This window comes from Convolutriloba macropyga, chromosome 10, assembly GCF_964194025.1.
Source record: "Convolutriloba macropyga chromosome 10, txConMacr16.3, whole genome shotgun sequence".
In the NCBI taxonomy this organism is placed as follows: Eukaryota; Metazoa; Xenacoelomorpha; order Acoela; family Convolutidae; genus Convolutriloba; species Convolutriloba macropyga.
Genome location: NC_134477.1, coordinates 13612851 through 13664412, shown reverse-complemented (window position 1 = coordinate 13664412; position 51562 = coordinate 13612851). Strand labels below are relative to the sequence as shown.

Sequence of the window (51562 nt, the reverse complement as noted above, 5' to 3'; positions counted from 1 at the left end):
TATCACAGAAGACTTAGACAAGGGCTACGTAGTAAAAGTCAAAGATGCTCAGAATGTGAAAAGTCGATCGAAACGAGGGTGGCACCTACCACATCATCCAGTTGTTAAACCAAACAAGCTAACGGAGCAGCTAAATTATTCAATCTCTTAATAAGTCATCACTCATCGAACCTGACTGACTACAAAACCTAATCTATGTACTCCTACGGCTCAGACAACATCCATTTTGTTCCTCCAAATTGGAGTGTTACTATGTGATCAGCCATCACTGCGCTTTTTGTGGCGGAAGACCCCACATCAAATGTTGTGGTACACCAGTATACACGCCAAATCTTTGGGGCAAAAAATTCGCCCAACTGCGCCAACTACGCACTTCAGAGCACAGCAATTGATAATGCTAAGGAGTACCAAGAAGCTGCGAAAGCCGCTCTTGAGAACTTCTACATGGGCGATTTCTTAATCCAAGTCGATTCCCTTGAGAGAGCCCTCATTAGGTTGAAGGAATTGGTACATCTTCTCCATCTAGTGGTGTTCAAGCTTACTAAGTTTCTAAGCTATATATTATATCTGGCTGACCGAAGTGATGGGTCTGCTCAATTCACCGAACCGAAAGTCATCGTTTCATTCAAGGAAGAATCAATGCACGTGCTTGGGTTTAGGCGGGATCACAACAACGATACTCTTGTTGTGAGCAGGGGAACTAACAGCACCATCACAAAAAATTTAACACATCGATTAATCTTAGGTCTTGTTTGAAATTCTATGACCCAATTGGTCTTGAAGCACCATTTACTGTTGGTGCTCGATAAATCTTGAAAGACATTTGGCGGGTCAATGGACTAACTTGGGATGACGAGTTACCTAAAGACACAGTTGAAAGATTTCACGCCTAATGCGTTGAACTGCCGGACTCAGCGGAGATCACTATATCACGAAGTTACTTTTCAGGATCAATCAAACATCTTCAACTCCACATTTATGGTGATGGTTCGAAAAACGTATTCAGTGCAGTAAGTGTTCTTGGGGCTCAAGTAACTTGCACTTCCGGGGAGATTACAACAGAGCTGGCGTTTGTCAAGGGCAAGGCCCGTGATTCAACTATGAAGGCAGTGACAGTCCCTAGGTTGGAAATACAAGACGCCCTCCTCGCTGCCCGTTTAAAAAGGGGAATCTGTCGAGCATTAACAGTTACTGTAGACAAAGTATTTATATGAACAGATAGTACCATCGTCTTGCAGTGGATAAACTCAACCAATAAACACCCTAAATTCATTGCAAATCGTGTTAGTGAAATTCTGGAGAAAACGAGCATTGACCAATGAAACCACGTCGCAACTTGTCATAATCCGGCAGATGCTGGCAAGCGTGGTATGTCCACTGAAATTTTGCAATTCACTATCTGGGTGAGGAGTCCTGACTTCTTGAGAATTGATCCATTCCCTTTTGTACCAAATACTGTCGTTGATAACATCAAGCTCGGCGTTGTAACCAAGAACTGAGATGATGACTCCATCTCATCATTAGCTGCATTTGTAACCAAGCCCTTTAGAGAACAACGCATTAATCTAATCCCGTTTGATAAGTTCAGTTTTTATCATAGAAAAATTGGTGTCACCGCATAAATGTTCCGTCTTTTACCATCTCAGAAAGTTATCGTACCGTAGACAGCAGCATAGCGGACCCTGTTGAGCGTGACGAAGCTGAGCGTCACATCCAGTACTTGGTTCAATTAGAGTCCTTTAATACCGAAAGAAGGGATTTTTTTGACAACAAATCGATTAAGAGGAGCAGCCGCATTGCTCAGTTTACTCCGTTTATTGGGCTTCATGGTCTCATTCTTTTTTTTGGTCGACTCCGACTGCTAGTGGAAATTGACTTTGACACTAAGCATCCTGTCGTGTTGGATGAGCGTCATACTTTTTTACACTGTTCCTGCGGCATGCTCATCTGAAGAACCATCATCAGGACATCAATTACTCACGGTCAACTGTACAGGAACGTTATGCCATCCTCTAACTACGTTTCAGACTGCGTTCCGTCAAATCAAACTGCGTCTCTTGTAGAAAGTTCAGTGCAGAAACCATTCAACAGATCATGGCAGACCTCTTAAAGGAGAAACTCGCATACCAGTCTCCTCCCTTTACCAACACCGGGATCGATTACTTTTGCTCATTCTACGTCACCGATAGTCGGACTACCGAGAAGGGGTGAGGATTTCTCTTCACTTGTCTGACTACTCGTGCTGTCCTTGTTCAAGTCGTTCCGTCCATGAACACTAGTTCCTGTGTAATGGGATTTGAGCGGTTCATCTCCCATTGGGGTAGGCCGCTATGATTTCGTCAGATAATGGTACGAGATTATCGGAGCGGAGAAATAGCTCCATTAGTGTATAGAAAAATGGAATATCATTAACATCGCCGCCGAACTTGCACATAAAGGCTATAAATGGAGTTTCAATCCACTCAGTGCGCCGCACCAAGTTGGCATCTGAGAGAAGTTGGTCCGTAGCTTTAAGAGAGTTTTTATACCATCCCAGGTATGCGTCACCATCCCACGTATGCGTCGTGTTGAACACTATTTATTGTCTCGTTGAACACCTAACCATTTTCTACGTGGTAACCAAGAAATCGGAACTGCGTCCATCGTTGGCATCGACGAGTTCAATCATCGTAAGCGGTATGCCCGTGCACAGTCCTACGCCAAAGCAATTTGGGTACGTTGGCTTAGGGCGTTTGTACTTGCGCTGAAACGTAGATCTAAGTGGCAGACGAGTGCCGATCAGCACCTCAAGGTTGGCGATTTAGTTTGGATTGTTGATGAAAGCAACCCTATGGGTTGCTATCTGACTGCTCGGATTAAAGAACAGCGTTCCCCGCTCCGCCGTCGTACGCACGTCGTCCGGATCGCTCGTCCGCGCACTCGTTAAGCTTGTACCGATTCTACCAACATTTTCTTCCGGGCCGGTAGATATTACCGCGTAAATGAGCAACGCTATTTAACTAAAGCAGTGAGAATGTTTTATTACGTAATTTCTTAACCATGTAAGCCTTATAGCTGTTCTTTTATACGTAAAAAGATCCTTTAACCTAATTTTCGTCGAGCCTACTAATAAATTAAATCGATTGCGCTCTTTTTAGACTTAATATTTTTATGTTTCGAAAAAATGTCGGTGACCGATCTGAACCAAAAATCGGCTCACACAAAATACCTGCTAACAAATACAGATAGATTTGCCGAGCCCTTATGATGTGCTTTTTGCCTTGCTGCTACTTGGATCAACTGCTTGTGGTCTCGACTTTATATATAGCACTATATATGAATTGAATAAAAACTTAGCGAAAAAGCGGTTAACGCCTTTAATTTACATTGAATCCGAACAACCTGACGTTTAGACAATTTATTTAATTGAAAAAATTTATTACACGCACATGGTTCGGCGTTACACAAAGAGATTACAGTGAACTATTTTTTGAAACATGTAAAATTTTGAAACTCTGACTATAACCCTAAGGTTAGATATCTACATGCTCTAAAATGTTAAATAAATTAATATTTGTCACCTATCAAATGTTTGTCGACACTTCCTTAACATATGGGTTAATCACGTCATACGGAAAAACTTAGCAGCTCAAGCCACATTGATCAAACTAACATTCATCTACTAATTTTAGCTGCCCCCATATACTCCTGCACTATTTTGTATAATTGTTGCATAAAGGTTAGTTTATATTTACTTAACATTTGTGATGTGCTGACTAATATTTTTCTACCTTAAATTTTTCTTTCTATGGCACTTCATCTCAAGTAAGTTATGTATACGATATTCGCGTTACCAAATACTTTTGGTTTTTGTTTCTTCTGCTCTTCGGGTAACCTATGTAAATGCTATGTTAACCTTTTGTAGGTTTAAATGACCTTGTGCTCTGCAACTTCTGCGTAGGTATTCATTTCTTGCTGGCCTTTTGTGTGCTTATACAGTTAAAAGATTGCATCTAAAAATCAATCCCTTGATAGTTCTTGATGGAACCGATTACAATTCATTATTGTAGCTTTTACTGTTTTCTCAGTGCACCCTACCAGTAGACTTTCGAAAATACTAAAGACGCTATACGAAAATATTACAAGTTCAAAACGTGTGTACCAAAAATTTACGATAATTATTAATATTTGATTCGTATTGAGTCATGGTTGCTTTGCAGTGTCTCTTTCTGTAAAAATTGCAGTTTTGACCACGCTGTCCGGTTCAATTTTTGCTTTTCCAATGTTTTCTCACGTTCCAATGTTTTCAGCTGTAACCGTGAACATTCTTCAACCGCAAATATCAGTGATGATTGGGGCAAAAAATCAGTTGGCGCACACAACAATGACAAGATTTTGCCATTGCTGTTTGCCTTTTGCACAAAAACGGGCATCGCGGACAAATTCGACTGATTTTGTTGCAAATTTTTGGCTGGTTTCAGTCTTTGTCACTTGCTGTCCGCATAGGTTTATAATTCTAATCTTAAAAAATGGTCGTGGAAAAATTTGTTATTTACAAGGTATTGAAGTTGAAGTTTCCCAATTCACAATACGACGGCGCCTTTTCTTGAGATGTCATTTTCGGTAGCCGGATCTTTTCCGTTTTTGCACCCCAGTTACATAACACGTGCCATTATGTTGTTCATCGTTACGTAACAATGTGAAATGTGCGTCGGGGTGCAAATAATATGCACCAACTAAGCTGGGGGTGAGGGCACAAACGGTAAAGATAATCAACGCAGTGAAAAAACTGTCGAATCCCAGGTTGAGGTCCAGACCCAAATTTTCGTCTGATCAGACGTTCCAGGCCGAAATTATCTCTGATCAGACTTCCCAGACAGAAACTAAATTTGATCAGACTTTCCAGACCCAAGATACCTCTGATTAGACTTTCCAGAAACGAAAGGTCTCTGATCAGACTTTTCAGACCGAAGGCGTTCTGATCAGATCATCTTCAGACCATGGTCCAGACTCAAATTCAGACCATTGCCCAGACCTCAATCAGACTATGATCAGACTCAAGTGCGCTCAAAGAGGTTATGATCAGACTCAAGTGCGCTCGAAATAGTCTGATCAGAGAAGTATTTTACCTATGATCAAATCTTTTAACTTTGCTATAATATATTCTATATTCATATCATAAAAACTGATGTTTGCAGTCTTTAATCATCTAAGGAAATACCAATTATAAAAGTATTGCTAAAGAAAACGAAACCCAACTGTCGAGAACAAATGTTATTTTGTGTACCGCTTAGTGTATATTTCTGACTCAGTGGATGAGTTTTGACAGCTTTCCATAAGAAACATCGTGGTATCCAATTGATCAAAATTTCCTCTGAAGTGGACCGGCCTTTGCTATCAGCTGGACTCCTTTTTTTCTGATCAGAGCTATTGGACTTCAGACGAGTCTCTGATCAGAACGCTGCTTTATTGTTGCCTCTTGGCAGAGCCAACATCTCTTAGTAAAAAAGAACAAAAATAAATATGAAAAAATAAGGCGCTCGAAATTGACCCTGATTAGACACAATTGCGTTCGAAAACATTTTTAATCAGACCCAAGTGCGCTCGAAGAGGTTATGATGAGACCCAATTGCGCTCGAAGTCGCCTCTGATCAGACCCAAGAGCGCTCGAATCCGCCTATGATCAGACTTTTCAGACCAAAATTACCTCTGATCAGACCATCTCCAGACCGTCGTCCTGACTGTAGTTCGCTCAAATTTCCGTCCAGACCCTGTAATTTCGGTCTGGGAACAAACGGGTGTGCGCTTGACTGGGTCTGATCATAAACCAATTTGGCTTTGGACTTCAACCTGGGATTGGCTCAAACCTGGCTTTCCTCACATAACTCCTTAAAATATGGTGTTAACGTTTTCGAAGCACCGTTTTCTTCAAACTGGGCCGGTTATATGTTAAGCCTCTACAAGACTTTTGCTTGCAAAAATCTGGTGAACGCACGAAAGTCTGGACATGAACGCACGAAAGGTCTGATGAACGCACGAAAGTCTGATCATGAACGCACGAAAGTCTGAACGCACGAAAGTCTGGTCATAGGCAGTTTCTGTCTGGGACGGTCTGGACATAGGCACTTTCCGTCTGGGACCTCAACCTGGGTATGCATCATCTTGAAAGAGTCTTAGCAGATAACCGTTTGCCACTCAACGAACCTCAACGCTTTTTTTCCTGTCCAGATCTGAGTAATTCATGAGAATAAAAATTTATTGACAAAACTATTTTAATTTTATTCATTCTTTTGTCCACGCTCTCGGCAGTAAGTGTTTACCAAGCGAATTCAAACCTGTTGTTTGCCGTCAATATCTCGTCTTCGCAAGTTTCCTGTTAAGATGTTGAGAATTATTCCCAGCCTATTTTATTTTCGTATGTTGTACATCAAATAAGGGTAACACCAAGACCTGCAGGGCTTATCGAAGTTCATTTTTAAATTGGCGTGGCAATGAAATAACAGTACTGAAATAAAATAAACATTCCACATTTCATACTAAGATTCAACAGGTTCTGCTTCACTTGATAATATGAAAAAGTGGAACTGTTTGCTACCTTCTCATGTCCCTCCCACCCCCCCACCCCCCAAAAAAAAGATTTAATTTAATTGCTCAAAAGTTATATTTCTAATATCAGTATATGTTAGCTGCAATGACTACAGCTCTTACGCTTTTACAGTAGCAACCAAGCTGTCATCTGTGCAAAAAAATGCATCAATTTGTTCACACCGGCTTATGGAAACAAAATATCTGGTGAACAGAAACCAGCTAAACAGTTCCAAAATTATCGCACAAGATGATCAAACAATGAAGAGAATGTTGTTTATGGGCACTGTGTCGTGATGTCTCTCTGTGGTATTATTGCAGTGGCCACAACCTCGCCAGGTTTATTTTTGCCCTTTCCCGTTGGGATGTACTCCGAGTGCCATTCGGGTGAGATCACGAACTGTTTGGGCTTGCGAAGAATTCTCTCTCGTTCTATTGTCGATCTGGATGGCGTTTTGGGAATCTCGGTCATGAGAGATTTGCTTCTCTTCAAAGTGAGATCGGCTGGTCTGAAAATTATAAAAGAATTAACATTTTTTTTGGATATAAAGATAATTGATGGCTGATAGCTGGATATTTGATTAAAAAATTCTAAGAAAAACTGAATTTGATTTTTGGCAAGAGCTTTGGTCAAGATATCTGCGGTTAAAATTCGCAACTTGCTCAAACTTGAGTCCGCTGAAGTTTTGTGGACTTTCACCAATTATCAAACCCTTTTTCAGACAATGCTATCCAATCGAACCATTTTGAAAGGTCTCTGACCTGACCAGTTATGCGACTCGACTCTGCTTTTTTGAATATATATATCATTTGTCTCATTAATTACCCCCGTGCAACGGAACAGAGCTTGATAAGAGAGACCGTCACTGCGTGAAGGTATGTTTTTCTATGGAATGCGTTTAATGCGCTTTGCGCTTAATACTGAAAAAAATAATGGGAACTATGGGTGAAAAATAAAAGTTTATTGAAGAATTCACCATTTTCAACGAATTCAACGGGGAAAATGCGGTCAAAAGTTAAAAGATATTAAAAGCAAAAAGGACAAGGAGGCTCGGTAATGTGAGTACGCACATAATGTTCCGAACTCGCTCATCCAAATTGTTGACTCAATTGGCTATCAAATGATGAAGAGATAGAAAACTTTCAAAAATTCAAATATTGTTCAATAAACAACCAATGGAATACAATAATGCTAGAGGGCCGATCGAAAGACTACTAGAAAGGACAATAATAACAACCAAACAACAAACATTTTGTTGACCAAAACTCGATGTCTATAATAAAAAAAAATACAAAAATCAAACTCGCATCAGATAAAACCTCAACAAAACAAATTAACCTATACTTCATTAGAAAAGATATGGGACTGGTTAACAAGTCGACAAAAAAGAATAAAGAAGTGCGAAGTTCAGAACTTCTTTTCCATTTTTGAAAGGAACTATTTTCCCAGTTATTAATGTTTTTAGATATCAACTGAAATCAATTAAATCTTCAATTATATTTATAAAGGAAGCAATTGAGACATGTCATTATCTAATATTCGATTAGACAAAATTTCAAAGCCAATGGGATCATCGGTTGTTGTTATAATATGAAAAAAAAGAAACCAAAAATACTTTGAAAATCTTTTATCTCGTAGTAACATTAGTAACAAAGCTGAGAAACAAATGTTTGAAGCTAAAACGATTGCAAAGGTTAAAATATAGCTCACCGGAAATGGGTTGTGACCTGTGTTTACAGAGACTGAGCTACAAATCGAGCGAGCAACTATTTAAATAAGAGGAAGCTCAAAAACCCAAATTTTTTTTGAAAACAAGCATTTTCAAAAGTCATAACAGAATTAGAATAAAAACATAAAGCGATGGTTTAAATTTCAACTTCTCAGGAAGTCAATTGGGCCTCTTAATATTGAGACTAAACCACGAGCCCACAAATAAACAAATACATAAAGAAGCGAAAAATTCAAACAATTTTACGACATGACACTTTCCAAGGCACAATAATTAAAAAATGTTACCTTTAAGAAATATAAATGGTCATTTTGTATCCATCTCAACATCAACAAGTCTTCCTTATAAGGACGACTTAGACATGACAACAAAAAGAAACCCAAAAAATGAACAGTATAGAATTCCCAAAAGCTATTTTTGAAACTAAGTAGTCGAAGCAGTCAGTCACCACGCATAACCAAGCGCAAGGAAACAACAAATGCAATTGAGACTTTTAATGAGCACGATTGAGCTACATGGTGACGAAAATAAAAGCAAGAAAGAGACGAACAAAATCTTTATTTTTAAAAATTATTTTGAAAGACAATAGAACAAAGAGCTATAAACTGAAATCTTTAACTAGATCAAGTTATAGGTCTTAGGGAAGCAATTATGATCCAATTGTTTTAGGTATACGGCTTACAACAACGAAAAGAAAGTCAAACATAGGAAAAATCAACAAACCCACTAAGTTTTTCAAGATAACTGTTTCTCAGCCCAAAAAGCACAAACTATTCAACAACAGCAATTAACATATCAAAGTACGCCCTTTTACAACGATGTGCATTTTCCCTCAATGCCCTCATTTTATTGGACTTTTCAATAATGTGATAATTCTACGAGGAAACAAATTGAACTCATAAAAATTGCAATTATGATAAAAAAAAAGAAAAATTGAAAACGCGTAGAACGAAAATAAACAAACCAAAAATGAAAGTAAAACCGTTACCAACATTAATTTATAATTCACAAAAAGTTGATTTCCGCTTGTTTTTACTGAGACTGCTCCCTAAGTTGAATGAAATAAGAAAATAGTAGCAAGGTTCAAAAAATCACCGGTATTTTCTCAAAACAAATATATTCAAAGTCATAACAGACAATAGATATCAACTGAAAAAAGTCTCAGTTCTTTTAAAGCTTCTAAAAACTAATTGGAGCCCTGATTGGGTACAGTAACTCATTGGGATCCAAATTGTATAAGAAAAGACAGAAAAACGCATGAAGCCCATAAATTTTTTAAGAAAACAATTGGTCAGAGCCATAAAAACCATGAGTTTAACTCTGAAACTATAATATAGTTTTCTTGGGTCTCGTTTATTGTAAATAGCATCTGTCAAAAGTTGAGCCATGATTTGAAATTATTGTCCGTAATTTATATAAAAAACATTTGCATAGCGGAAATATTTTGCAAAGAGGTTGCTACTCATTAAAATCTAAAAAAAAACTATTATCATAATGATCCATGTTGAGATCAAGATCAATCCAGATATTGCTGCGCGTCTGGGCAAAACACTCAATTGTTGAAATGGTTGCGAAATACTTCAATTCTATACAAAAGTTTTTAGTTTGTCAAAATTAAATAATGCATTTTGTATAATTATCGATTTTAAATTTGCAAAAACCTTGGCAAAATTATCATTCCAGAAGACTCTTTAAGCCAACGGGAGTACCACTAATTTTTTCGAGCTTTAGAAGAATAAGGCAGCAGTTTTAGGGTGTCTACATCCACCATATTTAAAGCAAGCGTTCTAAAAAAGCCATTTTTTCGACGAAAAAATTCTTAATTTTGAAAAATTTAGCATAAATTCTAGCCACAAAACTCGGATCAAACAGTTGAGCAACCCTCCTCTGTCTTTAGAGATAAAATCAATAGCACTACAGTTAAAAATTTCAACGTATTGTAGCAAAATTGACAAATATTTGATCAAAATTGACGAAATATTTGTCAAAACTGTACAAAAACAGCTGAATTACGTCTAATATTCACAAAAATTTAAACTTCGATAACTCCCTAGAAAAAGCGAAAATTCAAAAAAAATCTTTTGAATTCCACTTTCTCCGCTGGACGCGCTTTCGAATGATACCACTCACAACTCTCTACGATTATTATATCGATCGGCCAAAATTGTTTGAACAAAAAAAACCCATTTGAGTATTTATTACCTTCCCCTCAAAAGGGGTCGGAACATTCAGAATATTCAGATTCGTTCTACTATTTTTGCTTCATTTTTTGGTTGATTGCCCGCAAGGTTTTTTCATCGGTTTTCAAGGAAAACGACAACTAGAGGCACTCCAATTGTCCTACGGCTTAAATGGGTACTCTATTCTTTCATAAGAACAATCATATTGTTAAACTTTCAGTCTTTTTTGAATCATTTTCTGATGCCAACAAGATTATTCTACTTTTTTTTCAAATCTGAAGAACAATATCTTATTTGAGATTCTACTTCGCAAATGGGGGTTTAATTCCAATCTTACTAAAATTATGAGCACAAGTCGAAATGACTTAACATTTTACAAAAACAGCAGTGCGTATTTTATGTCACAAAAAAATTGAATGGTCTAAAAAAACGTATTTCCCGAGAACAAAACCCCACCTGACCAAATGACTGATGATTTTCGACCTTATTTTCGGTAAAAAGAATCAACGTCATATATCTCTACAAATAGTACCAACCAAAACGTACTCATCTTCAACAATAGAAAAATTTCCGAAAAATGGCGCGGTTGGCGTTGTGTAGTTGAGGGCAAAACAATTAACCAGGAAATATCTAAATTTATGGAGCAGCTGGAAATGGTTTGTTTGAGACTGCATGGATCACATCTGTGGCCAAAATGAAACTTGTCGATAGCACACTATTATTTCCAGAAATTTCAGGTGATGAAGTTAATCAAATTTTAAAGTTGGTTTTAAATCTCATCTATTATTATTTTAAATTTGCAGATCGCTGAACACATTCATTTTAATTTTTGTTGAACAAAAGGATATTTTGTCAATCAGATGCTTAAGCTTTCTTTTATACGCAAATTTGTGTTTTTGATAACATTCTATTAATATACTGATGAAAATTTGTTGCTTAATTTTCGTGCTAAAAATTAAATATCATATTGTAAATGAAAGTTTTCCAATGTAGAATTTTTCGGTGGCAATTTAGTATCAGCAGTTTTTAATGTATAATTTTTTTAAAACAAATTGAGAATGCGCTATTGGCTGAAAATTTACAAATCAAGTCTGAAACTTACTATTCACTATTTTCAATCGTGGGCAGCAGAAAATTGAGCAGCAAAAACTAAAGAAAGCTCTCCTAATAAAAATAAAGAATCGTTAGAGCTTAATAGAGCTCGGAAACTTAAGAAACGAAAAAAGCTGAAAATTACGAAACGTTCAATTTCATAATCAAGGAACTCTTTCGTTATGTGCCCCCCAAAAAAGCCAAACGTTTTGTGGTTTGAACGTGAAAAACTTCCGCTCTAATTAAAATGTGTTATTCACTCTTATTGCACCAAAATGGTGAGCGTAAAAAGAGATCAAAGCTGGAAACAGATTTTAAAAAAGTAGTAAAGTAGTTAAGATTCCTGTTTATCCTCTACCATTTAACAAAAATTTTCTCGAAATCAAAGAACTTTTGGTGCAGTGGAAGAAAGCAACGAACAAATTCAAAGCTTGAAGCTCAAGACTGATTGGCTAAGTGGAAAATCTTTCACCCCAACTTGTCATAACAGCCTTTCTTCATTAACTTGCTTTCTTAAACTCAACCATTATTAGCGTCTACCTGTACCAAATTTTGCGAGAGATTTACTCAGTTTTGAAACCACTTTTAACTTTTCCTATCAACCTACATTGTATGAGTGAAACGTGCTTACAAACTTCGAGGATGAAAGCCGGCAACATAAATAGAAATTTCAGTCAGTGTTTTTCTTTACTTTTTGAACTCAAAGTTGAAAAGTGGAATCTACATTCCGCCGAATAAAACGCATTCCACTAAGGATTGAGCGGCCGATTTTTTGCAGTATAATCCCCTATTTTAGTAATTTTAAAACATTAAAATGATTAAATTTTTGTTAATTGTCCTCTTACCGCCGAACATTTCTTTGAAAGTATTTTCCATTTTAGTCTATTTAATTGCCGTTTGAAAACGACTTACACCTAATTTAAGCGCTTTCTACATTGGGCGTCCAACGACGGTGGGAAATGTGAGCCACATTCTTCGTAAGTAGTTTTTGTTTGAGTTCCGGTAGACGCTAGTAATGAACCTCTCCGTCTTTAGTAAGTGGAGTAAAAAAGTTTTCACATAATGCGTCGGAAATATTAAAGGTGCCATATTTTCCGATTTTTACCAGTTATTTGAGCCAAAAATACTCGTGACTAGATCTTAATTGCTTCTGCTAACAAATCTAGAAAACTTAATTCAATAAACTGTAGATCTGTTGTATCGATGACCATAGTTATGATAACAAAGTTAATTGAAAACATTTATATTTAATTGAAATCAGACGTAGAAAATCAGAAGTCAGCTGTAAGCCAGCTGAATAGAAGTTTGACAAATACATACAACTTTGAATCTTTTCTTTCTTAAGGAAAGTTATTAGTTTTTTTGTACTATTTAAAAGACATTCAAAAATCACAACTTATATCTTAGCTGGAACCAACTATTCGGCACTTTTATCTGGGGCTTCTTTTGGTATTCTTCATCTGGTGAGACCAATCCAATTTTTTCCATATTAACAATTGTTTTCACTTTCGGTCTTTTTTTATGCCAAAGTTTTGAGCTAATTTTTTTCTCACCGTTTTTCCCCCGAATGAGTCACTAGTGTTTTATAGCCAAGCCCAGTGTATCCAGCAAAATGGAAGCGGCTGTCCTAGCGAAATGGAACAAAGATAAACTCTTTCAACAAATTTTAAAACTAAAAAAGAACAAATAATCATTTTTCGATATTAGAAAATTGAAACAGGATGAAACAACAGAACTGAAAAAAAAACAAGCAAGCAAAAAGAGAACCCCAAACAGCTCTAGACGACATCAAGTCCCAATATGACCAAGCAATGTCAGAAATTGTTTTTTGAGAGGACAAAATGAGAAAATAAGGAAACAAATTTTTGATGGCAACAAAGACAAAGAAACTAAACAAGTTTATTTAAAGAGACCGTTTTTTTTCGAAGTTTGTACCACGATTTACTAAACCTCTTGTCATATCAGACAGCACGTTTTAATCTGTTAAACAGTTTGATACAACTAGTGAAACTGCAATACATTCATACCCTTTGGCAAACATAAGCGATGTTAATAGCATTACGGATTTTTTTTGACTGGAACAAAACCTGAACGCCTTGTTTTTCAATTGGGACACAATTCTAGTGAACAATGTACTGATGGAAAAAGGCAGCTCAGCAAATAATTGACTTATTGAGTAGGTGATTATCTAAATTCAAGCCCCAGAAGGTCGCTATATGCCAAATTCCTCAAGTCAAAAAAGAATTTTGCGAACGGGACTCAAACAGCAAGGAAAAGAATAATCAAGAAATCAACAGCATTGCTGATCAAATTAGAGGCGAATTCCAATGGTCCAATGTATACATCCTCAATTATGGTCTTGAGGCAAACAATATCAGAAAAGATGGTGTGCACCAAAACACGTATGGAATTCAATGAATAGTAACAACTGTCCGGAAATATATGAAAATTATTGGGTCTCACTGTTCATCAAACGATGTTTTTTTGAGACAAATGCGTCTTAAACAGCAAAATGAAAATTTCTGGCATCCAAAAGGGGATGTAATAACTTCAATAGTACCAATGAACTTTGTTACATATGGGTGGCTTAATTCCTTGTTCTTTACGCAAAAAGTTGAATATTTATTTAGAGGAAACATCAGTTTTGTTTGTGATTCTTATAATAGGTTTTGTTTGTAAGGGGCGGGGGGAATTTGCATTTTTCAAAATAGAAAAATTGAAAACAGGAGTCAAGAACTACAAAGAAAAGAACAGAAAAGACGATGATCTCAAGTTCCGGTACATTAAATGTAGAAGCCTGAATAAAAAAAACGAAAAAATTATCTAATCTTTTGACAACTCTCGACCAGTTGTCCTTCCTAGCTGTTACCAAAACGTGGATAAAAGATTAAAATACTATTCCGGATGCTTTTCTATAGAGTAGTCATCAATTTTTTTTGCCAGCCGAGATCATCATAAACTGAATTGGAAAGACGGGGAGTTGTAGGCATATAAATATCCAAGCAGTTTTCAGTCAAAGTGAGAAATGACTTGAACACCATCAACCGAAGTTTTTTTGAATTATTATGGATAGAAAAAACTAAGCCTCTGAAAAAAAACTGCTCGTAAACGTTGCTTTTTGATCAAATTCAAACCTTTCAAAATTCTTCCTTGATGAAATGACATCGTTTATGACTCAAACGTTTACTCTAGCACTTACAATCTAATCCTGCAACATAAAAATACCTATCGCAACTGGGAAAAATTACTAAACAACTTCATTGCGGATAACAGGCTTCAGAACGTGAACACAAAAAGAAATAACATGGACAAATGGAGAAAAATTTTCTTTAATCGACTCCTATTTTATTTCTAAAAATCAAATATTTCAAACAGATATAATAGAGTCAATACTTGAAAATGATCATATCACTATTGTACATCCTTCATCATTGAAATTAGAATGAAAGCAGCAAAAGACGGAAGATTTAATGCGAGATAAAAAAAACACAAGAAGTAAGTTTGATCGTGATTTTGCTCTGCAGAACTGGTCGCCAATGTACAAAAACGTTGGAACAAGAGGAAATTTTCATAAATTAATTGAAATTCTCAAAATGTCTTAAATAATCATAAAACTTTGAAGTGAAAACAAAAAAGGAGCACAGAAAATGGCTATCAGAAGAACTGCGTAGTCTCATTACTGAAAAGCATCGAGTGTTCAATGAATGAACTAAAGATCTTAATCAAGAGCTCTTCAACAATTACAAAGTACTGAGAACCAATGTTGATTGAAAATCACCTAAAAAATCTGACGATTATACGAAAAAAATAGAAAACAACCAAATTCAAAAGAGCAATGGAAATTTTTTAAAACAAAACTAAATCAAATAAACAGACAAAAAAAATTGCAAAGGTTAAAAAGCGCCTTAACGTAATATCAGTTGAAAAAAAGCATTGCTAACTGTTTGAAAAATTGATTGGACTGTCTTGGACTTTAAGGGAAAAACAATTGCTCATATGTTTTCTTCTTATAATTTTAAGGGAAATGAATTCAATTTCAGGCGCGCAACCAGAAGAGAACTACATAAAGTTCATGACAAATTACCAACGCAAAATTAGCTCGACCAGGGTATGTACCATCCTGGGCATTGAAATATTGTAAATAGTCTGTTTGAACCCATTTATAATTTTCTATTAACAAGTGTATAAACGCAAACACATTCCCTGATAAATTGAAAGAAGCCTAATTCACTCCCATCTATCGAAAAGGCGACAGGCATAACCCTGAAAATTATCGAACAATTTCGGTGACTCCAATATTAGCTAAAATGGCTGAGAGACTTCTCTTGGAGCAAATGTCGGAACCTTTAGATATGAATAAAATAAATAACAAAAATAGATTTGGTTTCCAAACACAAAAAGTTGTGTCTTAATCCAATTATTGCCTTGATATAAAAAATAAATCAATACGTTGAAGCAAAAAAATATAGTCTGAACAATCTTTTTGTATTTAGCGAAAGTTTTTAACTCAACATGTTGGACTTTTTCAATCAAAAAACTTAAAAGTATGGTTTTGGAGAAAACGCAAGTTTCTTATTCAATGCGTTCGTTTCTATTTAAAAGAAAACAGTTTGTTACGAACGAAATAGTTGATTCCGACTGAAGAATTATAAATCACGGTGTTCCCCAAGGTACTGCACTAGGACCACTTGTATTCATAATTTGTGTAAATGACTGAGGGGAGGAAATAGGGAAAAGTTCGAATGTTCAACAATTTGCGGATAACACAGCAGTTTTATGTCATTAAAAAATCAACGGTATTTAGAAGCAGAGGCTAAAAATATTGATGAACACTGAACAAAATATGAAGAAAAACACGTTAACTCTAAATGGAGGGAAAACGGAAATAACAGTTTGCAAAAATGAGAAGTCACCAACTGTCAAAAGTCGTTCATTGAACCCAACAGATGAATGCGGATACTTAGCTGTTGTTCTTGACAAAGAGTTGACATACCAAAAACAATTTATTGCTGTGATCAGCAAAATGGCTTTAGCTATCAGATCAATTTATTTGGTACGCAACCAAATACCATTAAAGGCTCGAATAAATCTCCTTAGATGGCTTGTTTTTTCGCATTTAGAATTAAGTGTAACTTTTTTTCAAAGTTTGCGCTCCTCCTCAATTGACAAAATAATTAAACAAATTACATGGGGTATGAAATTTTGTTTTTGTCGAGCCAAATATGACAGGGCTCATAAAATACTTCTTGAAAATAAAATACTTCCCGGAGAACTCAAAGAGCAAAAACTTAATAAAATAGACCTTTCAATATTGTGCAACAAACAGACGTACAAGACTAAAAGAAAATCAGAAAAATTGGAGACGTTGAAAATAAAGTAAATAATCATACATATGATTTTTCTCTCGCAACAAAGTGTAAATCAAAATCGAGTCAAAATTCAGTTATAATCAACTTCGTTCGGAAAAGGAGTAAATTTCCAAGAGCTCTAAGAAAAGATAAATAAAAAAAATTAAAAAGAGTTAAAGGAAGAGATGCAAAAATGCACGAACGAGTTCCAATGGACAAAAAATTGAAGGATTTAAAAGTTTATTTTTATAAAATTCACGAAAACTAGAAACTGAACCTTAGTTTTTTTAATATTAATTTTAGTTATTCAAAGAAAAGATGTAGTATGTTTGATTTATAATTTTAGAACTTGTAACTTTAACCCTGGGGTTATTTGAATTTACATGTTTTCGATTTTAAAAAAATCAATTAGCTAGTGTGAATTGTGCTCAAAATCAGTCCAATCTTGACTACCTGTCGTTGATTTGTTGATGTTTACTGTTGTTATTGTTGTTGTCGGTGGGGTGTGCCCACCCATGTCTGAGACTGTCCTGCATAGTCTTCATCCTCCACCTGGCGGGAGTGAGGGTACAGTCCAACTTACGCAGACTGTCCCCTATCACCAATTTCTCTACACAAAATCAAACATCATCAGAATTTCCAAGTTGAACTCGGGGGTCGCAATCAAGCGAGATCTCAACCTGCAAATGTCCGAAATTTTGGGCGCCTATCTAAGAATGCGCCTCATTTATTTCGACAATACACCCCGAGATGATTGTTCACCTCCTTAAGTTGGTTTTGGGCACTGTTCTATGGAATATGGGCACATTTATCGGAAAAGAGAATTTTGTCAGAAAAATAAAGGAGTTCAAAGGGAGTTTGAGAACATGGACTGCGGCAGGAAATCGGCATTATAATCAAAACCTCTTAAAACCTGCTTTAAAAAATCTGTTAAAAATGTGGGCGTCAAAGGATAAGTTTCCTGTGCGTAGAATTTTTATTGCAATTTGCAAGCGTAATATTGAATGCAAAAACGGAAATCAGCCCGTATATTGCCCTTTTAAGTAGAACTGAGACCAGTCCAACTTTTAAAAAACTGAAAAATTTGTAGGAAAAAAGTAAAGAAGTTTGAATAGAAAAAATATTGAAAGCAACTCCAACAAAAAAAACTCTATCTAGAACTTGCTAGAAAAAACCACTCTAATTTTATTTTAACTGATAGAAAACAAAAGGCTCTGCATAAATATGGTGCTACAACATTTCTTTTCAATCTAAAAATGACAGATTTTTTATGAAACAAAAAGCCATGGACGTGTAGCAAAAAATCAGTTAGTAGCTCTATACATAAATGTTACAAGAAATGGGAAAATTCAATTTAGTCGAGCAAAAGCAAACAAAACCCAATTTCAACACTTAGAGCAAATCATTTCTAATTAATTTTTTCAAGATGGTTGACACTTTGAGATGGATACATCATATACATCGCGCCGATGATCATTTCCTACAACAATAACTTTTTTATGTTTCACAAATCATTGAAAATTTTTCGTACCAAAAATCAAATAATACCGTACAAGCGTAACATTACCTTTCACCACTAATGTTGGCGATAAAACCACGTTAACAAAAAAATGTTAACTCACCAGTTTTCTCACCAGTTTTCACCAGTCTATCCGTTTAAAAAGACGAGTTTTTTATTAAATTAATTCATCAAAGAATGGAGCAATCAAAAGTTTTAGAATTTTTGTTTTAAATTTATAACTGTGCATGCCCTGAAGTTCATCGTAAGACATTTTTTCATGTACTTATATTTTCGGCAGCTTTTTAATGGAGTTAAAATATTTCATTTTTCCCTGGCAAAAGATATGATGGAAAGGGTTGTGATATTTGTAAATATAAAACAATAGATTTTGAGTCAGAGACACTAAACTAAAAATAAACAAGCTTTCGGCATACAAATTGTAATTTCAATTCATTTTTTAAATAAAAAACGATAGAAGCTATGGCCTCAATTACAAGGCATTATGATTAAAAACGATCACTTGAACTCTAATTAAAAACGAAGAAAAATACGTATAGGATAAGCTTGACAGAATAAGAAACCAAAAAATATCTTATATGAAAAAACGAATGTAGACAACAAAAAAAAACAGAAAAAGGTAGAGCAGCTATTTCTTACATCAAGGAATCTTAAAAATAATAAGAGAATGATATGCTGTGTTAGAATATCGATCAAACTATAGTCTTAAACTTAGTGAGAATTAAAAAGAAAGTTTAAATTACAAGATTAGAAAGACAAAAGCAAATTGATTTTGATCAGAGAATTTATATAAATGAATCGTCAAGAAATTGTGCTTAGCATCAAAATTCGGTTCAAATTGGTGAATCTAGATAACTATTAATGTAGTGAGATTATTTGATGTAAAATCTTCCCAGCAAGTATTGAATGATTATGATACCACCGGAAATGTGAATGAATTCTTAGAAAAGTGTAAATGCATACATCTATTGTACCTCCTGCGACTGATTTCTGGGAAATTTGCAGAAGCAAACCATTTTGAGTAACATTTGCGACCCCCACTGTAAATCGTGGAGCTAAGATTAGTTTTGTATCTTGACTTTCTCGCACTTATAGTGGGTACATATACAGCTGATTTTTGAGCCTTTTTTCATCCCCAAAATCAAATCACCATCTTGATCTAATAATCAGATCTCTCCTGTAAATCTCTAATTTCTACTGTAAAATATTATTCTTGTTATTCTCTCATTTTGAGAAATTAATTTTTCTATTTAGTTAAAAATGCTCCATCTCTTTGTCAGGGCATGCAGGAGACAAAGAGATGGAGGCAAATATGAGTCAGTGGCGATGGGTCCAACATCGGCTTCACCAGACGAGGAATCCTGGGCAGTTTTTACCCAGTGGAAGACAGCAGTGAGCCTGCACCACTAGCCAATGCGGCGAGTAATGACGAGAAGAAGAACCACAAGGTGCTGAAGGATGCATATGAGAAGGAAGTTGCAGACATCAAGGAGAAACGGAACAATGTGTGATGCCATCTGGCACTGACTCTAGATGCAACAACCCTCATGCTGATGAGACATGACTGTGTGGGAGATGATGGCATTAAAGATGGAGCAAAGGCTTGGAAGCTTTTGCAAGAGAGATTTCAGAGTGTGGAGACGCCAACAGTGGTGACTTTAGTGGCACAGCTTGCTCGACTGCAGCTCGAGGATTCTGAGGATTTAGACAGCTTCTTCATCAGAGGACAGGAGTTGCTCACAAGGCTACAAGAAGCAGGGGAAGCAGTCTCAGAGACCCTCTTCAACGCCTCGGTCCTCAATGGTCTGCCAATGAGGTATGAATGTTTTGTTATACAGGAGAGCTACAACCCCGCAACGAACTTCACAGATTGAGGAAAAGGTTGCAGAACTTTCATGAGAGCACTGTGCAGACACACAAGGGACAAAGTGGTTCAGTGGCACTGGCAGTGAAGCGTGACTTCAAGAAGAGACCTAAGAAAGGAAACTGCTCTGTGTGTGTGGGAACTCTGGACACTTTGCCAAAGACTGCAGGAAGAAGGAGACAGCACAATGCAGCAAGTGTGGTGAGAAGGGTCACTTAGACAGGGCATGCAAGAGACAAAGAGATGGAGGCAAACATGAGTCAGTGGCAATGGGTCCAACATTGGCTACACCAGACAATGAATGCTGGGCAGCTCTTACCCAGTGGAAGACAGCAGGCATGCTAGTGGACAGTGGTTGTACAGATCACATAGTGACGAACATCGATGCGTTCCTGGACTTTGTGCCCATTCAATCAGTGGTCAGAAACCCCAACGGAGAGGCTTCCAGAGTGGTGGGCAGAGGCTGTGTGAGGATCAGCATACCCTCAACTAAAGGGGAGTTCCAATGCGAACTCAAAAATGTTCTGTGTGTCAGACTATTCTTCAAACTTCTCATCAGTCTGAAGATGCACGGAGTGGGAAAACAGCTTCACATTCGAGAGAGTAAATAGCTGCATGAAACTCCAGAAGGGAACTCGGGTAAAACTAACACAAAAAAATAATTTGTTTTACTTACACTACAGCGTTCTAGAATTCAAGATGAGTTCCAACAGCGTAAAACTTGACAGTGCGAGGAATTGGCACAGACGATCGGGTCATTTGAATCAAGCGGATGTGGTCAGGAATGAACCAGAGACAGTGGGGAACTCAGTGATGTATGCAATGTGTGCGCATTAGCCAAGATCACAAAGACTCTGATACCAACAGTGGCAGAGACCCAAGCAGAAGAGAAAATGGAGAGGGTGTTCACAGACGTGATGGGACCTTTCAGAGTAGAGTCACTGTCAGGGTTCCGGTTCTGAATTGTGTTTGCAGACCAGCACACGAAATTTGTGTATTTGGACATGCTTAAAGCAAAGAGTTAAGCACTGGCCAGCCTGAAGAAGTTTGTTCTCAGTGTGGGGACGCCCAAGAAGCTGAGACAAGACAATGCGAAGAAGTTCCTCTCAGAGCAGTTTAGGATGTACTGTTTAGATGCAGGCATTCTACAGGAGAAGACCTACCAGAGACGCCGCAACAGAATGGTTTAGCTGATAGGTGCAACAGGACACTGCTGGAGATGGCAAAATGCTTGCTCATTGCTTCGGGTCTTCATAAGATGATGTGGGGAGCAGCAATTCTCCATGCAACAAGGATCAGAAACTTGGATTTAAGACGAGTAGAAGACAAATGCCCAGCAGAGCTGATGCGAGGTATAAAACCTAAGCATTCAATTATTAAACTATCTATTTTTGGTTGCACAGTCTTCATGAGGAAGCCGGACAGAGATGTCAGTAAACCTGAACCCAAGGCACTGGAAGGAAAATTTGTGGGTTACACGGAAGAAGACAACGGATACCTGGTGTACGTACCCAACACACGCAAGGTTGTGGCAGTTCGAGATGTGATCATCAAGGAGTCCGAAGTGGGCTCAATCCCTGACAGCACAGAGACGCCAGACGTACTAGATGAGGGGTCACACCAACTGGGGATCTGGTCATCAAGGCGATTGCAACAAAGAGGAGCAGGGAACATCCTCGGCAATAAAGGAGGAGTGGCATGACGCAGAGAGCGTGAACACTCAAGAAGCGACACTGAAACAAGATGGTTCAAATGCTGAGGAAGCAGCACTGAATGAAGAATCTACTGCAACAAGAGGGAGTCTCAGAGACTCGGAGTCACTGGAAGACAGTGAAACGGAGGACTTCCCACAGACAGTTGGCTTCCTTTAAGAGGCACTGGAGCAAGTGGACAGGGAAGAGCCCAGACGAGGGACACGAGCAAGGAATGTTCCGCAATTTTTTGGAGAAGCCAGGACCCATCTTGCTGTGACTGAGGGTGACTATGTGGAACCCAAAACAGTGTACGAAGCCAAGCAAGGTGACGATTGGGACCAGTGGCACCGGGCAATGAAGGACGAAGTCAAGGCACTCCAAGATAACGAGACTTGGAGCCTAGTGAGACCACCAACAGACAGGGACGTCATACCGGGCAAATGGGTCTAAGAACTGAAATTGGGACCCAGTGGTCAAGTGGTTAATTAAAAAGCACGCTGTGTTGCGAAAGGCTTCAAACAAGTGGAAGGACTGGACTACTTTGAGACTTTTGCGCCTACCTGAAAGCTAGAGAAATTCAGGATTCTACTTCAACTATCAGCGAAGCAGGGCTATGTGGTGCACCAGTTTGATGTCAAGACGGCTTTCCTGCACTCACCAATAGAGTATGAAGTTTATCTGGATCAGCCAAAGGAGTCTTTAAAACAAGGATCAGATGGGGAAAATTAGTATGCCGACTGAATAAATCAATTTATGTTATGAAACAGGCAGCTAACAACTGGTATAAGGAACTGCAAACTTTTTCTGAGACAGGGGTTCACCAGAAGCAAGAATGACCATTGCTTGTTTGCATGAGCAGAGACAGAGGGTCACACCTTCATCTTGGTCCTGTTTGACGACATCATAGTGGCATCAAGAAGCATGAGAGTGACCTCCGATGTCAAAAAAGCACTCGAAGCAACATTTCACATGGAAGACAGAGGGAGATTACACTGGTTTCTGGGTATAAGAATCAAACAAGAAGAGGGCAAGTTCACATTTGACCAAGAACGCTACATGGAAACAATGCTTGAGTGGTTTCAAATGGATCATTGGAAACCCTCAAGAACTCCAGCTGATTGGAATTTGAAAATTCAGACAGCACAGAACAGAGACGAAGAAGTGGACCAGAGGATCTACAGAAGCTTGGTTGAATCACTTCTGTATCTGTCCAAACAGACGGGGCCAGACATCATGTTCACAGTCAACCTTCTGTCCAGACACATGAGTGCACCTACCAATCAATACTGGATGTGCGGAAGAAGACTTCGGCGATATCTTCAAGGTTCAAAAGGGTTAAAACTTACTTTCACAAAAGAATCCAGTTTGGATTTAGTGGGGGAAAGTGATGCAGACTGGTCTGGAGATTCGAACGACGGAAAATCAACAACGGGCTATTCCTTCAAGCTCAACGGACGTGGCGCAGCACTCAGCTGGGGTGTCAAGAAGCAGGCCACAGTTACTCCTTCTTCATCAGAAGCAGAATATCAGGGCTTGTCAGCAGCAGTTCAAGAAGCATTGTATCTAAAACAACTTCCGGACGATTTCGGCATCCAACAGAAAAATCCAATAGCAATTGGAGAGGACAACCAATATTGTATCAGACTTTGCCAAAACCCAGTCATGCACAAGGGTAGCAAACACATCGAGACAAAGTTCCACTTCATTCGGGACAAGACGGAGGATCGGACTATTTCAGTTCATTACGTCCCGACAGATAAAATGGCAGCGAACATCTTCACAAAGTCCTTACCCCTTCCGAAAGTGGAAGCATTCAGGGCAGTTTTGATGGGAGCAGACTCTACGCAATCAGCTCAAGTCTGAGCGGGGGTGTTAGAATATCGATCAAACTATGGTCTTGAAGATAGTGAGAATTAGAAAGAAAGTTTTACTTACAAGATTAAAAGACAAAAGCAAATTGATTTTGCTCAGAGAATTTATAGAAATGAATCGTCAGGAAATGGTGCTTAGAATCAATATTCGGTTCAAATTGGTGAATCTAGGTAACTATTATTAGAGTGAGATTATTTGATGTAAAATCTTCCCAGCATGTATTGAATGATTATGATACCACCGGAAATGTGAATGAATTCTTAGAAAAGTGTTAATGCATATCATCTATTGTACCTCCTGCGACAGATTTCTGGAAAATTTGCAGAAGCAAACCATCTTGGGTAACCCTTGCGACCCCCTGTAAATCGTGGAGCTAAGATTAGTTTTTTATCTTGACTTTCTCGCACTTATAATGGGTATATATACAGCTGATTTTTGAGCCTTTTTTCATCACCAAAATCAAATAATCATCTTGATCTAATAATGAGATCTCTCCTGTAAATCTCTAAATTCTACTGCAAAATATCATTCTTGTTATTCACTCATTTTGAGAAATTAATTTTTCTATTTAGTTAAAAACGCTTTTTATTCCGCTTGCGAAAACCCATAACCCAACATGCTGAGAACTTTTTACTTCTAAAAGTTTACTTTCAAAAAACGAAATAAAACACGCTAAATTCAGTGTTTGTTTACTAATCAATTTCCGTGCACATAATCCAAGATCGTTTTAATCCAATTTCAAAATACAGCACTGTGGAAAAGAATGAATTTTTTGTGTTTTACAGCGTAATATTTTTTTATGTTTTAAGTCAGTTGTAATCCAATAGGTAATTGATCAATGGAAATATACTAGCTTTTGTTGACGATGGCAGCAAACAGTTTTTTATGGTTTCAATTTTTAAATAAGATGCTTTCTTTAATGTCTTTAGGCGCGATGCAAAGAGAAGAAAAAGACAATAATACCATCTTTTTTATTTAAAAAAATGAAAAGGAACTGAAGGTCCATTGGAGTGACAGTAGTTTTAGGGGAAAAAATTTAAATATAATTTGCACTTTTGTTAACACCGTGGTTTTCTACTTTGTTTTTTTGAAAAAAACGGATGCCAGAGCAGAAGATGAGTGCTGAAATGAGAACGACAGTCTCAAGACTTTTAAACGGAGGTTCTTTGTTACTAAAGCGGAGCTACATTTGGGGATCAATTTTTTTTCTCATAGGCTCATAGGGAAAGATCCACAATTTGCTGTTAATGCAATACATTCTAATGATGCTAAAATTGAGGTTATCGTTCTCATTTGAAGGCAACTGCTGTCGCTGTTAAGTGGTCTCTCTCTTAATATTTATAAATGTCGAATTTGCTCAATTAAAGACTAGCCGAAAAAGACTACTGTCGCATGATAAAAAGACCATTCTCGACCAATAACGGGTATTAACGGGTAGGCTCAGAACTTGGGTCGGCCTATTAAAGGTCTTAAGTCGAGTTCTAGAACATAATTTTTGAGTATATTCACCGACTCCGACCGTTATCTTGCAAGAATCTTGCCTATAACGATTATCTTACAAGACCTCGCCGAAGACAGTTATCTTATAAGACTCTTACAAGATAACCGTCCTATGAAGAAGGCGGATATTTTGCAAGAAATATGCAAGAGTATTTGTAATAAAAATCCAGAATTTAGTTACATAAACTTCAATAATTCTCCATTGAGAACTATTGTTTTGAATTGTACTTACCATGCTCGGTTGCACTCTTGAGAAATGAGCGATCGTTGAACTTCTGAAAAAACAGAGAGACGAAATAATATTCAGTCGAAACGTTTACCAGAACACAAAGCTACTTTTAAAAAATGTGGCTATGGCTCAGAGGCCTCTATTTGAAGGATTAAGAGTAAGTAATGACACCCCACTTCTACAGTCCATTAATATAAGAGAGTGGAAAACAGCTTTCAAGCTGATTTTCTATTTGCACACAATTTTGGTACAAGTAGAAACTTGTAATGTTTAAATAAAATATTTTTAAACAAAAATTTATATCCTCGCTAGCTACAGTTTCAAACCTTTCAAAATAACCAGGTATATTTTTGGAAAAAACTACAATGTCTTAAGAACTTAAGAATTTGAATTATGCTTGAGCTTCTGTCTATTTGAAAAAGTTACGAAAGCCGAACAAACAAAAACACAACGTAAATTAAATCATTGCTGTAAAATCGAAACGAAACTCTATTTTGGTAAACAGTCTATTTTTTTAAAAAAAATCTTTTGGAATTTAAATTCAGAGAACCTTAGTTTCCTCTCGCATTGGCTGATGTTAAAAGATAAGTTATTACCCCCCCCCCCCCTCATTGTGTCTCAAGAATTCGTGAACCCATTGGGTGAATAAAGTATTCCCTATAAGCAGTAGAACTTGAACATACCTCAGAAAATCAGACTCGTGCAAAAAATTACATCAAATTAGTTTTAATTGTTCTTACCATTTCCGTAGAATCAGCGCTTCTGTGAAGAGCTAAAAATAAAAACAACAGTTCAATTGTAATCAATATTAAAAGCTGCAGTATTTTATGGAAAAGAATTGTTTTGTGAGACACGGAGAAAAAGAGAGACCAGCCTTTGGAATAATAAATTGTTCCGACAGATTGTTCTCCTGCTTAAATGACAAATGAAAGATGTTTTGAATTGAATGGAATTATGGCGGAAATAAAAATGTGTGGTGAGTTTTATGGTTATATTGTAGTGTACACTTTATATATTGCAGACGAATAAACAATGGGCTTGAGGAAAAGAATGGAAGAAATGTTTACTTTTCCATCGCCAGGTGTTTTTGAACAGCAGATCAGTTTTTAACCTCTGCATAAATGGTCCAAAGTTGGGTTATCAAAAAAAAAACGTCGGGAATATTTTGGTTCATTTACTAATAACCCAGATATTACGGTGATAGACAACACATATTAATTCTGATTATAAACCTTATCTAATATATTTAATAGACTGTAGCGCTGTTTTCTACATTTTTTCTTAGAAGCCAATTTTGATTTTGTTTTATCTGGCTAAAACTCTTCCAAGCAGGGTGCTTCGATCGCCATACTATTTTCGTTTGTTTTGAAGACTTCCCTGGACTTTGTATTCAGTAATTACAGCGCTCCTATTTTCGTTATATGCTATTCTTGTTCTTATAATGAGTAAACTAAGTTTACGTCTGTTGCTCTTCATCGGCTCGTGAAACCGATAAGATCTCTTGCGATATCTACGATATTAGGTCCCCATTCCGGTGAACAAAAGGTTTTGTTCTCATAAGCACGTCTGAACATACGAATGCATGTTTTTGAATTTTGAACTGATGATAGTTTGAACCCTTCATAATGAACATATTCTACGTTGGGGTTGGCGTTGGGGTTAGGGTTGGGGGGGGGGGGGGGTATTTATAACCGTTGATAAATGTCAAGTAAAAAGTGCAAAAGCAAAATCGTAGTGAATTTTTAGCACTCGTTTTAATTAAAAATCAATTTTCTGTGAAATTCGGATGCAAATTTTTTGATAACTGAAGTTTTCTGCTTAACGAGACAATATCTATGTGAACATTCCTTACGGAGGTGTCTGTGTGGAGTGAGATGTACATCTCTGTGCCACCAAGGACTGCTCTCTTCTGTTCTCAGAGCACAGTTGGCAGAATGGCTCTAAAGCAGAAAAAAAAACAATTTAATGATAATTTTTGTCGCCCTGATGAGACAATTAGTTTAACAGAATTGTTCTTTTGACTTATCCAATGAGAGAGGAGGTCAAATGAAACAGGTCGTTTTTACAGTTTTCATCTAAAGCGCGGCTAGGCAGAACCAGAACAAATGATATCACCTTATCGGATAATTTTCTATAAAAATTAATATAGATTAGAAAAAATGAAAAGAAATGATCGAAGATTTCAATTTTACATGATTTTGGTCAGATCGCTGTATAAATCAAATTTAATCTGTCAAGTACAATATCATGATTTTCAAGTTTTTCTGAATTTGTCATTGTCATAAATGCGTGTAAATGGACTGCATATACACTGATTCAAAACTGATTCTTCGATTTACTTTGTGAATGTGAGGATTCAGCTCTGAAAGGTCCTGGGACTAGGATCCGGTTTTGATGAAGTTGAAACTAGCAAAAATCAGAATAACTTTTAGAGAATTAACGCATACTTTTTTGTCTATGTCGGAATCTCTTTCCTGGTTATGATTATTTTAAGATGGTTAACAAAGATAATTTTACGTTTTAGTTTTGGAAATTTGGACTTCATAAAAAAATAGTTTGATCCCTTATCGTTTCCTTCCGTTTTCTGGGCGAAAAACTTAACTTTTCTAAAAGTTGAATGGAAAAATTAATTGACGTAGCTCCAAAGCAAAAACTGAGGCCTTGAAAACGTGAATGTTTTTTTAAAGGTAATCAAAGGTTATCATTTTTAAAAAACAAATTATTAAAATTTTCAAAAACTTAAAAAATTATCAAACTGCTAAAGAAGTCAATTCGAAGTCAATATCTGGCTTTTTTAAAGTTTCAATATCAGAAGTCACTCGATAACGTACGTATCTCACCTGCCATTGCGCATTGGGGAAAACACGTAAGAAACTGAGATTAAAAAAACAGATGAACTTTTGGCCAAAAAATGTTTTGGCCAAACTTTTGTCCGAAACGCAAACAAAAAGTAAACAGCAGTTTTTTTGTGAAGAAATACAGTTTGAGGAGTTGCCAATAAACTTGTTGCATACTCCTACCACTTAGTTTTTTAGAAATGTTAGAAACAAGGTACTGGGAAGCTTTTCCTTCATAACACAATGCAATTCACTTTTAGATCAACTCTAACAGCACATCGGTTTGCATCTGAAAGAATGATTGTTGTCTTTTAAGCAGCTTCAAAAAATATATTCCGGTTTGTGTAAAAGAGAGTTTTAAAAAATGAGCACCATGCTTGAATCGCACGAGACACTGCAAAATATAATCAAAAATTTCTGAGAACAGTTCATTTGGAGTCTCTATACCCATAGAACTCAACGCATTGAAATGCTAAGTTGAGTGAGCCTCTCAAAAACATGGTTACAGCTCTTCCGTCAATTTAAGTGATGAGATAGCGAATTCTCAAAACATTCGAAGTCATTAAAATTCCATCTTGTAGAGCTTCCATCTTCCATCTTGTAGAGCTTCCAAATTCCATCTTCCATCAAGTGCTAGAAGTTTGTTGACGTTTACCGAAAATTGCAAAGGGCAGGATTAAGCTAAGGATTTTGTGATACCTGATACTTTTTATTTAATTTAGTGCAGTAAATCTCGATACGATCCAACAATTTAGTTCGTACTTATTTGCCCTTTATTCCATTATTTTATTCAGATCTAATTCTGTTTCTCGCTTGTTAGTTGTTTTCTGCTCATCCGTATTTCATTTTCACTGCATGCTTCGAAACTTGCTCTTTGTTGAGAACCACTTGAGTTTTCATAGTCTTAACTTTTCAAAACAATTTCAGTAGCCAGAATCTCTTTTGACTACGCTCCACCATGCTGACCTCACATTTTAAGTATGCATTTCGCCTTGCAAAATCCGCTCCTGATTTCGAAATTGTGTCTTCGGGCTGCGAAGCCGACAGCAAAAAATAAATTAGGACATCGCGCAGTCAGATAAAGAGAACTCCCCTGAAAATCGATGCCTTTTGGGACTAAACCACACCTGACCTCCTCACCGTTAGGAAAAGTGGAGGGCACAATACAAGTTAGCTAGCTAAAGAGAATATGATCTTGGATACTCTTCTCGGCACTAAACCAAAAATGGTAAATGTGCCCCTGGAACCCATATACGAAAAAACGATCCTCGATTCTTCAGCACAATCAGAATGGCAACGTAATGATTGCAACGCTTAGCAGAAAATGAACTGACAAAATAAATGCCAACAAATGACAGAAATCGACATAATGGGTGGGGATAAACCATGGCCGCTTGGCGACGAATAAACAGTTTCATTGCTCTATCTCAGCATTGGTGTGGCTTTGCGCCAAATTCTTAACAGCAAAAACCCAAACATCAAGGTAAATATTCTTTCCACCGTAGAATTTTGGAAGAATGTAGTAGGGGTTTTCATCAGACCCTGAAATATATCGTTTGATGGACACGTTTTTCTCATCACAAAAAAACTAGGAGAATCAGTGGAACATTTTAACGTAAAACTCAAAGAAATAGCGAAAAATTGCGACTTTGAGAATAAAGAAGAGACGCTAATAAAAGATGTCTTCATCACAAACATAATCGACCCCGAAATAAAAAAAAGGTGTTGAAAAAAAGATCTCGAGCTGGCAATTAAAATGGAGCTCGGGTTGCAAAGTCAGAGTCAAATACAAGCTCATAACAAATTATTTGGCCCGACAAGCGTTAACGCAATACAATATCCGTCCAACAAACGTTCCTCAATTTAGTCTCCCACAATGAACTTCCCAAGACAAGGCTCTCGACCACCACCGTTTCACTGTCCTAATAGCGGTGTGGTACGGGTTCCTGGTCACCGAGAAAAAAGCATTGCCAGAGAAAAAGCATCTAACAATTGTGGTTTGCTAAATCATTTTGTCAAGGTCTGAAGAAAACAAAACAAAACAAGAAAAGTACAAAACCAGAAAAAATAGTCAACGCAGTAGAAAAAGCTCAGCCCGAAGACTTAGTGAACTTTTTACACTCATTGACATGACTGTACAAATCAGACTACAGTGGAGAGGACGATATGGTTGCCACAGCCAACGATGATCTCGAGAAAATTGAACCTCTAAATTTGCACATCAAAATTGAAGACATTTTAACTTCTCTACCCGCTAATTCACGAACCACATGCAGCATCTTGGATAAATCACTGTTTAGATGAAGACAAAGTTCCCCCTGAGGTGGTCGTTCCGATGGTCAACGGGAAATTGGATATCGCAGCGACATTGAGGTCAAAAAGGGCATCACGAGAGCAGCAGGCTACGCCAACGAGAGAGATAAGAAGAGCTCAGACGCAAAATCCTGATTTCTCCGTTCTAATCTTTCTAGACCCATTCCCGTCTCAAAGCGCGCGGTACAACTGAAACTGACCCGTAAAAGTTGCGGAAAAGAAGAGGTCAAAAAAGAATCTCGAGGTTTTATACGAAGTGCTGGCTCCAAGGTCCAACATCGTAAAAGTCAGCATTACGGTCGATCATCAAAGAACCAGGAAAATTAGTGGTTACGATGCGCAAAAGTGTCATTGCAAAATTCGGTGCCCACCTCGAACGGCAATTTCCCCTCAAAGTGTATGCTGACCGTTGCGGGCACAGAACTAGTGAGAAATTGGTAGAGGAAAAGAACCGAAGTAACGTGAAAAAATTTAGTAACAAAATCGGAGTTGACAAGAGAGTTAAGCATAAGAAACACGAACTGTGAAGCGAGGTATCGTCCTCGAAATCAAATAATGCACGCCCGATGCGGGGTCACGTTCCTAGGACACCAAACTTCTCGGCCATCGGAAGTCAAAACTTGGAATTAAAAGAAGACTCACCCGATAAATTGACTTTTCCGATGACAAAGGAACCGCCAACGCTCCTGCAACAAGTATCTTTATCTCAAGCGAACCCCAATACAGGCAAAATTTACGTGGAAAAACCAGACGATGCCCGAAATATTACGTTTTGATGAAACATCTTCTGATTCGCCTATCACTGCCCAACAAAACGCCAACGCTGAGCCGGTGATGTCAAAAAATTCCACCCCACCAGCACTTCTGTTGTTGAAATTGTTCGAACAACAGCAGAACAATCTCTGGAAGAGCTAAAAATCACTCCTGTTATAGGAAATATGTCTCCCCCGAACCGCGATTGATGTATTTGGCTAATTACAGGGACTCCATACCCAAATAGGATACATTACAATGACTATTATTAAAGCAAAACTGAACACTAAATCGGAAAAGATTTTTTCAAGTTCACTCTCAAACTTAACATTGTATTTTGGAAAGTATCATTAGCTATGATAACGATTACATATTTTGTTATAACACATTTAACCGGGGACCAAGTATTAATATTGTAAATAAGTTCTTATTATGAAAATTCGTTCTTATTGTAAATTTTTATTATAGTTCCAAGGGGTATATGACACATGATCATCTTCATTTAATTTAGTGCCGTAAATCTGAATACGATGCAAAAATTTAATTCACATTTATTGGACTTTCATGCCATTATTTTACTCAGATCTTATTTCATGTTTTCCGCTTTGTTTTCGTCGTCTCTTTATCCATATTTTGTTTCCCGCTGCATGATCAAACATGTCTGTTCCTACTTGCTATTTGATTACTTCAATTTTTATAGTCTCATCTTTTCAATTCAAATTCAGTAATCGGAATCTCTTCTGATTTCGCTCCGCAAAGTTGAGCTCCTAACTTAAGTAACCATTACGACTGGTGAAATCCAATCCTGATATTGAAAGAGTGTCTTCACACCGCGAAGCTGATAGTAAAAAAATAAATTACAGATCCATTCCTTGTTTGGTTTTCAAAAGATTTCTATGTATAAATAGATTAATTTAAATTTGATTTTTCATTTGTACAAAACAGTCTCAAAACAAACAAAAACGGGGAAGCGTTTGTTCAGTTTACGTCATAGTATAATGTAATATACCGCTAAGCTTTCAGAAACTTTCTGATTCACAAAAACCTCAACATTGAGATATTTTAACGAACTGAAGAAAAATTATAGTGTATGTCCTCAAGTTTTTACCACTTTTTCAAATAGCTGTCTTTTTTAAACTTATCATTAGTTATTGAGCAGCTGCCAAAAATTCTTTTTCTATGCTTGCCTTTTTGCTGTGATCACGTTGTTTTTATACAAACTATGAAAACCAAAAAAATAGCAAATGCGCATCCCGATTGTGAATAATTTTGCTAAGCTGTCATTCGATCTATTTGTTCTCTTACAGTTAATGAGAAGAAAATATCAAAGCATAAACGTTTCAAAGGAAAACCAGCCACTCATCGCATTACTAAGGAACAGATTTCAAATCAGAACCACACTTTTGAAACCCCAAAAACAACTTAGGACTCGAATGTCTTTGGCGAAGAGGCAACATTTCAAGTCTGGGCAATACCACAATTTCAGTGACACCAAAAGTTTTGGTTTTTAGGGCTTTCTAATAATGTTATACTTGTATCGACTCTCAGAAGATATTGACCTTAGAACTAAAAAATTAATCTTTGTTATCACCTAACAAAAGAATTTTGCTCTGGCCTAATGTTCCTAGGTTTATGAATCTGATGAAGAATTAGAACAATAACGTTTGTCGGAAATAAGAGCCTGGCGTGAAATTTACTTGAAACTGGTCTGATTAAAACTTACCAATCTGGGCACTCGGTTTAAAGAATGGTAAACTCTGCCATCGTACATCAAAGTGTCTTGAATATTCTTCTTACCACAGTAAGACATACCTTCAAATTATTATATCTTCAACTCTATCATTAAACAAAGACAGCTTTTGAACAGCTGTTAAATTAGATAACTTTATAAACTGCGATTTTTCAATTACGTAACAGATACGTGACGCAAACTTAAGTGAATCAATTGAGAATTTTTTGGTTGATTTAATTTTTCATTATGTAACACATTTACAAAATTGTTGTCTATTTGACCGAATCAAAGAAATATATTTTGCATGGGCGGAACCCTAGTTATAGATCAATAAAACTTAGTTGTAAGCTATTGATCCATGGATTATTAATTGCAATTTTATAACCAAAATGCTATTAACTAAATACTATAAAACAACAGGGAGGTTTTCCCGCGGTTTAATTGCTTTTTTTTCAATGGAATAAACGGCGGCGAACAATTTTTTCGACAAATTTGTTTGTTTTTTTTGAAGGAAACATAAATTTGATTGTTTTGAGTGACCTTAGATTTTCACGCTTGGTTTTGTTTTATAATTGTAAACAAAAAACATACCAAATGTAAACAAGAAAATTTTGAAAACATGAATAATTGAACGACCATCTGTCCATTTGAAAAGATTTCCACACAAACAAAATTAATTTATTGATGTCTGAAAAATATGATCAAAATGGATATTATTAAAAATTTACAAACCATTTTATGCGCCGTCTTTGAATCGGTGAAATAAAAGGTATCAAAAAATTTTTGAACAAAATATGACGCAAAACGTTTAATGTTGCTTGATTGACCATTTCATAGTTTAAAAATAGAATATGACAAGGATAATTGAAAGATGAACTGCATGCTGGTTTATGCAATAAGATCTTTGTTCTGACCCCTTTTATTGAGGGGAAGAACTATATACTAAAATGATTTTTTTTGTTCAGTCAATTTTGGCCGATCGATATATTGATCCTAGAGAAATGTGAATAGTATCATTGAAAAGCCCGACTAGCGTAGAACGCGAAATTAAAATTTCGTTTTTTTTTCGAAGAGTTGAGGTTTAAAATTTTATATTAATTAATTCAAAATTACAAACCACGCTAGAGCATGAATCTCTTTTGTGTTTTTAAAAGACAAAAGTCGATAAAAAAAGGCTAGTTCTGTCTCACATGGGAGTTAACTATCCAAAAAAAATTGAATTCTTTTTTTAGAAAACGTCTTTTTTTTAAAGTCACATATAGGCTAATTACTCTTCATATCGAGGTTCCGTTGAAGACAAACCTCATTTACAGTCAAACGACGCCCAATGAACAAAAAGTTCCTTTTCAAGGAACCGCTCATGTGTTTTTTGGCTGTGACGCTGAGTTTTTGATGAAATGATTCATGAAGTTTTAATTTTTTTGAGATTTTACTAAATTTTTGTAGTCTTCTGGCATAGACTCGTTAATTTAAAGTGTAATTGGTTTCCTGTGAGCATTAAGGGAACATATATATATATATATATATATATATATATATATATATATATATATATATATATATATATATATATATATATATAGTGCTTTGAGTGAACAGCTAATGGCTGTTAAGAATTAAAAACAACTTTTCGAAATTTGTTTTTTGAAAGTTAACCGCTTTGAAACTTATTTTCCTGAAGTTTAAAACAGTCTGAATATTGCCAGGACTCCTTTCCTTTCTACTGCAAAAACAATCTAGTTACTGGCTTTTTTCCTTTGACTAGTGGTGTTATGACATTGATGCCTCGAGTTTTCATAACTTTTGTTTAATTTTTGGATAATTTTATAATTTTGTTTCACTTTGAATTCTTATCACATTAGTTCATATTGGCTTGGAGAAGATGTTCAATGCGACATAGATGAAATTTTGAGAGAGAACCTTACGGAATAATTGTCTTCAACAATTTCTTCTCCCATTTTTTACTGTTTTTTCTTATGCTTGTTTTTTTTGTTGTTTTCAAAGTCATAAGACTTATTGTTATGTCTTATTGAAGGCATTTGAATGAGAAGCATTATTGTTTTCCTATCAGACAATAACTTGGCGTTTTTAGTGTCTTCCGTTAAAAGCATTTGAAAGTAAAGATGCTGATAGTACGGGTTTTCACAAATTTCGTGGTTTTAATATATTTGTTTTTTTAGTCATTTAATGACACATCTCGTGAGCGCTGTAATGAGGTATGGCATTATGTCACTTAATTTGTTGTTTGGGTGTGCAAGAATTGTTTTTGAAATCAAACATCTATTTTTGATTATCACTTCATATGGTTGGCAATTAAGTCAAAAATATAGATGAGGTCGGGTCGGAAAATTATGTGCCAAAACACATTATTGAGCGTCCATGTTTTTTTTGAAATTTGAATATTTTAATGGGTAACTTACACTTTTCAGATTTTCACTTCAATGATTCGGATGCTATAAACATTGAATTAAAAAATTTCTGGTATGGTCTATGCAATTTTTTGTCTCTCCAAAATTTCTACAATTTTGATAGTCCAATATTCCGTTTTCCGAACAACTTAACATTCATTTACTAAAAAGAAATAAGATTTTCGGAGTCAAAAGTTACATGTTGAATGAAAATTTTGTTTTCGAGTGATTTTGTTGCTTACTATGTTGAGAATTTGTCGCGAATGGAGAATAGCTCGCCTATAGCACTTTCAAGATCTTTTCCTTTTTGTGCCCCTTACTAGGTTAAACGCCCCGCAGTAACAGTGCATGTGTCATTACAAAGTAAAGCATCATGTAAAATATGTCAACTCCGTCTGGGGAAGCGCAGGTTGTATGCGTCCACTAAGCTGGGGGCAAAAACGGAAAAGATCCCTTTTATTCGAGTCTGTGTTCATAACGTTTTCCAACATGTAACGTGTTTGATGTTATCCTAAATTTTATTTGGGTGACGGTCTTGTTTAAAATCACCCACATCAACTAATTTTTTTCTCTTTGTGTTTTTCCTAAAATGGTGTTATCCAGTTACCACGAAAAAAGTACGGAGAAAGTACCCAAGTTGGGCACAGATAATTGTCTCAATGCAATTTTGAGATTTATTGCGCGAAGAGGCAAACCGAATACTATCACTAGTGACAACGGGACAAGCTTTGTTGGAGCTGAAAGAGTGTGTGAAGAGTACGTTGCGGCATGGTACAAAGAAGTGATGGGAGAAAATCTAATTCAACGAGAATTCAGATGGAAGTTCACCCACCTGCGGCACTGCATTTTGGAGGAGTAAGGGAACGATTGGTGGGAACTTGCAAGGAAGCAATGTATGCAGTTTTGGGGAACAGATCAGTTACCGAGGACGTTCTTTCAACAACGATGTGTATTGTAGAGCTGACTTTGAACGCAACACCGTTGACCCCAGTCTGTTCAGGTGTTAGTGACTTGAAAGCATTGACCCCTAATCACTTTTTGCTTGGCAACAAGAACTTTTGCCTACCCTATCTATCATTCGCAGAAGAATATGTGGATCATCTAAAGCTTTCCCAACACACTCAAGATTATGCAATTCTCATATGGGACAGATTTCGTAAAAATTTCGTAATGAATAATCGACAAAAATGGCAATCTACCTCAAACGAAACCCTTAAGGAAGGCGATCTCGTTTATATAAACAAAGACAGAGATAAGCGCGGATATTACAATCTGGTTCGAGTTACTGAGACCATCGATGGGTCTGACAGTGTTGTTCGATCAGCGAAAGTTCGAACGAACGACCGAGTGTACAAGAGACCAGTAATGAATCTCGCCCCCACACTACCTGGAAATGATGTTTTCGCGATGGATAAAAGGGCCGGCGACGTTGTGGTTGAGCTTTCTAACTCAATAACTAAATTGAATAATGCTTCAAAGCCGTTTCAAGCATTAATGCTAGAATAGCATGACAAGCGAAACTTGCTACATTCTATCGAAGCCATACAGATTTATTCACTTTGTTCATCAATTATGTTTGGAAATTATTATTAGTACGCAATTGCCATACTTGAAGTGAAACCCAAACTCGAACTACCTCAACCAACAGCAAAACAATACTACGACTTAACATTATTGTATCAGATTCTTTGCGATTGAATTGTGAATCAACCTGTCATTGATACAGAATATTCGATAAAAAACTTCTACATGGTTAACAAACATCCCATGACATCGAATTCAAACTGAATTAAAAATGACGATATGGAAAAGCGTTTACATTCTGTCGACATTATTATCTACAACCAATCAACAGCTCAATTTGACATGTAAATCCTCGTGACTAGCAGTAAAAATAGAGCTTGAAAAACTACCAAAAATCAGTTGAACTCGTAAATTTGGTTATATTGAATTGACATACAGTTCTTGAGCGGTAAATTATTTGTTATCGTGTTTTGTTTCTGTAGATCACATTAGTGATTAAACAGTTTTAACTTTACTTTGACTTATTGAAAACAGAATTAACTTTGATATTCTCAAAATTTTCTTTCTGAGGAATAAATTTCCAAAGTAAAAGAAACTTTGTGCAAAGCACATAGTCGGTTGCTCTTACTAGTTTTATCGAAGCCTACTCTAGTTCAACATTGGTGTTATAGAAACCAATAGAGAGACTTGCTTACTTTGAAATTAGAAAGCTATTATTATTATCAAAGTTGCAACTGGTAAGACATACTGTTTTACAACTGCTAACTGTAGCAGGTTGAAACTTCGCATACTTATAGCCAAGTTATAGAGCTACAATTTGTAGGAATGGAAATTTCTATATTAGGTTTTCAAATTGAGTTATTAACAGAAACTCAACGAAAATCTGATTGTTTTAAATTGAACTAATTTGTTATTCTGAGAGAAACAATTTTGTTATACAGCAAAGCTGAGCAATTAGTTATCAAGAGAAATAGAGCAACAAGTAATGCAACGGTTATCTACAGTATAGCGGAAATACAGTTCACAAAAGTTTACTGCAAAAACACATTCTCCGGTCAGATTTGAAACCGCTGAAACGAACGGGGCGGTGTAAATTTTTCCTTGACTTTGATAGGAGAGCTGCCGGTACATTTGGTCCACCGACCTGGACAGTGGAAGGCAAACGGCTGTCCAATCTGATGAAGAGAGTGCCGAAGGCACCACCCAAAGAGAATCAAACAAATCAGCAGCGCAACGCCAGTGAGGCAGAGCGAAAGGTGAGAGTGCTATTCACAAAACACGTTGAAGAGTTGACTTCGCTTAAAAGGAACAAGCAAAGAATAAACAAACAGCAACAAAGCAATCCAAGCACAACCCGCAGAGAGGGGGCTACAATTAATAGCTCAAAGGTACGACAAGAAGTTTCAAGATTTAGTGGAAGAAGTTAACACTAAAACAGGGGTTGGCTAAAAAATAATTGAAGATTCAGATCGACCCAACAAACTAAAGGTCCTCTACCAACAAAGCATAAAAGCGGTTTCGCCTACTGGTTTTAATGAAGCCTAGCATAGTTTTGACATTGGTGATTATTGAAACCAATTAAGAAACAGAAAGTTGTTTATTAGATTGAATCAGATTTACGGTATCTGAATTGATTTGAATGCGCCCCGTTTACTACATGTGCCCCAAGGAGGTTCACTTCACTACAAACTGGAAATTTGGTTGACAGTTACTTGAAGTCATCCTTGACAATTTGCTGGGAGCCCAATTTCACGATTTCGATTTATAAGTTGTGTTATTAACAAACATTCAATAAAAAAATTGATTGTTTCAATTTGAGTTATTTGTTATTCCGACAAAAACAAGTTGTTATACAGCAAAACTCAGCAATTAGTTAATGAGACTAATTGAACAACAAGAAATTCAACGGTAATCTCCAGTATAGCGGATAATTCAGTTCAAGTTCACTGCAAACACACAGTATCCGGACAGATTTGAAACCGCTCAAGACCAACTGGGCGGTGTAAAGGTATCCTTGACTTTGACAGGAGAGCAGTCGTTACAGAAATTGACAGTTTGAAAAGTTTCGAAGAGGGGGCCGTGGTGAGGAAAAGTTTTTGAAATCAAGTAAGAAATTATTATTTTTTTTTATTGTGAGAGCCAAATGCAATAATCATGCCACTAATGATGAAACAATTGGGATGTGATTTCGTTTTGCGTCACTAAAATTATCTTAGTAATGTTGAATTTCAATAACTGCTGATAAATTATATAACTTTCAGTTTCGTTTCCTATTTCTTTGTGTCGTGTATGTCAATAAATACATTCTCTACTCAGACTACAGTGCTTTGTGTTATCAGATTTGAAGACTTTTAAACGACAAGTGAGTTCAGCAACGAGATATCTTCAAAACAGTTTTAAAGCATCTGTTCCTTGTTGAAAATACTTCTAAAAACACTGGACAAATTATATAACTTTAGGGCATATTTTTTCACATACCAGAGCACTTTCAAATTAACTTTATGAAAATCCAAGTGGTGGCAGAAAATCTAAGTCTTTCTAATTTCTTTTTTATGTTCTTGATCACTCTCTTGAAAAACTTTCGTTTCTATACAACAATGCCTGACTAGTTTTTATTTTTGTATCAAAGTACTCACTGGCATTTAATTAGCATATAGTTCTATTTTTCTTAATTGTCAAATGATTTGTTTATTATATGGATTTGCTTCGAACAATTTGAGCAACTGTTTCTAAAGATCTTGAAGATCAAAGCTGGAAAAGACACGAAAATCTTTAAAGTTTTGCTTCAAAAAACCAATTGAAATTGGAAAATTTTGTCTCCTTTTTTATGTTCACTACAGAAGAGAACAATTCACATCAGGGCTCACTAATGACAGGCCCAATTGTCTCTATAAATGACAGGACCATTTGCCAGGCTGGGTTTTGCTTCAAAAAACCAATTGAAAATTTTATTTAAAAAATGTTTGTTTAACAGAGTAAATGAAACTGGTTTTCTCTGACTGTTTGAACAAGCTTGTTCTAAGAAACCAACTAAAGGAGTAGTTTTCAACTAATCAGGAGAAAAAGGTACCACACCTAGATCAATCCCGGAAAAATCTGATTTTTCCTCATTTTATTTGGTAGAAATAAACAGTTTCGAAACAGCTCTCATATCAATAATAGATGGATAACACATAGATTGTACAATATTTTAATGCCCATCGAATACAACTAAAATATTTGTCCTCCGCAAAACAATAACAATTAATTAAACTTTGCAAACCAATAATTTTAAAAAATCCGGCGCTAACAAGCGACAACAGCCAATTTAGCAAAATAATTTTGACTTAGTTTGTAAAAAGATTGTAAGGAAGCGCATGCTACGTGAAACCTCGCATGTTTAGCAAAGCATTCAGCCTTAAAATAGCAGCCCTAACTTTATGGCCCAGTCTTGGAATAAAATTTTTTCAACAGTTTATAACTTCAAAAAAGCACCAATAATGGTTCGAAAGTTACCTGCTTTTCTGTTTAATAGAATGGATTTTGTTGTTTATGTACATTTTCATTTTCCTTCACTGCATAGATTCTTATATAAATCCTTGGACGCCTCGGAGTTAAAGTTTACCCTCATACACACTTAAAACGCCCATATAAATGATGTACAAGTACTCTTCACGTGACATGTTTGGAAGAAGTTTTCAAGTTGCGTTTTTGTTCCGAACCACCTAGTGGGCGAGGAACCAATACTCATATGGGTTTTTTGTTCAGTCACTGTTGGCCGATCGATATATTCAGCGAAATGTGTTGAGACTGGTATCATAAGAAAGCCCGTACAGCGCAGAACATAAAATTAACAAGATTTTTCATTTATTTTCGTATTTTACCAGGAGTTATTCTGGTTTAAATTTTTGTGAATGATAGACGGCTTTCCCTTGTTTTTATTCAATTTTCTAGAATTTTTGGCTATAAAATTCCTTTTTTGATAAAATTGTTTAAAAATGATTGAATCGATTGAACAGTGTTAGCGAAATGTTTCATCTAACATTTTGGCTCAAAAAGTTACTAAATATTTCAAAAATTGGCATTTCTTCATCGAAATTTGCAAGAAATAAGCTTTTTTAGTCAACTTTGCTGAAGATTGCCAGAAGTGAAAACCTCAATGATGCTGACACAGTGTGCTTCAGCTCATGAGAGAGCTAGTTTGATTCGCCGTTTTCTTTGAAAGTTTTCTCGGTTTGTAATTTTGCCGGTTTTTGGCTAATATAAATCAATAATTGTACAAAATGGATCTGTTTTCTTTGATATCTGAACTTTTCCAAATTATATATATATATATAAATATATATATATATATATATATATATATATATATAAAAAATTGAGAACCCTTGCATATTCTTAATGAAGGAACAGTAATACTAAGGCTTATTTTGCTCCGAGCATGGAGTTCTCAAATCCAAAAAAATTTGGATTGTGATCACTGGCTGTCTTTTTTTCTGAGAAACTTATGCGTTCAATTTTTATGTTAATTAGTCCTTTTTATGTTCACTACTGAACAGAACCGTTCACATCAGGGCTCACTAATGACAGGCCCAATTGTTTTTATAAATGACTGGATCATTTGCCAGGCTAGGTTTTAACTTTTTTAATCAAAAGCTTATTTTCGTTTTGATTTAAAAGAGCTTTGCCACCGTTTTTCCCATATTTTTGTCATTTTGTAGCATATTATCAAAGACAGATTGCATATTCCACTTTATTAATTTTTTAATCTTTTTTGCGACTATACGTTTTAACTAATTGTATTCTGGCTTCGATAATGCTAGTTTCCCAAAAAAAATTTTTTTCGGATATTTGCCCATTTTCGAGGTTATTTCTTTCTGGTTTTGCCACATTACCGAATTATGGAAAAGTCATTCATCTCTCTTTTGATGTTAAAATTTGCAAATTTAAACATAAAATTTAAAAGGAAAAAGTTATGGTTTTTAAAGGCTCGTTTTCTAGAAAAGGCTAATGGTTTTCTTTACTTTGTCCTTAATTGCCTTTCTTCATGAAGTCGTATGGGGATTTTCTGAAAAATAAAAGATCTCAATTGCTAATTTTGTAGGAACGAATGAGCCCAATTACTGCTTTTAGCTGTTAGCTGATAGTTTTCATGACAATAAAGATGATTTTTACAAGAAACGTAAAAGACTTTTTAATTTTTCATCTTCTGTTCGTTTTTGTCTATTTGTTACCTAGTCTCATTAAATACAATCACATAACACGTTGCTGTTACAAAAAATGGTTAGATTTATCTTTTATTATGTTTTAAGAGACTTCCTTGTGTTGTTAAGAGCTTCGACGCTAATTTTCTTGAAAAAATTTTGTTTTCGATTTCATATGTTTTATTCTGTGTTTGTCGTTTCTCTTTGTAAACGTAGGACAAATTCCGAGCAAAATTTCTCAGATGCTTTGTTTAGTGGAATAAACTAATCTATTTTTTCATTGCACTTTATACCTGAAGAATTTCATGGCCTATATATTAATTGTTTCCGAAAATGCAAATGTTGCTTTTAATTTCGCTTTTTTTCTTCTCTACTTGTTACCTAGTCGAATTAATTAGTGATGAAATATGATTTTTATTGTCGTTCAAAAACGCACAACCAAAAACTTTAGATCATTGGGCATAAAATTATGGTGATCGACACCGTTTTCTCACAATATTCAATTGAGTTCCTTTCTGTATTTGTTGTCTTTTTTTGTGGTCACCTGAAAAACATCTTAATAATTACAGTTGCCAACGTTTTACTTTATTTAATTATAAATGATCAAACTAGTGAATTATTTCATCCGATGTTTTAAATAAAATTGTTTCTATATATTTCAAAGTATCAGCCTTATTTCATCGAACACTGCAAAAAGTAAGCTTCTTAGTCAATTTTGCTAAAGAATGCCAGAAAAGAAAACCCAGTAACGATTACACAATGTTCTTCAGCTCAAAAGAGAGCTAGTTTACTTCTCCGCTTTCTTTGAAAAATTTCTGGGTTTGAAATTTTGCCGGTTTTCAGCTAATATAAATCGATTACTGGACAAAATGCATAATTTTTCTTTGATTTTTGAATTTTTTCAAACTATGAATTTACATACCACTGGAAACCCTTGTATATTCTTAATAAATGAACAGTAATAACGAGGCCAGTTTTGGCCTGAGCGCGGAATTCTGAAATCCAAGATTAATTTGAATTGTGATCAGTGGCTGTCTTTTTTCTAAAAAAATTTATCTCATTTTTTATGTTCCTAACAGAACAGAACAATTCATCTTAAATCACAAAAATGACAGGACAGATTGGTTTATTAAGCAATTGGCAGGTGAGGTTTTTACTTTTAAGTTGAAGATTTACTGTTGTTCTGTCTTTTAAAATCAATTCTTTTCAAAATAAACAAGAAATTGTAGAGCTTTGACACTGTTTTTCTCTATATTTGTCAACTTGTAGCTTAGTATCAGCAAAGCGAGAACGCATATTCCTCTGAATTAAAGTTTAATCTCCAATGCGACTAATCGGTTCAAGGAATTGTTCACTGGCTTCGATACTATTAGTTCCCCGAAAATTAGATTTTTGGACTTGCCCATTTTTTAGATTCTTTTTGTTCCGGTTTTGCCACAATACCAAATCATTGATAAGTCATTCATCACTTTATTGTCGTTCAAACACCTGGCAACCAAAAATTTCCGATTAGTAGCAAAAATTTTACGGTTACAACGGTTTTGACACCGTTTTCTCGCAATATTTGTTTGATTTATTTTCCGTATCTGTTGTTTTTCTGTAATCGTATGAAAAATATTTTAATAAAGAAAAGTCACAATATCTTATCTTGTTTTCTTGTTTACTTGATAGCGAATCTCATTAGTGACTGATTCCGTATTTGTTCTAGCGAAGAACAACGAACTAGTTGTTTTCTGTAGTTGATGTTTTACCTGACGCTATTTAGAATTTGTTATTATGTTTTTCTACTAACAGAGCTCGATTTTTGGATGTTATTAATATTTGCTGTTGCTGTTTTGGTTTTTTTTGTCTTTTCTGGTATTCCTACTAATGGCGATTATCATTGGCCCTCTTAAACGGCATTTTGCATTTTTATTACTCCACGGAGTGATTTGTGTTGGACCCAGTTGTTTAATTCATACTCCAGTTCTTTTTCGAAAAATAATTGAAGTTTTAATTTTTTTTTATCCCTTCCTCATTTGGCAAGCCAAAAATGCGGATGAGCAAAACCAAGAGGGAGTGATGTTCAAAATTCTTTTATTACTTAAATTTTTTTTCAACGTTTTCGAGTATTTTGTTGCTTACAATTTGCCTTTAAGATTTTATTTAAATTTCAATTATTGAACTACAAGAGCAATTAACTATTCATTCAGCGTAGTAGAACTTTTAACATAGTACAGTGGTATAAAACAAAACCAATAGTAGTTTTGAGTCTTAAGTGGTTATAATTTTAGAGGCCTAGATTTAATTGATTATCAAATAAGAATCAAGTATTTTAATACAGTCTTCTAAAAGCAGGTCTCAACTCATGATTTTACGAGAAAGCAAGTTCTGATAAACTTTTACTTTTGAAAACGTTCACGCCTTCTTTGTAAAGTCTCCAATTAATTGATTTGAATCCTTCCATAATTGAAAGCTGTTCGTTCTTCAGTTATTTAATGGTAATAAAAAACTGTTTTGTTTTAGAATTTTTTAAATTGCGGTAACAACAGTTACATAACTAATCAATGAAAACGCTGGTTATCAAACTGTCAATAGAATTAGACTATATTTTCCGCGGCTTTTGTTTCGCTTTTGTTATGATATATTGTATAATAGCGACAAAAGACTGGCCGAAACGGGTAGTCTATCCATAAACAATGTGGATTGAGGCATACAACATTTGTAATCAAACAGAAAATTGACCAAAATATTTTACCACACGTAATGTATCACCTTCTTGAAGTTAAGCTTCAACAAGGATTCACCTCGAAAATTGGTAACTTCTAGATGGTAAAAAACAGCCGGGTTGTATTGTTCATAAATGCTTTGCTTTTTTTAAAAGCTCCCGGTTTAGCAGATTTTTTCTGTCGAACTGCTTTCAATATTTTTAAAATCGAACTTTCATGCTTATTTTTATGCAGCCTACCACAATTAAAAGCAAATGCCTCGTTGATTATGGTTGCGTTTCAAATCGGTTCCTCCGGGAAACTGTAAGATACACTGAAAATTAGCGTTTGCAAAACTGTTTCTATGGTATAACTAATTACTTATTTATGGGTAAAAGGTCACCTTTCAAGTACTTTTAGTTTATAATTAAGTTTTGAGTTTGTAATCTACTCAGCAAAACAAATAAAGCATAAGATATACAACTGCTGTTTTCTATTTTTGGGCTAAAAGATATTAGCCCTCATATTGAGAACCCATCTGGGTTTGCAATCATTTGTTATCTTGATTATGTACATAGCACAGTGGCTTCATCTTTTCTGACATTGAATTAAATTTCGGTCAAATTACAGCAGGAAAATTTATTTTGAATAATTCTTGATAACCTGTGCATCTATTTAAATGTTAGAAAAACAGCTCAACCCCGCACTAGTCGGTGAGGCATCAAAAGTAACTCCCTAATTGTTTCGAACTACCTACCCAAACAAGGATAATGGAGTGACTTCTGAAAGGTCAATTGTTACAGTAAATTCTGAGGAAAAAGAGTTAGAGAAAAGCCGCTCTGCTAACTAAGAGTTGTTCAGTTGTTCAAGGAGGATAAACAACTCACAATGGATTTAAAAGCTTGTGTAAGAACGTGAATTTTTCCAATGGTAAAAAAATTTATTAAAATATGATTTCAGTCAAATTTTTTTTTTAATATTATAGAATTCATTACAAAAATATTATTAGATTTTCAAATAGAAAATTATAATAGAATAGAAACTATATAGGATAGATAACTAGAGCTGGATATTTTTTGATCTAACACACTCCTGCTTCTTAAAAATCAAACTGTTGTTTAATTCCTACAACAATACTGTATTATGTCAAATTATTGTGTTATGGGCAACTATAATTCTACTTGATAAGCTGATTAGGACACCAGATAAACTCGAAATATTATTTATATCTTAAGTTGAAATTATTATTGTTCCAACCCCTCTTGAAGGGGAGGAACTATATACTCAATTGGTTTTTTTTTGTTCAGTCAATTTTCGCAGATCGATATATTAATCGTAGAGAGTTGAGACTGGTATCATTAGAAAGCTCGTCCTGTGTAGACTTTGGAATTAAAAAGATTTTTGTAATTTTGCTTTTCTACAATTTGTTATCGAGGCCTAAACTTCTGAGAAAAGTAGAGAGACTCCACGTTGTTTTTATTCACAATTTGCGAAATTTTTGCCTAAGTTTTCGTCAATTTTGCTAAAAATTGTTAAAAATTTTATGAACAGTTCCGTTGATTTTTTCAAAAGACAAGCTTTGTTAATTATTCTGATATAATTTTTTGGTCAAAACTCTGGATAAATATTTCAAAATTCAGCCTTTTTCATCAAAAACACCACGAAATAAGCTACTTTAGTCCACTTTGATTAAATTTGCCGGCAGTAAACTACCAAACAAGAATAATACAATCTTTTTAGACGCAGAAGGGGGCTATGCCTACCTCAACTTCCGCTGAGAGTGCTCTGTAATTAAAACTTCGCCGTTTTTTACTAACTGTACTCGTTGATTATCAAAATTGCAGAATTTTTTTTTTGAGTTTTCAAATAACAAATTATCTACATCTACAACATTCGAAAAATCAATTGTTCCCAACAGACAATGAGCATTAGGGGGGCTAGTTTTGGACCAATCTTTGACTGTTACAATGCAAAAAGAATTCAGATTGTAATCAGTCGGTCTTTTCTTGAAAAAAAGACTTTTTTTAATAATAAAGAACAGAACATATCAAATATAAGCTTACGAGTGATAAGTCCAATTGGCTTCCTAAGCAGCTCCAAACTAATGCATTCAGGATTTAGTTGAAAGTTTATGTATGTTTCAACTTTTAAAAATAATTGTTTTTTAAACAAATAAGGGCATAATGAAATTTTCCTCTTTTTTTAATTTGTTCATCTTGTAGCTTAGTGTCAGCAAGGAAAGAATGCTTCTCCTTTCTACTGACTTTAGTTTTTTCTCGATTGCGGCTTCAAGCCTGAATTTATTGTTTTCTGGCTGTGATACTACTAGGTTTCAGATTTTTTTTTGTTTTTAGATATTAGCCAAATTTCAAGTTTTCTAGTCACATTATTACATTATTGACAGTTCTTATATCACATTATTAGCGTACAAAATAAAACACAATTGAACAAATTGAAATCTTGCAAGATATAGATTATCGTTTTAACGGCCTCGGCAGTTCTTTCTTGAAGAAATTAAGTGAGTTTTTTAGTTTTGTTTTAACTGTCATTTTTACTTTGTCCTGTCGGTCGTATGAAATTTCCTGTATAGTAATAGGTTTCACTGGCTTTTTATGGAAAAATAGATGAGCCAATATTCTGCTGATAGTAGATAGCTGATGGCTTTCATGACTTAGAAAACAATCGTTTTCCAAAACTAAAAAACGCTTTTTAATTTCGCAAGTTTGTTCTTTTTATTTTTCTTTTTGTTACCTAATCTCGTTAATTACAGATCAAATACAAAATTATGGGTGTCAAGGGAAGTTGTCAAAATGAATTAATGTCCCAAAACCTATTTTTTTAAGGAATGAGTTATGACCTTACTGATTTGACACCGGTTTTTCACAAAAGTGTAATTTAATTTGATTTTTGTCATATTTGACGTTCTATTCGTAGACGCATTTTTCGTTTGGTAATTAATGTCTTTCATGCCTTTGGATATAATTTTGTTTCGAAAAAAAAACAAAATTATTACATACTTTTGCCCTTTTCTCTTTTGTGTCTACTTATTACCTAGTCTCACTAATAGATGGTCACATACCGCATTATTGGTGTGTGAAGAAGGCGCAATGAAATATATTTTGAGGGCCAAAATATGGTTTGACGGTTTTGACAGCGTTTTCTGGCAAGTTTCAATTGAGTTCTTGATTGTTGTTTTTTTGTTGTTCCTTTTAGCCGCTTAAAAAATGATTAAGGACAGGTCCTAAAACCCTTCTATAGACGCCTTGCTAGTCATAAACCTTTGGGATATTTTCTTGATTTTTAATGGTTTTCATCACTTTGAAGTTAATTGTTTTAAAAAAGTAAGCGAATTTTTCAACTTAACTGTTTTTGTTCTTTTTTGTCTTTTTGCTACCAAACTTTTTTATGGACTGGTCCATATCTTTTTTTGGTTATTTTTAATTTTTTTGTTTGGTTTTAGATTTTTCTGACGGTATGTTGAGTTTGCTATTAAATTTTGTTTTTTGAAACGGACATAAAATTTTTGATGTAATTAATGTTTGTTGTTTTATTTCGCTGTTCGTCTAGACTCGCTTTCTTAACATTGGCATATCACAGCAATCTAATGCTTCAATTTTTACTCTACTGAGTTATTTGCTTTGGAGGCTATCTTATCGTTCATACACAATTTTTTTGAAAAATACTTGAGCTTTTTTGGGTTTTTTGGGATTCCCGAAAAAATAATTTTTGGGTTTTTCTATCTGTTCTCAATTTGGTAGACAATTATGCCAAAATTGTGGATGAACGGGGTCGGAACCTTATGTGCCATCGCACATTACCGAGCCGCCTTTTATTATTATATAATAAAATTATTAATAAACGAAGCTGATGGAAATGTTCACTCGAGAAGAAAATTTTGGGGACAGAGGTTATATTATACAGAGCAAGTTGATTACTTCATGAAACCAGTTGCTGAAGTTCACACAGTCGAGAAGTTTAAACTATTATAATAACAAAGGCCTACAAACAAGATTTACTAACAGAACTTAACGCACAATCTTTTTTGTACTTCTTTGAGTACTCCTCTTAGAGAACCACAAAGTCACTATAGTGTACCACTAAAACTATGTACAGTTCTGTTAGAGTAATTGTTAACATTGCATACAGGTGATGTAGTTGACATTTAATGACATATGCACAGTGTTGTTAACTACGACAGCTTAAGAAATTCCTAATCTAGTCTTTTATGATTTGCTAACATCAGGTTATTTTGTTCAATTATTACTCATAGTTTTGGAGCATGTATCACGAGGACAGAGGGTGGGGGGGGGGGACTTCAATAAGATTATGATATTTTCCCGTGATGTTCCCGTCCAAAGTTACATCAAAGTATATGTTTTCAAATAAATTAAAACTTGACAAGCGTTTACTTGACAACTTAAAATCTTAATTTGACCTCTGATAATTTTGATTTTCAGTTGCCAACTTGCCAACTTACAATTTTCAAAATAGCCCCCCCCCCAGGTTCTGAAAAATTCGTAAATTTTGTTATTAATTATTTAAGAAGAAAGATTATCTTAAGCGATTGATTACCTGTGTTACCCTACACAAGATTCGATGTTGAACAATTTGCAAGCTGCAGCTAATCTTGTATCGCTCTTGCAAGGTTAGCATCAGCTTAGAAATTCTTGCAAGATTAACATCGGTTCTCGATTAGGGTATCAAGCAAACTATGTCTAACAAAAGTGCTTTTTACAACCCATCTTTATCTGACAAGAGTGGAAAGAGTGGAAAAAGTGGAAAGAGTGAGAAGAAGAGGAAAGACAACAAACATGACAATGAATCCTCCAAAGGCAGTTCTTCTAAGAGCAGCTCTTCTGTCAAATACGACAGTGTCAAAGAACAAAACCAACAGGTTTTGTCCACATGCATGTCATCTACTTGGATTTTGTACCCTTTTTAATGTTCGAGGTGTCAACGCTAAAAAATGCAAAACTATATAAGTTTGGTGGTGAATGCGTTGATAATATGTAAAAATCTACGCAAGAGGCGTTGAAAAGAAAGTGTTGCCGTTTCTAAGCGTAGATCTTACGCAATTTTGCTTTTCTAAACGGAGATCTTACATAATCTTGCGTTTAATTTAGCGTTGATCGTACATGATTTTGTGTTTATAAGCGTGTAGAACTTACATAATTTTGCGTAGATCTTAAATAATTTTGCGTTTTTTTAGGGTTGATCGTACCAAATTTTGTATTTCTAAGCGTAGATCTTAGATAGTTTTGCGTTTAATTTAGCCTTGTCCTTTCATAGTTTCATAACTTTGGGTTTCTGAGCGTAGATCTTACATAACTTCAACGCTTAACTTTAAGAACTCGTCTTACACAACAGGATTGATAGGTAAAGCGTAGGTCGGGGCAGGAGGCGGGTGACTATTTGAGGGAGGGGGCTAGGTGTGTGTGTATGTATGTATGTGTGTGTGTTGTGGGGGAGGTGGGAGTTTGGGATAGGTAGGGGGGGGGGGTGGGTAGGAACAGTGTAAGTGTAGTCTGAAAACGGAAGAGGGATGCTATTGGAAATCTCAAATGACCTTTCGAACTTGAATATTGCCAGCAGTTTTTAATAACGATATAATTGAAACTAAGTTACTGTTTAAGTACAATATTCGAAACAAAAATGTAACGTTCTGAAATAAAAGTTATTGTTCGAAGAAAGATAACTTAAGGATTTTGTAAAGTCATAAATTAACTTGCTTCAGCTACAGAAAAACCTACCATTTTGAAGAATTGAACCAACTCAAAGTGTGGTCAATGCATTTCGAAAAGCTTTGATATATCAGAAAAATGATAAAGAAAGCTAAAGAAGAAAATAAATAAATTCCTAAAGAAATTAGACAAAAATTTAATCAAAAATAGCATTCATCTTAAACACTTAAGACTTTAATTTCTCAACAATTAAACTTTGCGTTAATCTTAATTAAAATATCTTAGATATTACAAGTATTTAGTACTTAATAATTGCATTTAATGTATCTTTGAGTTCTGCAACCAATTAAGTTTCATAAAAACCTAATTTCACATATATTTTAAAAATTTTAGATTTATGTGCCGGCTGTTAATTAAGAGGAAAGGAGGTTTTGTTTATCATACTCACCCAACACAAAAAAAAAAAGAATATAAAAAATTGAAGTTTCGAATTGGGAAAATTGTGCTATCTGAAATGTTTCTCAGCCAATTTTAGAGTTGCATAACTAACTGTTCTGTCAAGTTCATATTTGATACAATGATGCGTTTTTTGGAGATACAGATCATGGAACTGATATAAATCAGTTGTCATATATCATTTTTCACAGATAAAATTTAAAGATCGAATTAGCTAGAAAGTGTGGTCTGGCTCTGCTAAATAGAATGGAAGTGTTTCATAAAGCTTGCTTTGTACTGCAAATGTTCAAACAAAAATAAAAAAGTGCTCCAACGAAACTTGTCTTTTTCTTACATTTCTGGTGCATTAAATGTCTAATCGAGCAAAAAAAATTAGATGCAGTTTCTCTCAGAATT

General features: G+C 35.4%; 2 protein-coding genes across 5 annotated transcripts in view; one reads left to right on the top strand and one right to left on the bottom strand.

The window, feature by feature from the left end:
- Positions 1 to 6652: 6652 nt before the first annotated feature.
- On the bottom strand, positions 6653 to 33825 carry LOC142348302 (uncharacterized). Its single transcript, XM_075399599.1, has 6 exons — positions 33219 to 33825; positions 27445 to 27532; positions 26333 to 26364; positions 25596 to 25638; positions 17368 to 17524; positions 6653 to 7073 (listed from the first exon to the last, which is right to left on the bottom strand). The coding sequence occupies exons 1-6, from the start codon at positions 33303 to 33305 to the stop codon at positions 6842 to 6844; spliced, it is 639 nt and encodes a 212-aa protein (XP_075255714.1). The 5' UTR covers positions 33306 to 33825; the 3' UTR covers positions 6653 to 6841.
- Positions 33826 to 49180: 15355 nt separating this feature from the next.
- The window catches only part of LOC142348299 (uncharacterized), a 146959-nt gene continuing 144577 nt past the window's right edge, over positions 49181 to 51562 (top strand). For all 4 annotated transcript variants that reach the window (XR_012760719.1, XM_075399596.1, XM_075399597.1 and 1 more), the window contains exons 1-2: positions 49181 to 49272; positions 49726 to 49923. Coding sequence is in view for 3 of the 4 variants with exons in the window: in XM_075399596.1 (XP_075255711.1) it covers positions 49741 to 49923 (183 nt within the window). In the remaining variant the exon portion in view is untranslated. The remainder of the gene's footprint in view (positions 49273 to 49725; positions 49924 to 51562) is intronic.

Coding starts and splice junctions, on each gene's coding strand:
- LOC142348302 (XM_075399599.1), bottom strand. CDS start 33,305: ATGTCTTACTGTGGTAAGAAGAATATTCAAGACACTTTGATGTACGAT. Junction 26,365..27,444: donor CACTCCACACAGACACCTCC/GTAAGGAATGTT, acceptor TTTTATTTTTAG/CTCTTCACAGAAGCGCTGAT. Junction 7,074..17,367: donor CATCAACAAATCAACGACAG/GTAGTCAAGATT, acceptor TATAATTTTCAG/ACCAGCCGATCTCACTTTGA.